This window comes from Hirundo rustica, chromosome 1 (genome assembly GCF_015227805.2).
Source record: "Hirundo rustica isolate bHirRus1 chromosome 1, bHirRus1.pri.v3, whole genome shotgun sequence".
Classification (NCBI taxonomy): Eukaryota; Metazoa; Chordata; class Aves; order Passeriformes; family Hirundinidae; genus Hirundo; species Hirundo rustica.
The window spans coordinates 61,372,478-61,444,224 of NC_053450.1; the positions used below are offsets into that span (position 1 = coordinate 61,372,478).

The 71,747-nt window shown below is 41.8% G+C and overlaps 2 protein-coding genes across 2 annotated transcripts; one reads left to right on the forward strand and one right to left on the reverse strand.

The window, feature by feature from the left end:
- Positions 1 to 18,833: 18,833 nt before the first annotated feature.
- Positions 18,834 to 21,999, reverse strand: ALG2 (ALG2 alpha-1,3/1,6-mannosyltransferase). Its single transcript, XM_040067252.1, has 2 exons — positions 21,593 to 21,999; positions 18,834 to 19,759 (listed from the first exon to the last, which is right to left on the reverse strand). The coding sequence occupies exons 1-2, from the start codon at positions 21,923 to 21,925 to the stop codon at positions 18,857 to 18,859; spliced, it is 1,236 nt and encodes a 411-aa protein (XP_039923186.1). The 5' UTR covers positions 21,926 to 21,999; the 3' UTR covers positions 18,834 to 18,856.
- A 196-nt stretch (positions 22,000 to 22,195) lies between these two features.
- On the forward strand, positions 22,196 to 27,695 carry SEC61B (SEC61 translocon subunit beta). Its single transcript, XM_040067265.2, has 4 exons — positions 22,196 to 22,323; positions 22,422 to 22,519; positions 23,149 to 23,250; positions 27,360 to 27,695. The coding sequence occupies exons 1-4, from the start codon at positions 22,321 to 22,323 to the stop codon at positions 27,445 to 27,447; spliced, it is 291 nt and encodes a 96-aa protein (XP_039923199.1). The 5' UTR covers positions 22,196 to 22,320; the 3' UTR covers positions 27,448 to 27,695.
- Positions 27,696 to 71,747: the final 44,052 nt, after the last annotated feature.

Genomic DNA, 71,747 nt, shown 5'->3' on the forward strand with positions numbered 1-71,747 from the left:
ATTCTAGTTAAAGTATGGGAAGGAAAAAAGCCAACCCAATTAATTTTTATAACAGAGCTTGTCTTTAATAACAGTAAATTGTACCTGGGAGAATATCTGGGTAAGTTAACTTCCCCATTCCAGAAACTAAATATCATAGAGGAGGTGGGTGGTGTGAGCTGACCTGAAAAGCATCCAGTGGCACTTCTCAGCCTGAAAGACCAGAATGTCAAAGCCATGAATACCAAGACTATGACTGCCCTTATTTTCAGTGTCACTACAATTTCAGTAGCCTTAGGTGCTGGAGCATTTAAACACAGAGCTAACAGTTTAACTGTCTGAGTTTCAAGTAGAAATGAAACTCATAGGTGTCAAAAATCTAGCCTATGTGCTCTTTGAAGGGAATTGGAAAGCCAGAGGCTGGATTGGAAGTACTCTCAAAATTTAAGTGGTGGGCAATCTTCCCTCCTTTAAAAAAAAAAAAAAAAAAAAAAAAAAAAAAAAAAAAAAAAAAAAAAAAATGCTAAGCTGAAAACATCAAACAAACCAATGATGCAATCAGATGTGCAGGCACTCTCCTATATTTTGCTTGGAAGCTACTTAATGTGTTGTGTTTGTGGATATAAAGAGTTGTGTCTCTTTGATATGTTTTCCTTGCTGTCCCCACTAGTGTGACACTTCGAAATATTTACCTCACAGAGAAACTGGGCAGCTGACCAGAGACATTAATCTCTGCTATTGGTAGTCACCTTTTTTTATTTCAATAACATGTTCATTGAAGTCACTTTTTCATAAACATTTTCCCATAAACCTCTGTTTCAAAAGAGATTATTCAAAGAGCTTTTAAACAATTAATCTTTTGAAGGGTCTAATTGAAGGAAATAAACCTGTAGAGAATCTGACTGAACCAAAGATCCTCAGCATCCAAGATTATCTATCTGTCACCCTCTGACCTATTTCCTTTACACTACTTTTTAATTTTTGTAGCAATTATAGTGTATATGGATAATACCTATTAGCATATTTATGGTCATTGCTTCATATTTATTGTCTGCACAACTCATTAATCTTCATCTAGTGTGTGAGGCTGACAGCTCAATCTATTTTGCAATCTCTGGGCAGCAGCCATATCCAAAAAGCTTTTGTTTCCCTGTAAATAAACTGTGTTCAGGACCAGAGGACAATGGTACATCATGCAGTGATTGACACAAGCCATGGCTGCTAATCAAAAGTAGATTTTATTACCAGCTGAGTCAAGTGCATTATGGGGCCATTGTTCTAGCACTGTCAGGGCAAGAGCATACGTAGTCAGTCACCTTCTCAAGATGGGTTGATTGTTCTCCAAGATTAGACAGAGTTGCCTTATTATCCATCCCAGACAACAAGGCATCTCACCCAAACAGACGCCTTTACAGAAACTGCCTGTACATTGAATTGATTTGAATTGCTAATGCATAATCTGTCCAGCACAGATGTGCAATGAATATTTGGATGTTGTTTTGCATGTCAGTTGAGAAGACTGAATGATGAGGTGATGATCGTTCAGTGATGGGTACTGGACATTTGCCAACAATTGAGTTTGAGCACTTTCCCTGACAGTAATCAGATCAGCTTCCAAAACGTCTTTTCTTCAATTCACTGACAATTTATGTTAGAAGATAATGCAACTCTCTCACAGTTAACACAGTTGGCAGCAATTTGCATTTTTTTCATATAATTAAATTTTTCATTTCACCCAAGAAGAAATACATGCAAAATGCCTATAAGTGATACAGATATTCCAAGACACTTCCAAAGTATCTCCACCAGAATAAGAGGCCATCTAGGTAGGCTAAAAATGGCAAAACTCTTCATAGTACAGGTAGCAGTAGTTTTATTAGTTATGAAGCCACATTTGCTGTGAAAAAACAGCAATCTTGTTATAAAGCCTTATTAGATAAGGTCTCCCAGAAAAAAACAGTTAATGAAATCCATTTAATATACGTCTATCATCATGCTTAGGGTATCAAATACAATTATCTGATTTAAAAATTCTCAGTGTCTGTGAGGATTGACATAGTATAAAAAAAGAACAGAAAAGAATCCCAAAAGACTGATGTCATGATATCAAGGGATTGATACTAGCTCACACAGTGACATCGCATGATTCATGTGAATGTCAAAGAGGTCTTTATGTAGTCATAATCATAGAATCATACAGAAATTTAGATTGGAAGGAAGCTCTGGAGACCATACAGTCCAGCCTATTGGGTACTATCCTATTATTTGCTCAGAGACACACTTGGTTGAGTTCTAAGTGATGGTGAATGGTGATTCCACTTCTTCTCTGTGGAACTTGGCCCATTATTTGACGGCACATACAGTGATTATTTTTTTCCTCTGTATATCTAGTCAGAATTCTGCATATTATGTCTGTTGTTGTCCTTTATCTATGCACCTCCAAGGAGATGCCTCATCTTCTTTATATCGCTCATTATTAAAACCCAACCATTAGGCTATAAGAAGCTAAAAAGGTATTGTTAGCTTACAAAATCAGAGAGTTGTAGGGGCAATTCTCTGAAATCCAAGAAATTATACCTTCTAACTTTATTTAGGTATGTGTCTAGAGAATCTCTATTCATATAACCAGTTACTTCTCCTCAGAAATAAATACAAATGCTTCTCAAGAACTTCTAGAGCTCTTTTTAGAATATATATTAATTATTGCATGGTCTTTATCTGTCTTCCCAAGGTAGAGATGAGTACTCATGGGTAACATAGGGAAGAATCACTTTCTTTGACTTATCAGTCTTCTACTAGCAAAATTTACTACAGCTAGGAAAAGATTAGGAAGTGATTGAATTGACCCAGAAGTTTTATAGCCAAGGTCAAAAAGACGTTTACAGGTAAGTTATATAATATTTTCATATGTCATCCCTTTTCAGGATTAGGTTGTGTGCGTCTCATTTGAATTTTTATTATAATTTTCATCTGCCAAATGCAAGATACCATCATCCCCGCATTACAGATGAAACAAATCACAGAGTTGCACTGGTGGCTTTTTGGGGGAAGAAAATTCTAGTTTTGGAAGTTTTAATTTAGTGTGCTGTTAAAAAGAGAGCGAAACACATTTAACATCTATATGCACGGCATACTCATATCAGCTGAAGTTCTACAGAATTTTCAGCTAGAAATCCAGAATAAAGCATTTGACTATGTAGCCTGAGAAGAATAAGTTTAGGCCTTAAATGGAGTTAGGTGGCAAAAATGTTTTTAATGTCCACTTTGTACAACCAGATTCCAGCCTGCGCTCCTCAGAGTTTCCTCTGATTGGATCATACCCCACAATGGCACCTCTGCTTTTGACCTTAATATTATATTGGGGAGCATAGTCACTCTTGACATTGTAGTTTATACCAGGACTCTACTCCATGGTCCAAACACATGAAATGAGACCCTGCTCAAAGCAGACTGTGCAAAAGAGGGAGTAGTCCTGCCTTGAATGATCAAGCTCAGAGGATTCACCCAAATCAGGACTCAGCCCTTCAAGAGCCACACTGTAGGAACCAGTAGCAGAAGTACCACTCAAACATGGAGTTACATCCCATTTATTCTCTGTCTTCAAGGAAGTCTTCATTATTACATTGGGCTTCCCACTGATCCTTTTATCTCCTATCCTGACCTGCCACATGCCTTTGACAGACTGAAATGGATGCTTAGGCATCATTCTCAAGGCTCTAAGGACAGTGGTACTTGGAATATGTCATGGAAGAGCCAGTGCTAATGTTCTGAGCGGAATAATATTTTTATTCCAGAACCATTTAACATAAGCCATTATTCCTGCACTGCAGATCCTTTCCCTGTGTTTAAATATTTTACTTTACAAAACATGGAAAGTTACTTCAGCTAAAAAATAAATGTCAGCAGCATGGTCTTTGATTTTGTGATTTTTTTACCTCCTGAAAATGGAGGTAAAGATGAATTGTTTCCTTGCATATTTTTCTGTAAAACAAAATGCATACATAAGTGACAAAACTGTGTCATCTGCCAAGTTAGAGTTCCTTTTGACCTTGAGGTTGCAGTCTTCCCATGTATAGTTGTATCGACAAAACCTCAGAGTACAGGAATACAGACTATTCTAGCCTCTGGGAAGGAAAAGAGTCTCAATCAGTTCATACAGTCTTCAAGACATATAGATTTGAGGGAAAATTTTAAGCCTTTCTAAAATCTAGGAAGCAGGTTCATGAAGATAATAGGCCGAGTATATAAGTAATTAATAAGTTATACTCCTCTTTTAAAGGAATATAAGATGATATGTTATTCTGGAAGAAATCTGTTGAAAACAAAAATAAAATGTAAAGCAATAGAATTCATGGTCAAAGTCTTATTAACAACACTGAGTTCTCACTGCTATTCAAATATAATAACAATTGGTGCCTTAAAAAGCCATTTCAAAACACACAATCTGCAAATATTAAGTCTATGTAAGTATGGGCACCTTTTCTAGTTCATGGATCCCACATGGATATGCAGAGTGTGTGCTCCAGGGAAAGTGCTGAGTAGCTCAGAACAGCTCAGGTCCCTTGCGGCAGCTGCTTCTTCAGCCAGAGGACCTGATCCAGAAGATCCTAGGGCCGGCCTGATGGGTTCAGTCCACATCGAAGCTGCTGGCAGAGGAAGGAGGAGGAAAAAGAGTCTGTGGTGCCTACCATCTCTAGTCCAAGCCAGAGGACATTAATTCCGTGATGGTATCAGCTTACGTGACTTTCCAGATCTCTTTCTGATGTCCCAGACTGCAGCTTCTGCATCCAAGGAGTGCATTCCAACCACAGTGAGTCTGTGGTCAGCATTGCAGAGTCCAAGGAACAGAAACAAAGCACTGTTTTCAGAAATGAAAGGGCAAGCCTTGTCTGAAGACAGAAGCTGAGCCCAGAGAGCTTAAAATATATGGACTTCTCCATGCCTGTAAGTTGAAGAGAATATTACTTTCCTGTTTCCAGGAGATGTCTGAGGCCATATGTAGTATGCTACTCAGGCATTATGTGAATAAGCATAGTATAAGCATTTAATAAAGACAAAGGGGTTTCAAACACTAATACCAGTGAGTACCTATGTAAGCATAAGTGCTGGAAATGCTTTTACAGTGCTTTGAAAAGCAATTTTTGACAAAACAGTCAATCTGTTACATAGGCGAGGGCTCTGAAGACCAGATGTCCTGATTTCCTTCTCAGCTCCAGCTGCAAGATGTATGGACAGGTTTCAGACCATGCTTAAAAGGACTGAGAGGCTTCCTTGGAAGAGCAGTAAGTGGCTGCTTCTTTTAGATCCTTCTAGGCCTTAACAGCCAGTTTCAATTAAGAGAAACCTCTTATTTTCTGTTTATTGGGAAGTTTTGCATCTGGAGAATGTCTGGATTTGGCAGTAATCTTCTGGTTTGAGGATGGAGGCTACAGATAAATGTAATACAGCATCTGAGATATTGTTAAGGGTAAATCAGCATGAGTAAGGATGAAGTACAGTACGAAAAGCACACAGTGAAAGCCCTCTCTGGAAAGACCACGGAGCACATCCTCTTGGCAGCCACACCTAGTTACGTGAAGCAGAAGAAAGCAATCAGCACTACTCAACATGGATTTGCCAAGGGCGTGTTGTCTGTGGCCAACCTGATTTCTCTCTGTGTCAAAGTGCCTGGCATCTCGAGTGCCACGGAAGCTTTTGTAACAGAAAGAAAATAAAATTTGTCAAAAAACACACCCAGCTGTTTTTAAAGAAGCTTGCAACTGCAAACAAAAGAAAAAAAATTCCTAATCGCTATAGTATTTAGGGAAACACGTCTGTCCTTGGATAAATGCCTTGAAGCAATAGCACCTTCAACAATTAGGTAACTTTCCTCATAACAGAGAAGCCTTAAATCTACTGAACATCACTCATTATGACAACATGATGCAAGCCTTATGGAAAGGTTCATCAAACAGATCTAAATCCTTGTGGCTAGTTCTTAAATGGGAAAGAAAGTGCTTCCCTATTTATAAAGCTAAAGCTTCTGGGCAAGACAGTGAAAGACTTAAATGAAATGTCAAATTATGAGGTGCTAACAATAAATAATGAAGAGATTTCTGTTGCTTGTGGTGGCTGCAGATAAGACACTGGATAAACTATTTACTGCAGGTAAGTTGAACAGTCCTAGATGGATTGTCTCTGTTTTCGTTATTTGGATGAGTGAGCAGACTGTGTGAGCCTGTGCTGCCCACATCTCGAGGCTTTTATGGTCCCAGGCTTTGTCTGTACTGTAAATTAGCTGAAAGTGTGCCAAAATTTCGAGAGCAATTCTCTCTCATCTTTTCTCCTTATGCAATATAGACCCACCTGGTGCACTCGCTGCCCCTATTTGTCTGCACTGTGTGATGATGAGAGGGGCCACGAGGAAGACACCCTGTAGTGTGGTTCAGCTCTATCATTCAGCTAGACATCATGCTGGAAAAAAAGGGGCCACAGCATCTGATCAGTTGAAATAGGTCACAGTACCCTCCAGTGCCATACATGACTGTGAGGGAGGGAAAAAGCTGGAAATCTCCCCCTGTTTGCACTTTGACACCATGACCTGGTTATACCTACATCTGTATCTTACCATAATCTTTCCTCTGTGCCAAGGTCCACGCTTGTTGGTTTGTTCTATGAAGATGCTGGTGTGCCATTAGAACGTTGAGGTTGCTTCTTGGGCTCCAGAATCTGCACAGAGACCCCAGTCCCAATGACAGAGCATTGAGTGACTCTTTATTCCCCACAGCAGAGTGATATTTAGGAAGGTGTCTCTATGGAAAAGCCATGTAAGTTCAGGTTAAATATTAGCAGCTATTCTAAGTAAATGAGAGAATTGGACGTGCTTGCAGAGTGCCAATGAAGCCGCTGAGAGTAGTTAGTGCCATCGGAAAAAGCAGAATAAATGTATAGCATTTGCTGTCTCTTCTTTGGTACAGAGGAATAGGACTTGAAATCTTATTTGTTCCACAAGATTTTGACACTTGTCAGTTCCTGCCACGGTTATGTCACAACTCATGTGAAAGTGAGTTTCATCAGCTTAAATGAGATGTCTGAAAGTCTATGGATAACTTTCTGGCTGTAGGCCCACCCCCATCCATTTCTCCTGCTCTTTTCCTCTGTAGGGGTTGAAATATTCATTGCAATTAGCAGAGAGAGTCTGTTACTGAAGGAATACAAACAACATTTCAAAGTTGAAAACCTGGTTTTATCCTTGTCCCTGTCCACCAAGACCAGCACCAAGCACAGTAAAATGGCCAATTTTCGTATTTTGGCGAGGTGAGAGTTTCAAATGAGAACTTATTTACCTTACTCACCTTGTAAAGGCCTGGAGTGTGGTGTAGCCTGTCATTTCACAGGAACATTGGGAATCAATTGCTTGGCCTTTTATGCATCAATGTTTAACAGCGCAGTTCTAAAGTGAATTTTGAGCCCAGAATCACTATGGTGGAGCAAAGATGTAGGGTCCAACAGAAAGGAAAAACATGAAACCTACTGTTGGAATCAATCAGACTTAGATTCTGCCTTAGTTTTGTCCATTTAATGCTCTTAAGGGTTTGGGTTTTTTTAAACTTGCTGAAACTACAGCCTTTGTTATTTGTTTTAATCAACTTTCTATTGCCATTGTAAATGACTTTGATCTTTTCCTGGGTGAGAGAGTCTTATATAAAAGGGTCCTTAAAGGAGAAAGGTGAAAACTAGATGAATCCTGCTGGCAAGAGAGGGGAGATTTGAATTAAGTTGTAAAAGGAGTTGATCTTCCTGAGTGTTTATCATCTGCTTTTTATCCAGAGGGGTTTCCATCCAAGCAGCTGTAATATTGCAGTGACTGGGCACTGGTATATGAGCACCAGGGATGTTTTTTTCAAAATTCATACCATGGTCATTGGAAGAGGTCTCATGGAACACAGTGTATTGCAGATTCAATCTTTCTTTCACTCTTCTGTAGGGCTTTCACATGCTCATAAGAGAATAGCATCTCAATGTCACATACAATTACACAAAGCATTAATCACAACAGGCAGTAACTTCTGTTCCTTTCTTCTTGCACATACTGACCAAGAACAACATTCTAGGATGAAGCAGAGATGAGAACAGATTCCTGAGTATTTCGTGAAAGAAAGGTGTCTCTTGTATCACAATTAACAGTACAGAGGTGAAGAGATTGAGGAAACGAAACCTGAAAAAAGCAAACAGTATTGAGCAAGGGGACAGGGATTGCAAGAGACAGCAAACACAAGGTATCGATGCCAATATAACCTTTCTGGACTTGAGGTGTGGCTGCTTTCAGCACAGTAACAGCTTGGGTTTAGAGCACATTTTCCCTCTCTTCTGAACAACTCCTTTGCAAGTCCAAAGCAATTACAAAGTTGTTAGCACATAAAAAATTTGATGGTTGGCAAGCCAGACTGGTGATATGTGAGGTTCTAGATGAAGATATGAAGGGTATTACTGTATCAGCTGAGTTCATAAAAAGATCTTCTATTACATATTTTCTTAAATCAGAATATATTTATCTATTTGGAATTTAGGTTGAATAGGCTGTGCCTTCCTACAGATCATTAAAATGAATCATGTGTACACACATGTATATAGATTCTGATTCACATTACTGTGGAGAAAATTAGATATAATTTCTTGCATATCTCACTGTTATTCCTTCCAAGTTAGTATATGGTTTAGACCTTTTTATGTCTGATTGAAAAAAATACCTTTCAGGAGACTGTTTCAAGGAAGAAGCCACTTTCTCTGGAGAAAGCATATTTCTTGATGAAAATCCTGCCTTTTGTTATGACTGCCTGTAAACATCCTGGTTTCTCATGGGTCTTGATTTGAAGAAGATCCTGGCACGGAGTATTTTATTTCAGGCTTTTGCATATCCTTCTAATCCTTTTTATTAGTCATTTATTTTTATATTTTCATGACTCCTTTGTGCTCTAATGGATCTGCTTCTTCAAAATGGATCTTTGAAATTTGCTGCTCTTCTGTATATGGTGGTCTCAGGATTCAGTTTCTCTCAACCTGTCATTAGGATTGGCAGAACAATGAACCATTTAATGGAAACTGCAAAGAGCAGATGAAACTCTGTCCTAAGCTCAACCAGAGGTTTTTGCTTTAAGTTACTTTTGGGGAAAATATGTGTGCTTGGAAGCAAATAAAAATTAAGGAAACTTCTAAAGTGTAGCTACCAGGTTCTTTACACTCTAATGAAAGTAATGTTTATGCTTACTCATTCCTATCAGATTGACGCATGTTTTCTAATATTTCTGGTCTATTAATTTTTAAAAATTCTACCTCTATTATTCTTCATATTTATTTTAGATGACTACAGCTGCAAGCTTTTTTGATATTATCTTGTGGAGAACCTTTTCACCTGTATGAATCAGAGTGTATTTTTCCTTATTTTAAACAGGTATGTAATCAAAATCTCCTTCCCTTGTCAAATACAGAAGTTAGTTAGAGCTGCAGGGTTAGACTACTATGCCAGATAATTTGCAAGTGCCCTTACTCACTGCAGAGAATATTCTGAATTTAATTCTAATTGACATCTACTTCAGCCTCTAAAAATGTCTCACTAACAACCCCATAACCCCCAAGTTCTTGGAACTGACTTGCCTTTAAGAATATATAGGCAGAAGGCAACCTTACTGTAGCATTTTTATCCCCATGGAGGACAGCCTAGACTGGACCTCTCTCACTCAAAAGGTCAGCTCTCCACAGTGGGTTCATGTATACACAAAGTACTTTGAGACTTGAGCATCCCAGATTATTCATGGAATGTAACAAGAATGCGAGATGGGGAATTTTACCCTCTCACCTATCATGAACTCACATACAACTTTGGTGATTAAAAATTCATAGATGAAGATTTTATTCACAGTAAATCACAAATTGGTATCTTAAGTTAAAACTGCCAATTTCTTGTCTTGAATTCCCACTAAAGTGTTAGAAGAATATTTCTATGCAGAAAATTATATGCTGCTGGAATAGGTGACAAAGCATTCTCTCCTTTAAGTATTGTTAAATCAAACACTGGTACTAGATGAATGGAATATCCCCTCTTGGCAGAATTCTCTTAGTATATTGCCTTTTATGTCAATGCACACATTTTTCCTCAGACAGGAACTGTTCCAGGAAGAGTTGTCTATTTTCATGTTCTCCAAGCACTCTACATGCTCTTTGGGTGGTCTCTTGATTAATTTTTCCATTCCAATTTTTTTGGGATTCTGCTGAAGAACAGAAGAGGTCCAAATATGGATCAAGAATCAGATTAGATTTATGTTCTGTTTTCAGCCAGATGTGTCCAAAAGCAAATGCTCATGTCTAGAATTATTTGAGTGCTAATATATTTTCCAGCTCCTAATCACAATTATTGATGGATTTCCTAAGCAATTACTGTGTTTGGACCATCACTTTTGTTGTTTGCATGTTATAATCCACACTGAGTTGTGCTGGTATGTGTATTGTTTTCATTAAACCAATAAAACCAACAGCTAGGCAGACAGTGCATTCACCCAGCTGATACAGTCATTTACCCAGAGCAAAGGCTACTTTCTGGTTTCGTTTCTTCTAAGTTCAGAGCTGGGCAACAGCTATGATCTGTAATTCACACATCTCCAGGTCTGCCCTGCCCACCTTGCCTGGTCACTGTGGGATGCCCACTTCACGGCTCCTGGCTCCCTGTTCCTTAGTGACCAAACAGCCCTTCCTGCTCCCTGGGCACTCTATGCTGACTGAATCCAGACATGTGTGAGAGGTAAGAGAGAGCGTTGATGGGAGAGTGTCATGGGTTGACACAATTGAGTTTTTAGTTAGGGAAGAATGTGGAGTGTTGCCCTGTCAGGACCTTGGAATTGCTTTAGAAAGGACAGGGACCTATCGGAAGATAATTTGGGATATTGGCATCTGTTTTGACCACTGAGAATGTTGAATGCGACTTTGGGAAGTACCCATATAAATCCTGACTTTGTTCATCAGCCCTTTTCCTCCTGGCCAGCTGAACAGGTCACATCGAGTGGGGCCTGCTGCTCTCTGCCCTTTCTGAGGGAGGAGCTGGCCCAAGGCCTGATCGGCTCCCGGCGGGGGAGGACGGGATGCAGCTTGACATCAACTCCTTTCAGACTTCCCCGGAGCCCTGAGCAGGGAGGGATCTCCACCGGGCCCCTGAAAACAGCCACGGGCCCGGCTGGGCCGAGGCCGCCCCGACTGTCACCGAGGGGTGGGCAGAGCTCCTCGCCTCCCCTCCTCTGGTGATTCCCAGATGGAGAAGAAAAGAGGGAGGAAACCCATGCCGATCTGAGGTGCATCAGGGGAGAGACTGCTGTCCAGGGCAGAAATCACCTGGCCACTGCAGGCCTGGGCAGGTTTAACCCTTTCCAGGCAACATGAAACTTCCAAGGCCTAACCCTTCCCTGAGAGAGAGAAGAAAGAGACAGAGTGGACGTAGAAAAGGCACCTCATGAAGTCAGTGGAGCCAAGAGTGAAAGAACTGATAAAGACTATTGGAAGGAGGAATCGAGGAAGTGGACATTTTTAACTGGACTTCTCTGGTATAAACTGTGGAGAAATAGATTGGTTCTTATAATATCTTAATGTTGTTTGGGGGAATGCTGGTTCTAGTCAAAGTTGTGGATTGATGTAATTGAGATTTAAGTGGGAATCTTAAAGCCTCCTTTACCCTCGCTCCTGGGGTAAAAAGAGGTCTCAGCCTTTGAGACAAAGATGATTTTAGAGAAAAAGTAATTTGAAACCCTCAGCTCCTGGGGTCAAAGGAAGTCTCTATTTCTTTTGAGATAGAGATGATTTTAGAGATAGAATAAGAGAATCCTTATTTTGTACTAGAGGAAGCATTCTTCAACAGTACCCCAAACACATGAGAGGCCCGTGAGTAGCTGGGGAAAGGCTGCTAATGGGTGGAACAGCACAATCTGCAAAAATTCTGGACGGTTGCAGATTTGCGACATTGGGAGCCACAAGGCTGTTTTTGTCTTGTGGCAAATGTCCCCATAGGACTCTAGAGACATTCTTCTCCCAGTGTGATGAAAGATTATGTTTAAACTGTGAAACAGACTGAAAATCACAAGTTGTCTCTCTCTATGTTGTTTGTAAGAAAGTTAACAGTTTGTAAGGGGTGGGAAGAGTGTTTTGAAGTTTCATTTTGGTGGGGTTTTTTTTCAACTTTTCTTTCCTTTTCCATTCTTTTAGTGTGTGTTAATAAAACTATTTGTTTATTTTTAAGCTTGAGCCCGCTTTGCTTCTCCTGATCTTCTCCCACAAAAAGAGAGTAAACACTAAGACCACTACACTACACAAACAGAATTTGGCGAACATGAAACCACTACACAGAGAAACTGAGAAACCTGGGAATGGAGGTTGCCCTGGATTTCTCCCTGACCTATTTGAATGATGCTTCCTTTGTCAGCACCAACATGGTTTCATTCTCCCTGACCACTGCTGAGCCCTCACTTCATTCAGTGGCTCCCTATTCTGCACTCCTCTTGCAGGAACTCTGCTTGGACCTCTCTCACCTTGGTGCGGCACCAAATGCCCTGCCAGACTCCAGTCACTAGGTTCCACTGAGACGTCCTTTGTCATGTTAGGCTTCTTGACTTTCAGTTTGTTAAGAAAACAGGGGTTAAAAGGGGGATGAAGGAGGTAAATGCTCTGTCTCTTGCCAGGTGCTAAAAGAGGGGTGCCAATGGGAGACAGATCCCAGCTAGACTTCATGCTTCCACAGTTCTTTGTCCTCTTGTCCTGTGTTCCTAGAGAAGGTGATGGTCAGGATCTCTTCCTGCAGTCAATTGTTATGAGGTTTGTATTACACACAGCATCTTGTTCACCAGTAGGTTTGGTTACGAGGCTCATCCTAGGCCAGGTTGAAGATTTAAAAGAATAAATCAGACAAGATTTTTGTCTTTCACAAAGCTTACTATACAGTGCAGGAGTTCTGTGCACAATTGTGAGGGGAAAAGTTCATTAAGTCAAAATAATATATGTGTGTGCTTGTAAAGTAGGTTGATTGATGATCAATTTCCCCAAGGCTGATTATCTTACATATGGGTTTTTAAACTTAGCAACTTTTGCTCCCCTTCTCCGTGTAAAACCACTCCAAATGATTTCTGTTTTCATTTTGTCAGTCATTATACTTTTCCTCTCTTTCAGTGCACAGAAATTAGAGTCACAAAGATACTATAATGTTAATAGATCTGTCTCAGAGTTCATGAGGTGAAACTTGTTGCTCTTCTCATATGACCAACAGCGCAAAAATCTGCAACCAACTCGATTAATCTTGGGCATAGAATAATGGGGCACTAAAGAACTGCACACCCATAAATCAGCAGAGACTAACCCCTAATTTATTTCTTTTTGGGTCACACCTTCTACTTTCACCATAAAAGCAGATAAGGATAACTATAATTAAAATGCCTTTCCTTCTCTATTGTTTGTGTTAACATTCATGCTACTGAATATACCCCTTCCTTAATACTGTATTTTTTCAGTATTCTACAGTTATTGCTTCATTAAAAATACCTCTGTGATACTAACTGTATAATAAATTACAATTCAAAATAAAATATCAGCCATTTCATCCATGAGAGAGAATAAAGCCATAATAAAAAAATAATAAAGTTCACCAATATGGTAATATAGCATGAGGTTTTTATAGACTCCATGCAAATATTAAAGTCTATAAATTTTTTATATTGTGCAAAATTGTAAAAAATAGCAGTGAAGGGGAAGGGGAAAGGAAAAAAACCAGCAGTGTCTGGATGGCTTAATCACAAATTTTTCAGAATTCTTTTTCAATTCCAAAAAAAGTGTATAAAAATATGCATAATAAATTATTTGTCAGACTAGATTAAAGGTAAATTGACGAAGGAAAACTCTGTCTTTACACTTTCCAACCCACAGGATTGGTAAGTGAAGAAACTCTAAAGCCTCATCACCTCTCTCTTTCCTTACACCTAATATACTGCACATACTCTGCCCTTATTTTTCCAATTATGCTTTAAACAACTTCTTCATTTGGCTTCTTTTTATTAATTTGGGGTGTAAGAGAAGGTAGCAGGATATGCAAATTTGGGGAGAGGAGAGGAGAGGAGAGGAGAGGAGAGGAGAGGAGAGGAGAGGAGAGGAGAGGAGAGGAGAGGAGAGGAGAGGAGAGGAGAGGAGAGGAGAGGAGAGGAGAGGAGAGGAGAGGAGAGGAGAGGAGAGGAGAGGAGAGGAGAGGAGAGGTCCTTCTTGCTGCCATTTTCTTTTTGTTGCATCATCCTTCACACCACACTGCTGGGATATGAATTTTAAAATTTTTTCTTGTTGACTAATGATAACATTTAATAATATTAGTCCAATATTCAGTATTTCTTCTGACAGCAGATTGCACAAGACATATGCAATTTGATTGAAACAAAACTCTCACAAATATATTTTTTTTAATTTAAATAAAGGAGAAGAGAGGAAAAAGTATGGATTTCTGGAACAGGTTCAAAACACGTACAAAAAATTACTGTTTAAAAACCTGCTTTTTTGGAAACTCACCACTGGTCAATCTTGTTTTCTCGTATTGTCTTGATCTAGAGACAGCACAACAAAATGTATTTGATACCCCCTAGAACATGCTGACGTGTAAAATATGGAGGTACTTACTGTCCTCTCATGATGGAGCTGCTTCCATTTAATTGATAGGAAGCTTGCCACTGACAAAAACATCCTGGATTCTATTTCCATAATCAAGATTCTTGTTGGATTTCCAAAAAGGAGGAGAGGAAGTGGAGAGGAAGTAGAGAGGAAACAAAGCTACACTGTGATAAAATAAGGAACTGAGTGCTTGCACTTCTGAAATGAGAAGTCTCTTTATTCTGTAAACCTAAAACTTCATTTTCATGTGTGGGTCTTTAAAACAGAAGTAGGGGAAGACCGGGTTAGATGGAGCTTTGAGCAACCAACTTTGTTTTGGTGGTGGGTGACTCTGCCCATGTCAGAGTGGTTAGAACAAGATGATCTTTACCCTAACCACTCCATGATTACATGACAATATGAGACTAGATGAAGAAATGCTCAAGGGAACAGAAAAATACCCTCACAGGAGTACAGAATAGTCTGAGTTGCCAGGGATCCAGAAGGATCATTGAGTCTGACTCTTAAGTGAATGCCCATGCAGGGATCAAACCCATCACTTTGGCACTATTAGCACTCTGCTTTAATCAATAGAGCCAACCTCAGGGCTCATAAGAACATAAAAACACAAGTCACAGCATAATCTGAAAACATTTAAGAACAACAACATATTTAATTACTTGATCTGACACTCCACCTCCACTGCCACTCCATGGTTTTTGTCAAAAAAATGTTTGGGGCTTTCTGAATCTTCACAGGAGCCTGCCATTTTAAGGTGGCTTCAACCTGTCTGGGACGAATATGCCAGTAGTCAGGGTCCACCAGGTATCCCAGGAACTTCACACTGTGTTGTTGAAAAGAGCTGATTTCTGGGGTTTGGCATGGAGCTTGACACCACTGCTGCAAGTGACTCAGGACTTCCCTGGTACAGCCTGTGTGCCTGCTGAGTGCTGGAGAACATGAAGCTGCTGAGAGCACCACTACACAGCTATCAAGCAGACCATGCAGCACATTTTGTGCAGAACCATGGGAGGTGGTCAGAGCACAGGAGAGACCAAACAGTACCACAAGATCCTCATAGTGTGTGTATCTGGTTCAGAAAGCACTTTTCCGCTCATTCCTTTCTGGCGTGCAGGAAATGCTGAGTTTCTTAAGAGTTTGCCAGCTTCCTTTGATAATTCAAAACAGGTTTTTCCAGTGTCACGGTTCTTCTAGTGGTACTGGGAAGGGACCTCACCTCCCATGGGCATGAGAAGCACACAAAGCTCCTAAGGAACAAAGTTATTCACCACATCCTGCCTTACTGCCCTGCTGAAGCCTTGGCTGGCATTTCATTACGGAGGCAGATGTCGCTGGGCCATAGGAGCTATACTGTCTCATAATCAAGCCCAAAGCAGGAGCCATGCCCCCAGGTCTTTTCTTTAGACAGATCACTCCCACAAACAGCAATTTCACATCTGAGACAAACAGGACCTGGCAATCCAAGCTGCCTCAGAGGAGCAGTAGCGCTCTCTGGAGGCAACACAAGAATCGAGAGTGGCACTGGCCTGCCACCAGAATACAACTGATGGACTGGCCCAAGCTCTGGGGTAGGCAAGTCCTAACCATCTCGTTTTCAGGGTCACAGACAGACATAGACTTTAAAGGGGCTTGCTTTTCACACCTAGTTTCCAGAATCAACTGATCTGAGTATTTATCGGCCAATTACTTCCTCTGATGGAGTTCCAGCACTCCAGGGCTTGCCCACTTGCCGTTGTGGTCCCTCCAAAAACTGTTTGAATTGAACTAAGTCATCTGGCTTTGGACCACATGGCCATTGTCTTCCACACAGTCACAATCCACATTGTTCTGGGACATTACTACTGCTGATCATCTAATGTCCCTTGGGATATATGGTACCTGGATAGGCTGTAAAGATTAGTCATATCTAACTAATAAATCCTAATATAATTGTGCAGTCCCCATTGAATGGTCCTGGAAGACCATAAAACCACAGAAAGGTTTGAGTTTGAAGGGACCTTTAAAGACCGTATCATCCAACCTCCCTTCAATGGGCAGGGATATCTCTTATGAGATCAGGTTCCTCAAGATGGAAAGCAAGAGATCTTGAAGCAGCCTGGAATGCTCTGCCACACTTCTACACATTGACCACAGCTTCCTGCAGGAATCTGAGCCTAATCTGCAGCTGATGGGGAGCCTGAAGGCCAGGCTCCACGCAGTCAGCCTTAGGCTTGAGGTGGTCCAACCTCTCTGCCATGAAGCAGGACTGGGTCTGCTCTGCAAGGGATGATAGTGAAAAGTCAGGGGAGACAAACATCATGGGACAGTGACCTCACCGACCAGGGCACAGTAGCCAAGCAGGGCAGCCTGGTCACAGTAGCAGCTGTTGAAGTCACAGCGATGACCAGGTAAATGTGAGATGGCAGGTCAGATCCAAGTGGAGTCCATGAAATTCAGTGAACAGAAGCCGCAGGATATAGGACTAGGCACACGTCTGCCAGCAACACAGCTCAGGAAAGGGCTGGAGGCCAAGGCTGGAGCAGAAATGGAGTTATCCCTGCAGCTATGCCGGCAAGCATGCACTGGTGTGTCTCTTAAGGCTCCAGGTTCACTCCAGGGCAGCTGAGAGAGGAGAATGTAACACAGACTAAGCAAGCACAGGAATTGGCCCCAACCACCTTGTACCTTCTAAATGGAACTTAAAATTGAGGCCAAACGTGTCTTGAGGGTCTTTATCTGACCATAGGCAGTTTTCACTGTCTCTCCTGGTCCTTCAGTCATCCATTGCCACACCCATGATGAAAAAGTTGTGCAAAGACTTAGGAAAACTTTTAAGGGTGGGAAAGAGCAGAAATGCAGGAATAGGCTACCAGTTTTTTTTGATTGAATAGAAATGTAGGAAATAGGGCCTGTGAGACCATCCGCTCTCACTCCATAACGAATAAAAATCTGAGTATTCCAACTTCTCAATTAAATACAAGGACAGACTTTGTGGATTTTTGTTTTGTTTTACTTCAAATAAAAGCCTTATAAGTATACTGAGACCTGGAGTTTGGTCCTCAGCAACAAAAAGAATGGTCTCTCTGTTGTGAAGTACTACTGTGGAAATGCCTGAAACTATCTTAAATAGAAATTGCAGAATTCAGACTACAAATTATATTTCATACCACACGATAAATTGTATTTTATCAGTAACACTGGATTTCACTGGATCTATTTTCACACTTAAAATTCAAATATATGGATTATGTGTGTTATAACCAAACAGAACCATCAATTAATAAAGATGAGCTAAAAGAGAGGTAGATAACAAAAAATATATTCCTTTCCCCAGACCAGCTTGGAAAAAAAAAAAACCCCAGTACTGTCACATGTGCACTCACTGCATTAGGAAAACATGAAGTTACCACTAAATCAGGCAAAATAAAATGTCTTTATTGCCTGGTCCAGATTAAGACTCCTCCTTTTTTAAAAGTGTGCTGTCATTTAGAATGAAATGTTAAATACAGGGAAAACCATTTAAGTATCTACAAACCAGAAATCCCCAAAGTAAAAGTCTTCAGGTATTGCAGGTAACACAGATTTCAACACTAACCTTTCTGCCTGAGGTAGTCTGATATCCTTGGTTTTATTCTAGTCTCATTTCCTCCTGCTCACACACCTGTATGCTTTTCTGACACCCAGTGTGACTACACAATGCAATTGGACAAGCACAGTAAGAGGTCAATCATTTAAAAACCATACCATTCATATGCCCATCGCTGCTGGGTTTTTGAAACATGCAGTTGGCTGGACTGTGTAATTCTCTCTGTACTTCAGCTGACATAGCCCTTTTACTTACAAATTACTGAGACCTTTTAAATACATAAAAATAAGGCTGTATGTCTCTTACCTGGACAAAGCCAAATTTTATAAATTGAAACAGCCATTCCATGCAGTATTAAATAAAATATACAGTAATTTTCCTAGTAAGTTACTGCCATTTAACTTTGCATTTTTCCAAGGCACAGTACGCAAAAGAACTCCTGCAATGGCAGATCAGTCTACCACACGAAAATTTTAACCTTCTAATGACACAGTGGGACATGTTTTGCTTCTTCTGTGTGTCAAGTGGCATAAGGCAGCACAAGAAGCAAAACAAGGACATTCAGATATCCCTAGTTCTTCATCAGTCACAATGAATACTGGTCCCTTACACAAATGAGAGACACAATGTTGTAAAATATAACATAGGAATATAATTTTATTCTGTTAATCTGCGTATGTATTGGTACAGCTGTTCTGAGAAAGCTTCTGAAGAAAACTTTTCCATAACTCTCAGTCTCCCAGCTACTCCCATTGTGTCCTTTAAGAGCGGATCTCTCACAATTTTTTCCATAGCATCAGCGAATTGGGTTGGCAGAGGATCACACAAAAATCCTGTAACATTATGTGAGATTGATTCTAAAGGACCACCTGAATTAACTGCTATAACTGGACATCTCATATACATTGCCTCCAAAGGGACAATGCCAAAATGTTCATTGCTTGGTGTATAAAGCACACATACAGAGTTACTAAAAAGAGAGATTTTCTGTTCATCTGAGAATGATCTCAGAAAAGTCACATGGTCATTAACACCGAGTTTGGCTGCAAGTCTCCTCAGCTCCTCATAGTGCTCCACGTTTTCCAGAACTCGCTTGTCATAACCACCTGCCATAACCAGGTGAACTTCATCCCACTCATGAGAATCAAGTCTCCCTCGAAGTTCATGCAAAGCTTCAAGAGCCAATGCTAGATTCTTTTTTCTCTCATACCTATTAATGGAAAGAAACAAGAACTTTTTCTTTTTTGGTATCAGATCAGCTATGTCTGCAGGAACAATTTCTTCAAAGCTACTGATGTTGAGCGATGGGTAGAGGACATCTGGGTCTATGTGAGATAAGGACTTAAATGTGTCTTTGAACACGCTGGCAGTGAACTTGCTGTTCACAACGATGCAGTCTGCCATGCCAGTCGTGTACTCTTCCAGCCAGTCGAGCGGCAACCTGTAGAGGCGCTTCAGGAAAGATTCTCTCTTGGTCAGAAGCTGATCAGGAAAGTGACAGTAAAACAAAACCTTCTTACGAGCTCTGGCCAGTCTAAGTACAGGAATGCAGGCAGATACCTAGTGCAACCGGACAGACGGGACAAGAGGAGAGGTTAATTATCTGTGTCAGTGCCACCAGCGTGTACATGTGATTTCAAACCCATGCTCTGAGAGCCACTGCTTTGCAAGCCAAGTGCCTTCTCATTCTCCCCCACACAAACAATTGTACTCCCTCTTCCAGAACCTCTTGTGGCCCTATAATTTCTCCCTGCTCCCCACCAAGGTCCCACTAAGCTCCAGGACTTATCCAAGCACCTTCTTCTGCCCCTACCCGGGATGCTAGGAGCAGAGTCCAAGAGGCAGTGGCATCATCCCCAGCTGCCGCAGAATGTAAGAGGCAAATTGCAAAATGTGGAATGTGTCAAGATTATTTAAAGTCAGGATGTTCTTTAATGTAAGATCTTTGTATACTTTCAATCCTAATCAGCAAGAAAGAAGACCTAATCAGTGGAACTGGCAGCAGCTAGCATCCCTTAGTCAATGACATCCTGGAACTAACAAGCCTAAAGGATGTAGTAAATCAAGATCTTGATTTGTCTATGTATATGTTGCTAACTTGGCAAAATATTCAAGGTCCATGTATCCTATAGATAAAGTATGTTCATTATAACGCTAAAAACCACACCTACAGCTCAGGAAGACCCCTGGTCTAGTGAAGACCATCTCCTTGAACAAGTGTAGAAGTTAACTGGTGTTATGTAACTTGTATGGAATCACAGAATCCATTAGGTTGGAAAAGAGATCACTGAGTCCAAATGATGACCCAACACCATTGTGCCAACTAGACCATGGCATAAAGGGCCACATCCAGTCTTTCCTTAAATATATCCAAGGACAATGACTCCATCACTTCCTTGGGTAGTCCATTTCAATGTATAATCACCCTTTCTGAAGAACTTCTTCCTAATGTCCAAGCTAAGTCTCCCCTGCTGCAGCTTAAGAGCATGTTCTCTCATCCCATCATTAGCTGTCAGGGAGAGCAATCCCTCTAGAACATCCTTTCAGGCAGTTGTAGAGGGCAATAAGGTCCCCCTGAGCCTCCTTTTCTCCCAGCTAAACATCCCAGCTCCCTCAGCCAGTCCTCGTAAGACTTGTGCTCCAGATCCTCCCCCAGCTTCACTTCTCTTCTCTTGAAATTATTAAAAATCATAACATTATGAGATACCACACTTGGAAAGTTAGTAATTCTGAACTTCTGTGTATAAAAGATGACACAAGAAAGCCTGATGTGGTGCCTTTGATTTGTGGAACTTCATGGAGCACCCAGGCCTGCACAGCTCCAAAATGAACAACTGATGTCTCTCTCTTGAGTGTGTCATTGTTGGCTTGTTGCACACGACATAATGAATCTGATTTTGTGGGGATTTCATACTCCAGGTTCTGCGGTATCTCTCTAATAAGGGAGGAACTAGGCCAGTTTAGTCTAGAGAAGAGAAAATTAGGATGGGATCTTATTAATTCATAGAAATATCTCAAAGGTGTCAGGAGGATGGTGCCAGACTCTTTTTAGTGGTGCCCAGTGACAGGATGAGCAGTGGCCATAAACTAAACCCCGAGAACTTCTACGTCCATACGAAGAAGATCTTTTTTACACTGAGGGTGGCAGGGCACTGGAAAAGGCTGCCCAGGGAGGTCGTGGAATCTCCTTCTCTGGAGACATTCAAACCCATCAGGACGTGTTCCTGCATCACCTGCTGTAGGTGACCCTGCTTTGGCAGGGGGTTTGGAGTAGATGATCACTAGAGGCTTCTTCCAACCCCAACAATTCTGTGATTCCGTGAAGAGCAGCCCACCAGCATCCCGGCAGCGGCGCTCCTGCCCCCATGCCCACGCCCACGTCCGTCGCCGCACCTGGTCGCACACGAAGGCGTCGAAGGTCTCTCCGCTGAGCAGCAGCACGTAGAGCGCCACGAAGACCATGCGCAGGGCGGCGCACAGGGCGTGCCCGCGGCCGCACAGGCTGCGCGGGAGCCAGCCGCCCGCCCGCCGCACCGCCAGCCCGCGCGTCTCCGCGAAGCAGCGCCCGGGGTCGTAGTGCGCCGTCCAGATCTGCACCCGGCAGCCCCGCGCCCGCAGCGCCAGCGCCGCGTCCACCACCAGCCGCTCCGCGCCGCCCAGGCCCAGGTCCGGGTGCAGGAACAGCACGGACGGGCCCGCGCCTCCCGCCTCCTCCGCCTCCTCCATGGCCGCCGCCGCGGAGCCGCATGCGCGGCCCGGCGGCCGCGGTGGGACACGTCAGCCTTCCTGGCCTTCCTCCCGGGCCTTCCCGCCCGCCCCGCCCGCCGGGCGGCCCCGCTACTGCCCGACGCGCCGTTCCCCGCCGTTCCCCGCCGGCCCGGCCGCTGCGCGACGAGCGGGCGCGACCGAGGCGTCACGGCGGGCAGCGGTCCCGGAAAGCGGCCGCCGAGCGACGGGTGCAGGGATAAGGGGCTGGTGCCGCTCAGGCATTATCCGGGGAAGCCGTGCGGCCCCGGGATGCGCGGCGCGGGGGCGGAGCCTGATGCGGACTGGGACGTGGCCGGAGCGGCTGTAGCGGAGCGTGTGTGAGACCGCGCCGAGCCCGAGCGAGCGTCGCCGCCATGGTGAGAGGCTGCCCGAGGCGGGGGGCGGCTGAGGCGCCCCTTCCCTGCCGGCACCGGCCGCCGCCTCTCACCCCCTCCCTTCTCTCCTCTCTCCGCAGCCCGGGCCGAACCCCAGCGCCACCAGCGTCGGCTCCTCCGGCCGCTCCCCCAGCAAGGCTGTGGCTCCCCGCGCCGCGGGATCCACCGTCCGGCAGAGGTGGGTGCCCGCCGCGGCTCCCCGGTGCGAGCAGCTCTTGCCCCCGTCGTGCGCTCTGCTTGCCCGGCTGCCCGGGCCGGTGCCCTCTGCTCATGTGAAGGCAGGCCAGAGAAGGGCAGCGCTGCTGGGGAAGGGTCGGCAGCGCAAGTGCTGTGAGGAGCGGCTGAGGGGGCTGGGGGTGTTTGGAGAAAAGGAGGCTCAGGGGTGACGTTATCATTCCCTGCAGCCATCTGAAAGGAGGGTGTAGCCAGGTGAGGGTCTGTGTCTTCTCCCAGGCAACTAGTAACAGGACAGGAGAGCACAAGTCCTAAGCTACAGGGAATGTTTAGCTTGGACATCAGGAGAAAGGGGCGATTAGACGCTGGAATGGGCTGCCCAGGGAGATGGTGGAGTCACTGTCCCTGTAGGTATTTAAGGAAAGATTGGGTATGGTACATAGTGACATGGTCTACTTGACATGGTGGTGTTGGGTCATAGGTTAGACTTGATGATCTTAGAGGTCTTTCCCAGCCTAATTGATTCTGTGAAGTCTGTTGTTTCTGCAGAGTCTCTTGGGCTGCTTGATCCTAGAAGCTGGTGGAGTACTAATGTGTTGTTTGATCTTTGTTTCCTTCTGTTGTCCCTTAAAGGAAGAATGCCAGCTGTGGGACAAGGAGTGCAGGCCGTGCCACGTCCACAGGGACTGGTGGGATGTGGCGGTTCTACACTGAAGACTCTCCAGGGCTCAAAGTGTAAGTTGGGTTAATGGGTGGTGGCAGGCTGGAGGGCTGTAGAGTCTACCTGCTTTCGTCTTCTTGCAGTCTTTGATTTAGTAATAATCTGTGTTCTGGTGTGCATGGGAAAAATAGCTGAGTTGATGACTGGGATGACATATTTAATCTGTAGCCCTGGAGAAGTAGTTTTTAATGTTACAGTGGTTTTAAAAAGGTAGGTGCAAGTTGTATTTTGTAATTGCCAAAGCTTACCCTAAGTGGTCTTTGAAGGCTGTAAGCAATCACTTTGAATTTGAGAAAGATCGCTTGTCTCAATGGATTTAAGCATCTGTGTGCATGTTTTCATTCTCTTTTAAATAAAAATTTTGGATTTTGTCTTATAATAGCTGTCTTATGATCCTGTGCACCCCTTGAAAAAGCAACATAACTGATACACCATATGCTTGCATCATGTTTTTTTATTAAAAAGCTGCAGATAAATTGCTTTAGCTGAACTTGCCTAGCAAATAGCATGCCAGTACCTTGTATATCTCCATTTTCACAAGGTGAATATTCCAAGATTATGGTCAAATACCTAGTTGTGTCCCTTAAACTATAAAGAGAGCCTGAGTTTTAACTCTTTTGACCAGTTTGAGTCATTCGGATGACTTTCCAAACAAACTTTGCAGCCCAATACTTGGGTAACGAAGGTGGAAGGTGTATCTGAGTTGATGAGTGCGTACTAAGTTATATCCTGAGTGGAAATTTGTGCTTATTGTAAAATTACAGTTCATGAGCTCTTATTCTTGCTGGGTTGAAGAGTCTTGAGATGCTCAGGGCTGACCCTGTTGCTTGGGTGGTTGGGTGTGGGGGGTTTTTTGTTTGGTTGGGGTTTTTTTTTTTTGTTTGCTTGTTTGTTTTGTTTTGCTCTGTTTTTGTTTGTTTGTTTTGGTTTTTTTAATTTTATTTTTTTCGTTTGGTTTGGGTTTTTGTGGATTTTTTGCTTTGTTTTGCTTTGTTTTGTTTTCTCAAATCCGTTAATATTTTCTTTTGGGGTTCTTCAAGAGGGCTGCTGATAGCTGCACAGGTAGAACATTTGGGGACGGGCTGGTGATAGGCTGCTTACTGGTAGTTCCATGAGTAATCCTTCCTTTGGAGTTGTCTTATGTGTTTTCATTTTCATATGTAGTTGAAACTTTGAAAAACCAAAATGTATCCAGCAAACCACCAAAGCCGTGCTGTTCTACGTTGCTTACTCCATTATGAGTCCAGAAAGGAGACAAGGCAAAGAAAAGACAATGAGCAGCAATAGTGTTCTAGAGCAAATCTGTGCAGATAGGCGGGGCAACTGTTTTCTCTGTTTGGTCTACTAAAGTTCAATTTAAAAAATAAATTACACCAAACAGAAAAAAACCCACAAAAAACCAGAAGGGCATTATGATTTTTTGTAATAGACTTGTGATACAAGCTTTTTAACTATTTTGCTAAGTTTCCTTTTGAATCCTTTGATGTCAGTTTTGGTCCTGAATGGCAACTCAGTTGTTCTCATCTTCAGTGCAAGCAGATCAGTAAACAGATTTTCCCATCTATTTATCTTTTGACACAGTGGTTCCCAATTTTAAGATTTTGGAGCACTGGGAGTGGTTTTTTTGGAAGCTGCTTTGGGGAACTGTATGGTCAGGCTTTTAATGAAAGAATCAAATCTATAAAAGTGAGTTGGCTTTACAAATCACCCCACACTAGATGTAACATTTTCTGAGCCATGGCTTGGTAGCAACTTTCTTGCTTACAGCTTTCTAGGTATTTTTCTTCATTTTTTTTTTTTCCATAGCAACCAAGTGTTATTATCTGTGTCCTGTTTAGTAGGCTTTAAAGTGAGAATGGATTATCAATGGCTTGTGGTTGCCTCAGTGAAGTGGCTCAGCTGAAGTTGTTTTTAGAAATGGTTGTGATCACTACTGCGTGAAGCAATGGGAAAGCTTAGCCTCATAGTGGTGGTGGGTGGGCTTTTTTTTCATATTGTTTAAAATACAAGCTCTTAGAAGTACTATGAAAAAATCCATAAAACTGCCTGAGAACAGGTTAATTCATACTAGCTAAAATGGGGCAAATTTCACTCTAGATAAAAAGTTTATATATTTTATATTGTGCAGAATTAGATTGATGCTTTGGGTATTTTGTATCTGTATTCAACATCCAAAATAATAAATATGTTGAATAGGCACATTGGTTCCCCTCAGGAAAGATCCTTTATTTACATTACAAGATGCTTCAAAACATGCCTTTAAAAACAACTATTGGCAAAAGGGAGGTTTTGGCTGAGCGGGGTTACAATATTTTTCTCTTTAAAGCTTGGAGATTGCATGCTTTGAAAAGAGAACTAAACCCAAACTTTTTCCTCTTTTTGGTCACTTGGTACCTGTGGTTCCTGTATCTTGTCTTGGGCTTTCCTGCTTAAAGAGTTAAAGGCAGTTTTCCAGTGGATAGAAAGTCAAATTGAGCTTGTTGTACAATATGCAGCTTTATGAAAGGCACTCTAAGAATGCACAGTGCCAAATCTTTAGAGGTGTCTGAATCCATTTATTTATTTGTTGTGGGCTGAGAAGATGCAGGTGAGTGGAGGAGAATTGCAGGGTTTCAACAGGTTCTCTTTGGGACTGGAGGAAATGAGATATATGTGTCAGTACTGGAGAGCTGATTATTCTCTGTGGGTTCGATGTCATCTGCATGTCTCAAAAATATGAACACACCATCAGTCCCCAGTGTTTATTTCCATGTAGTTCTGTTCTGATTAGTGGTGCTGCTTTTTGCCTGTGTGCCTTTGGCAGGGCAGCGTATCTATTCCTACTGCTAAAGGCTCAAATGAATTAAACAGTAATTCAGATACAGTGTAAGGACTATAAATTAGGATTTTTGTTATATAGGATACATGTATGTATATATAAAAATAAATAAAAAGGATAAAATAAATTTATTTATTTATATGTATAAAATGCTGGTGTTTGAGGATTACATTCTGTTGCTTCGTGACAGACACCCCTTGAAGGGGTTGTTTGTGTAGTCACCATGTATAGGACTTTGTTATTGGTTATTTGCTAAATGCTTTGTGTCTGTGTTCATTATTCTTCATACCCAATTAAGTCTGATAGATAATAATTGAGTTTTAAAACTCAGTTTAAGATTACAGTTGTGATCATTTCAAGTATGTGGATCATGAACTCATAGAAATGACAGCAAACTCTTTGAATCCCCTTTCAGTTTGTTTTGTTTTGTTTCTTTTTAAACTTTTTATTCAGGTAGCATTTACGTGCTTATAAACAGTACCCTGGAGGGTAACACAGGCTGGATAACAGATTTCCCAATAGTATGTTGAAAATCAGAAATGAGATTGTATGAAGTGAGTGATATGAAGGAGTGTTGAGTGTGTGTATTCATGTAATTGTTGCATCTCAGAACAGCATGAAACAGCTGATTGAAGCTATTGACATGCACCCTAAGATTAACCTGTTTTTAAAAACATTACTGTGCAATTTCTAAACAACAAGTAAAAGTAAGAAGGAAAAAAGAATATTCATTCATTTTAGGTAAAGGTTTAATGATGTAACTTTGCCCCCTTGTATATGTTTTTCAAGAAAGCAGAAGTCCCTGTCTCTCACCCACTGCTGCCATTGTTTTCAAATGAAATAAAACCCCTAAAGTAAAACAGCTAATGAGAATTTTTTGCCAAAATTTTAGTAGCCGCTAGAGGACTCTGTTGGTTTTTTTATCGGACTGCATCTTTGCCCAGGTGGCTATCTGAGTTGTAAACACAGAGGGTACTTTTCCAGAGACTGTGGAAACAGTGATGCATAGTAATGGACCATTAATGGCTTTTTTAACAAGTGGGGGTTTTGTTACTCTGTTGTGTTTTTTAATGTAACATTTAGGGTGTATAGAACTGTCTTTAAAAACAGTGGCAGCAGCAGCAGTTTTTGATAGAGATGGGTATCTTAATTTCTATGTGCCTTAAGGTATTTTTGTGGGAAGGGAAGAAGAGTTTTCTTGTACAATTTCATATGAACTGATGAGCTCACTTGGCTGATAATGACTGGCCTTTTAGGCAAGACAGACTTCTTTTTTATGTTAATGCATTTTCTCTTTATTTTTAGTGGACCTGTTCCAGTTTTGGTCATGAGTCTTCTTTTTATTGCTTCTGTGTTTATGCTGCACATCTGGGGTAAATACACTCGTTCCTAGACTCAGCTGCCAGCTTAAAGCATACATCTTGGACCAAAACTGTGGTGGATCCTGGTTGTTCTTGGAGAGAGACTGGGGAAGCTTCCTATCACCTGTTGAAGTCCTGTCAACTTTGGCTATAATACCGAATTAATTTCTCAGTTCGCTACTTGGGCAGCTTTAAAGCCTGTCATGGGTCATTTTGTATTTGTATCTGTACACTTAGAATACAGGTGCTGCAATAAAAGTTGTATATGGAAATAGAAACAGTCTTAACTGTATTTTTTCCTCTTCCAGTATACTACAGCTAACAGAGTTTACTAGTGATTTTCATAAATAAACATTTCTGAGTAAATGCTCTTTGACAGTTCAAACCAGATTCTTCCACACTGTATATTGCAATATAATTTTATGCTAGAAGATCTTTTTTTTTTTTTTTTTTTTTGGTGGATGAAAGAAACAAAATCAGGTTCACACACATGAGAAGGTAACCAATGTCCTTGTTGAAATAAAACTGAGGTACCAGTGTTGAGATGGTTGTGTTCTTCTAACTCCTGAAAAATAGCTGGATTTCTTTTATTTTCTAAATGTGAGTTAAACTTTACTCAGTGCTCATTATAAATAAAAGTTATATGTTTGTTTTTTCGAGCTGCACTTGAGGAACAACATGAACTGGTACCTAACTGATTTTAAAAAGAGTAATTGCATGGCTGTCAAAGATAGTTTTCGCCCTTGGTCACATGATGTGGTTCTTGGGGCTGTCTTGTGCAGGGCCAGGAGTTGGACTTCCATGATCCCTGTGGCTCCCTTCCAACTTAGAATATTCTGGGATTCAGTGACTGCAGGTCCATGCTCTTTCAAAGAGAATTAAATGGAATGGGAGGACTGGAAAAGCAATGACTGCATTTCAAATAACAGGACATGAAAGTAGGCTGACATACAGCAAAGTGTAATCAGATAATCACTCCAGTTTACTTCTGGATGTTCAGTATTTTCCTTTTCAACAGTTACACAGCTTTCCCTTCTCTTTTTAAAGGTGTCTACATATTTGTGCATTAGCATTTCTCACTGCTAGCATGGTCTTGAAATGGGATAGAATTATTTTAGCCTGCTGTTCATGTTGAGTCCTGGTTGAGTATCAGCTTGTCACGGAAAAACTATATTCTTAGTTATGCAGCCTTGATAGAAGTTCTAGCTGCATATTGTAGAAGCAGCCTCTCTTGCCACCTTCCTTAAAGCAGTTCTTAAATTAACATTACTTCTGAAAAGACCAAACTGTTCAGAACAAAACCAAGAATGAGGAATGTGGTCTCAGGGCTATAGGAGGTAATTGTTTTGAGCTGTGCTAATGCTGTAGTACCTAATGTAAATGTGGAGGGAAAGACAGAAGACTTGGAGCAGAAACTGAACATTATCTTAGAAAATGTAATAGTAGGAAGGTGTTTTCAGAAGTTTGGAAGTTGAGGAACAGGGAATTTTGGAGACTCAAAGGCAGTGGTGTAGCAGAACACTACATTGGTGGAAACTGATCCAAATAAATCATGTATCAAAGGGAAAAGGATCCATAAATTATTTACCTCTATGCATGTGGAAAGGAAGTTAAAACACAAGGGAAAATTAAGTAGGGGGAGTAGCTCACCACTTCAAATGGCGGAGATAAGGGTCTCTCACTTAAGTGCTTTGCTTAGCAAGAAAAATGCTGTACAGTCAGCAATTTCATTTTAAGGCAAGAAAATGTAGAGAAGACCAAATGCAGGTCAGTTGTTCTGCTGACCATGTGAACAGACTGCGCTGAGCTATTTTGTGGTGCTCAAAGGAAAAGGAATGGAATACTCTAACATAGTGTAAGGGTTAGGTATAACAGTAATATCAAAGTAGGTAGCCTCTTTTTTACTATGTTTTCTAAGACACTGGCTGTTTTCTAATGCAGCAATTTTCTTTTAAACATTTCTAGTCCCTAAAAGTTCAAATAATTCCATTTAAAGCCTTCCACAATTTGGCTTTTTTGGTGTTCTGCTGCTTCTAAAGACCAGAATTGATGATGATCTTGGAAAAGTGATGGGGGGAAGGCTTATTGCTGTACAGCCTTTTGATAATTTTTTAATACATTTAGATACATTTTAATACATTTAGTTCAACTGAGTATAAAAAATGTTGACTGTTTTGGCAGTGCTGTCCTTGCTTAGATACTTTGTTTTCTAGAATGGCCTGTATAATGGATTTTTGCATGCACTGTCAAAAGAGCCTCATGTCTCTTGTTTTGCGCAAATTTCCTCCCACCGTTTCTTGGTTTTGTCTTTTGTGTCAGCTTACCTCTGATGATACATAAGTTGAATTCAGCTAGCTGAAACATCAGTAGTTTTATTTGCCTTGCACTTCATTAAAACCCAGACTTCTCTGTTGTATGTTTCCAAGCTGTGATTATTTAAATTATTAGTATGAGTGTGTTGGATATTCATGCTAATTTTCTTGGTGTTTCATGTACCTGAGTAGTGGAGTTATAGTGGAGTCTTGCAACTGATATTTATCAAACTTCAGCTCTAGAGAGGTACAGATAAAGAAATGCAGGTTGCAAAGACCTTTTGGAATTTTGGCTAATAGTGAATGTGAAATTCTGTTTGGCATGGGTGAATAAATTATAGCCATACTAATAAACAGTAGCTAATCTGTGATACAGAAAACTAGTCTTTCAGTAATAAGTAAAAAAGAAGAAAGGACAATCATTTGAAAAGCTTCGTATCAGAAGACTAGGAATTAGGAACACTAGATTTTTATGCCTACTGGTGTGTGATTGAAGTATAAGCTTGACTGAACTAGCTGACTGTTGAAAATAATCTTTATTTAGGGGCTGCAGAAGGCTCTTTAGTCCTCAAAGATTTTGCCTTCTCAACAATAAAGATTCAAGATAATCTGGAAGAACTTGTATTTCCATGGAAGATATGCTAAAGTTCTAGAACTTTTATCCTTGACTTAAGGTATCTGCAACCTCAGACTCCATTATCCCTCAGCTGAAGAAGGGATTTTATAAGGAGATGGTTCTTTTGCACATGAATTCATCTATGTCTTAAGGTTTTCCTACCCCCCAGCAATAAATCTGAGTATGTGAGCAGGTTCAGTCTAATTTAACAGTGCCTTAGAAGCTGAAAGACAGTCTTCTTGAGGTTTGGATGGAATAGGTAACTGATAGAAGAGGGAGATGGTCAGAGCTCCTGCTGTACAAACGCCTTGCACTTTTAACTTGTTACCCAGGAAGAAGAGGGGGAGAGAGACTTTAATGCCTTTATGATAGGAAAACTTTAAGCTTTGCTCTTGCACTTATTTGCACACTGAAGTTGATCACCCATGAGCTATTGGTCTGTATGTATATTGGCTTCATTATTTCCAGTGTTTCAGAATTACCTTTTACTTTTGTCATCTATTAGAAGCCAGCTCCTCTGCACAACACGCACGTGCTCTTTCCAGTGGTTTTCGGGTTTGTTTTTCTTCTGGAGAGAGAGATGACCTCAAAGTCTAACTTTTTATTTACCTCCTGCTTTGGTAATAAGGCTGCATGGGCATCTTTGTATTAGCTGTTTATATAAGTGTGTTTTATAGAAGACTTTTCTAAACCTGGCATTGGTGATAATATATTAAGAATAGTAATGATTCTCAGGTTAAGATCTCAGAGGGGGGGCTCTGCCTTTTGGTTTTTTTTTAAATTGAGGCTAAACTTGTACAACATTTGTGGTTCTGCTATGATTTCAGAGGTTGCTGAAAGGAATGGCAGGCTAAGCAAGAGCAGGTATGAAGTTACTGAGTATATCCCATCCCTGACATGTATTGTTATCTTCTCTTCTTCCTTCTGTGCTCTAGTTATCTCTTTTTCTCTGGAGACCTCTGAAGATACTGAATTGTGCTGTGTAGTAGGATAATGCTCTGATGCAGAGATAGGCCAGGCACTAACAATAGTGAACAGGACAGACCAATTTTACTTAAGTCAAAAATTCAAGTTCAGATGTGTATCACCACAGATTGGATACCACTGTCACACATGTGGCAGCAGGTTGCAAATGATTATCCTTGTTTCTTATTTGGCAGGATTTTTTGCATGGCTGCCTTTCAGAATAGTATTTGTGACTTTTTGACCAAACCAAAATTGAGAAATTCTTTGAAGTTACACTATTATTTCATAAAGGAGAACTAAGGAAAACTTTCCCATGCACTGCTTCCTCAGAAGAGCTGCTTGTCTTAAAAAAAGTGAAATTCCGGCTTGCTTAGTGTGATTTTTTTTTTTTTTTTTTTTGCTCATGCATTTATCACTGAGTAAATATACTGACCTTGTTTTCTTCTCAGATACTATGGAGAGATAGAAAATATGCCTACAAATGCTGCAGAGGTTAGACATCATCAGAGCGAAATGCTTCCAAAATCAGAAATAAATTTGTGGTTAGTATGCTCCGGTTTCAGAGGGTCTGCATTCCTACCATTGCTCCATTATCAAACACATTCTGAGACTTTCCAGTTTATTAGCTACTGCCTTGGTTGTTTTTCTGGTAAGGTCATATGAAAAGAATCTAAAGCAATGTTGCCTTAAATTCCCAAGACTGGTTGGTAAGTAATGTTATTCCCGACTTACATAAAACGCCGTGTAGTTGTAATCAGTGAAGGAGAACGTACGTGTTCCTCACCTCAGGGAGACATCTGTGAGGGAGAAAACATAACTGCATGATACAACTGCACAGAAGTTTGTAAAGGACCAAACTATTGTAATTCAGTGTGAATCTGAACTCAGTGCAATTCTGGGGTTTGGTAGACCTCGCTTTCTAATTTTGTTCAGTTTTTGTTTCCATATTCCTTCTTTTACTTCAAAAAGGAATCTATGACTAAAATTAATTAAATGTAATATTAAATATCTTTTAAAAATTAACACTCTTAATTTTCTTTAATCTCAAAGCAATTTTTTTCAATTCTTAATGTATTTTTTTGTTTGTTTGATTGAAACTACAATGAAAAGTAATTGAAAATGCCAACATTTTCCATGAAATAGGAATTCATATTGAAACCAGCTCTTAACACTAGATAGCCACGACAGTGTGAAATAGTGTTGGAAATATGAGTATAGGTCATAGTGAAATGTACTTTGGTAAGAACTTGTGGATGTCTTTGATCCAGCTCCCTGCTCAGAGCAGAGCAATCATCAAGGCTTGATCAGGGCTGAGGGCTCAGCTGAGGGCTCCTGCAGTTGCGTTTTGAGAATCTCCAAGGAAAGAATTTCTCTGGAAACCCATCTCTGTGCGCAACCACTCTCTGGTGAAGATATTGTTTGTTATCTCCAATTAGAATTCCTTTGTTGGACCTTGCAGTGATTGCCTCTTGTCCTTTTGCTGTGCATTGCTGGGAGGGCTCTAGCTCCATCTACTTTATAACCTTAGCTGATGACAGCTACTTGTGTTTTACCCTCAGCCTCTTGAGCTAAACAAACCTGATTGTCTCCATCCCTGTGTGTCATGTGCACCAGCCTCCAACTATCTAAATATCCCTCTCCTAGATTCTCCAGTTACTGTTTCTTTTTCACTGAGGGCACAGAACTCAGTTTTCCAAATGAGTGTGTAATAAGGGAGTATCTTTACGAGTGCTTCGCTTGACTGGCCCTGCCCATTGTGCATCTTGCTCCATAGTTGGCCTTTGTTGCTGCAAGGACGTGCTGCTGGCTCGTGGCCAGTGTGGCCACTGGGATATTTTGTGCAGAGCTGATCTCTGGGGGTCAAGCCATGTCTCACTGCATGGAGTTACTCCATCCATGATACAGGACTTAACATTTGTCTGTCCTGAACTTCAAAAGGTTTTTTTGGCTCATTTTTCCACACTTCTAAGGTTCCTGAGAGTGCGGGGCTCTTCTCCACCAGCTACCACTTTGTGAAATTTTGTGTCCTCATAAACTTGCTGAAGATGGAGATAATGAGACCTGTTGCCTTCCTGCCAGCAGCACGACAGTGAGTTTGCATCACTGCAGTTACTTTAAGCTTCTGTCCCTGTTTATGGCCATCCTCAAAAAACCTGATATGTCTGGGCTTGAGTGTAATCCTGGCACTGAGATACTGGATTTCACATAAGGACTGGCTCTAGCCTCATGCATGGAGGATGCAAGTGAAAACTCAGACGTGCTTGAGAGTGCCTTCCCAAAATTCACTAGGCACTGTTCCCAGGCCTTCTGCTTATTCATTTCTCACTCACCACCTGTGCATTCAGATCTATCTGCTGGCTCATAAACTGATTTATATAAAGTTCTAACTTCTCAATAGCCTGCACCGTTTCTGTTATGTGTGGATCTTACACAGACTTTACTAGAAGATGCCTACAACATGCACTAGGTGGCCAGAGCAACACATAAAAGTTAATTTCTTGTATGGTTTCAGTTGAAAAGTGGTTTTCTGAATTTCCTCTTAGCATTCCCAGTGAATCCAGAAGAAGGAAGAAAACTTCCAAGTATATACTCACCCTGTATTCTTTCTCCCCTTGAAATGACTATTCTCTGAAAGGAAAAGGGGCTCTAGGAATATAACTATAACAGTTCTTCGAGGCATTTATTTGCCAATAAAAAAGGATTGTTAAGATATTTTGCTAAAATGAGTTAAAACAACTGCATACCCGTGCGATACCTGTGTGTCCAAATGCTCCGTTTGGTGGACAGCTTCTCTCCTCCTTGTCTCCACACAAGGAGATTTTTAGGTAACTTTACCAGTGATCCTGTTTCCCATCCCTCTTGTCTTCTCACTGGCTTAAAGGCCTGTGGCGGGCTCATTGTTTATTCAGATGAGAGTCCTGGTTCTTTCTCCTGGAACATTTGTCTATCCAGAGTCTTAAGGATGGTTCTCACCTCATTCTCAAGTAGAAAAGGGGCTAAAAGTGCAAGAATTGTCTTCATATAATCCCAGGTAATTCTTGTCTGAGAAGGTACACTGGGATATGTGCAGCAGTTAGCTACCTCCCTGTATAAAAAGACACCTCTTACCAGTGAAGTTGCAGGTGTAGTCGTGCCAGATTTAGTAAAATCTGTAGCTGATTCACAGGCAATGTAAATATGCCTGTACTTTAGGAAGATGCTATTGGTGGAAGTCAGTCTGTGCCTTACCCCTACAATGCACAAGCATCAGGTAATGAAAAGAGGTATCTTAAAAAGCCACCTAATCACCATATTTTGTAGAAAGGTTTTGTGAGACAATTGTATTCATGCTCCAGACCCTGTTCCTCCACCATCTCCTGTAAAACAGTGGCTTTCAGATAGTGCTGAAGCTGGCAACAGTACTGCTACTGATAATTCATGGATCAGATTACAGGGAACTTTGTCATAAAAACTGGCATACATTCCAAACACAGCATCCTATCTTACTCTGAGTGTCTTTGTGAAGTACCCAACTGTGAAAAACCTGTAAAGGCAGATTAATGTGGGAGAGTGAGGCACCATGGCTTCTGGCATTCCAGTGTAAATCCATTGAGTTGTTGTAAACCAGCAAATGTATGGAGTCAAAGCCAAACTTTTGCATACAAAGTCCCATTTTGTCACTGGGCATTTAACATCCCAGATTTGAAAGTGTAACTGCAATGCCCAAATTAGCACACCCATGCTAAATATTTCCAGTACCTTCTGTGACAGAAGAGCTTTCATGCAGTGCTTCCCGTCCTACATTTCCCTTCTCACCCTCATTTGATGTTGCTGGGTAAAACCTCCGTAACACTAAGAACCACTGCTACTTACTAGCTATTAGTAATAAGCTATACCACCATAATTTCATTATTCTCCCAGTTTTCTGCCTTCAAGCTTTGGCCAGACTAACCCCTCAAATTCTTTTCTATTCTCTTAAGCAAACACTTGTGGTCACCTGCTGATAACCTCCTGATAAAGTAGCAGTTGATATTTTGAAGGAGGACATCATTCATGTGTCAATGATGAGGTGGTTGGAACTAGACGTTCTTTAAGATCCCTTTCAATCCCAGCCATTCTGCAACTCTGTGATCCTCTGTAGCTCAAGTTTGGATGTAGTCCACTGAAGTACTGACTTGGCCTTGGTCTTGGTTGATCTTCCAGACAGTTTCCTTCTTCTTGCTGAGAAAGGCAGTAATCATAGGTCGTGTTCTTCGTTGCTGTGTGTGAGATAAAGCTGTTGACATCAAAGCAATGCCAATGCATTGCTCCTGCTTTCATTTCCACACTGCATCAGTGCCACTCCCAATTTCTTTGTGTATGTGCCCACCTTCATTCCTTGCCAGGAAGCATTGCTTGGATTTCTGCTGTGGGGATCTAGCATCATCCTGCCTTTTCCAGGAAAAATTCAAATTGATATGAAAGCATTGGATTGGTCCCACCTTATCACATCTGCTTCTAAAACTGATCCCTGTGCATTAGGGGATGTATTATTTTGTCACATTTTGTCTCAGGCCAGACTTGCTGAGTTGGGCTGAACCTTGAATATATATATTTTCTGTGAGATGTATGCTGTCCTTGCATGGAAGCAGTATAGAAATTAAAGTATTTAATCTTTTTTTATAGCAATTCAGTGACACAGGTCAGGCTGGAATGCAGGATTTCTGGGGTCCTTAAGTTATAGATATTCCTCTATGTAATGCTGTGCTTGGCATAACGGTATAAAGTCCATCTGAGTTAGCCTGTGCATGAGCTGTGAGCATGAGGAAATACAGGAGGATAGTGGCACAATGTGTCAGCAGAGATTGGCTGCGTCCACCTCTCACCCTATGTGATCACCCTCAGTGATAGCAAAGACAGTGATAAATTGGGTCTTAATAACATCCTTCCTAGAGCTACATCGAGACCATGAAGAAGTTGAAGGCAGTCTTTTCGTGGCAGTTCGTGGCAGGAGGACAAGAAACAATGGGGTTAGGTTGAAACGAGATCTATTGGATATAGGGAGATCGCTTTTCACCATGAGGATGGTTGAGCCAAGGTTGCCCCTAGAAGTTGTGCAGGCTCCTTTCTCCGTTGGATGTTTCCAAGATCTCATGGATGAAGCCCTGGGAAGCCTGGTCTGATCTCATGAGTGACTTGCCTTTGAGGTGTAGGTAACAGAGGATTGCATAGATGACCTTTCAAGGTCTCTTCCAAGCCAAATAATCCTATGACCTTATGACTCTTTTTGACACCTAGATGAATGTCTGCATCCTCTGAAACTTGTTATGTTTCTGCTGCTCAGCAGGTGATGAAAAGAGCAGAAGATAAAGCAGAACCTCAATAAAAGTTATGTCAGATTTTCAAAGGTCTTTGAGAGTTGTGGAGAAAAAAGATTCTTAGTTTTTTTCAGTCATGTTATTCAGTCTTTGGAGCTTGATTTTTTGATAGACTGAACAAAGTAGAGTTCCATGATATTAGGTAAAAAACATAGTATGCGTTGCAAATAAATAAGTCCCATAAGTCTGCAGGAAACGTCAAAACTGTACATGCTACTCCATCTGCTGGGGAAATCAATAAAAACTTCCAGTATTTAAGAGGTGGAGACATTCTTCAATCACAAAGGCAGGGTTTTTCCAATCTCTTTTGTATCTGTAGGCAAGTGTATTTGCTTTGGCAATACTTACACTACACAGGATAGAGAGGAAATCTTAACTTGTTTGGGGAAATTATGATTTTTGAAAAATTCTGCAGGTATAATTAATATTTTTCCTCCTGTTCCCTTTATTTTGAGATGAGTCACTCAAAGCATTGTGCTTGAGAGGTCACAAATGAAAGACAAAGCCCTGAAAAGTTTGGCCTTCTCTTTTCTATGCATTGTAGACTCAGAACATGAGAATGTTTGCTAAACTGCCCAGAGCAGATCTCCAAAGTCAGTCTGTGTGGTCCAGAATTGCATGCTGTCTGTGGAGGGCTTAGCTCAGTGGTCCCTGATTAACACCTCTCAGCAACATTGCCTGCTGGTATTCTTTTCACCAAGGTCTTTAATGACTGTGCTTAGAGGTAAATGAGAATGATGGTGTTGAAGCTGCCTGAAAATAATAGAAGCATGTTAGCATGAAATTGCAATCTCATATTTTTGTAAGGTGATAGGTATAAAGGTCACATAGCCACTTCATGAACTATGAGACTCCATGTCTGAGAGTAACTTCCCTCTTGAAGTAAGAGAACCTCACAAGAAAAAAAATCCATGAAAGAGTAAAGGCTGATCTAAGAATTACATGGATTTCATAGGTGTCTTTTTCTTTCATTGCATAATCAGTAACAACCACTTTTTTTCAAAGTAATGCACTTTTCAAAATAATACATTGAAATGGAACTCGAGAGGTCAGAGACAGCTTCAGTCTAAATCTGCATTTATGTTTTGATATGCAAATAGACTGAGGATTGTGTTTACTGAAGACTCTGAAGACTCATATCTACTGTTTATTTCCATATTTCAAGCTAGAGAAAAAGCAGTGAGCACCTATCAGGAATACAATCACTTCATTTTGGTGAGAAGTAAGCTTTCATTTGGACCAAAGAGAGTGTTAAAGTGCTCTTCACAGCCATGAAGTCCTCAGTTTTGCTCTTCTTTTGCAATGAATAAAAATGTGTGTTTGTTTCCTGTATGATGGCAAATTTGTAATTCAGACATTTATCATGGAGACTGACTGATGAGTAATGGAGTCTAGTCTCTTCTAATCTAGTCTGAATTGAATATTTAATCTTGAAGAGAGCATTTGCATCACAGTCCATGTCACTTCCGTGAGGTTCACTTGATTTGAAGATATGAGTTCTTGAGAGGTTTTTCCAAGCTCAGGATTTTACTGGAGAATCTTCTGTTACATACTTTCAGATCTCCATCATAAGGCCAGGGCTCAAGAAACAGCTGTAGCCTTGTAGCCAGGTAGATAAGGTGCTTCCATTTATTGTATGAGGCCACAGGATTTGTCTCAAGTTAACAGTGGAGACTTCTGAATGTGTTGGGCTTTGTATGGACTTGTCTTGGGCAACTTGTAGATATATTTTAGCTCATTTACCTGTATTAGTGATTGTCTAATGACCATGTAACTATTACTCTGTTTTAGCTTTTGATTACTTTGTACAACTGTGTGGTATAACACCTAAGGTGGTATATTTGGTAACTAGAAGATATTGATAACAAGCACTTATTCTTTGCAGAATGAACTGTGTATGACTGATCCTGAAATAAAGTGCCTTGTGGGTTACAGGGACAGGATGATACCAGGGGTCCCAGGGCTGTGAAAAGCTCACCAGAGGTCCCTTGCAAGCAAATGAAGAAAGGCAATATTTAGAAATGGGTAAAACTAGTTTAGGAATAACAAAAGAAATAATACTAAGTATCTGACATACATACTACACACCATATGGAACAGTATTACACACGTGTAACATAGAGTTGGAGAAGAGTGAAGAAAGAGCAAGGTGCACAGGGTGTTAGAAAACATGTAGAAAGGATTCCAAGCAGATTCCAAGTTGAGAAGAAGAAACCATCAGCATCATACTGGCAAAAGATTTGAACACTAGGAGCTCACTGTTCCTCTCCCCCTGCTCTGAAGCTGTCTTTTTAAGACCGAGAGTTCAGTGGAAAGGAAAGCACACCACCAAAAAAATGGGTTGATATTTCCTGGGCATAGTGACCACAAAATACTAGTTTTCAATTCTGGGTGAAGTTAGGAGTGGTGCCGGCAGAACTGCCACCTTGGACTTTTGACAGATGGACTTTGGCTTGTTCAGGAGATGGAAAAGCAGGTCCTGCTTGACCAACCTGATCTCCTGTGACAAAGTGACACACTTAGTAGATGAGGGAAAGGTTCATCAATCTAGGCTTCAGTAAAGCATTTGACACCATCTCCCAAAGCATTTTCCTGCAGAAACTGGCTGCTCCTGGCCTGTGTAGGTGTAGCCTTTGCTGGGTAAAACTGCCAGGATGGCTGGGCCCATAGAGTTGTGGTGAATGGAATTGCATCCATCTGGTGGCTGGTCACAAGTGATGTTCCCCTGGGCTGGGATCAGTCCTGCGTAATATCTTTATTAATAACCTGGATGGGGAGGATCGAGTGCACTTCAGTAAATTCACAGACATTACCAAGTTAGGTGAGTTTTGATCTGCTGAAGGGCAGGAAGTGCCTGCAGAGGGACCCAGACAGGCTGGATTGATGGGCTGAAGACAACTCCATGAGGTTCAACAAAGAGAATGCAACAACCCCAGGCACTGCTACAGGCTGGGAGCAGAGTGGCAGGAAAGCTGCTCCATATGAAGGGACTTGGGGGTGCTGTTTGACAGTGACTGAGCATGATCCAGCGTGTGCCCAGGTGGCCAAGGAGACTGATGACATCCTGGCTTGTATCAGAAATAGTATCAGAAATAGTGTGGCCAGCAGGACAAAAGAAGTGATCATCTTGCTCTACTCAGCACTGTTGAGGCTGCATCTCAAATTCTGTGTTCAGTTTTGGGCCCTTCCCTTCAAAAAGGAAGACATTGAGGGGCTGCAGATGTCCAGACAAGGGCAAAAAAAACTGGTGAAGGGTCTGGAAAACAGTTCTTATGGGAGCTGTTAGCTGAGGGAGTTGTTGTTTAGCCTGAAGAAGAGGAGGAGCAGGGAGGACATCATCACTCTCTACAGCTCCCTGTAATGAGGTGGGGATTGATCTGTTCTGTCATATTTCAAGTGCAAGGAAGAGAGGAAAGGGCCTTAAATTGTGCTAGGGTAGGTTTGGATTAGATGTTAGAAAAAAAAAATAAAAATTCACTGAAGGTGTGGTTAGGCACTGGAATAAATTGTCCAGGGAGACGGTAGGATTGCTGGTAGGTAGGAAGTGTTCAAGAAGCATCTGCATGTGTCTCATGAAGCTGTGGTTTGGGGGTGATACAGTGGTGTTGGGTTGATGATTGGATTGATCTTTAAGGTCTCTTCCAACCTTAATGATTCTGTGATGCTAAAATGTTTGTGTATATACAGTTTTAAGTCATATAATTTGAACTGTGAAGCACTAGTATCATTGTAACTGGATAGGTGATTCTTTCATCAGACTGTTAAGATTTTAGCTAAACTCACAGTAAGATCATGGCTTTGTATGCAGGGTGTGTTGCCTTTGCCCTAACTTTCCAAGTTTATCAGACTGATGGGAATTCAAGCAGTCCATAATATAACCTAAATGCAATTATTTGGTAGTAAAGGTTAGGGAAGAGTCATGAACTGTGTATCCCTGACTGTGAAAGTATCTTGGGGTGGCCTGTCATGAAGGAGTACATGCCCACCTTTTGTTATGCTTAGTTGGAGCAAATGAATCTGTTCCCAGGGATATTTTTTTTTTTTTTTCCAGAAGAGGGTGAAAGCTGTACTTGAGGAAGGGGTGTGGTTATGTCATGAGTAGCCCTCATCCTAGAGGGGCAAACAGTATGACTTTTTTGAGTCTTTAGGAAAACACAGCTTACACACTCCTCTGGATGACACCACTGGGTTTGGCCTTCATGCACTCGACCCAAATACTCTGAATATGTGGTTTAATTTATATTATCTGGGGATGTTTCAAGCAGTCCTCATTCTCTGATACCAGTATTTGCTGTCTTTCAAGATAACCTGTAATTGCTGCTAGAGTCAATCTGGTTAGGGCTTCTGTGAAGTCTTCTGTCTTCTGCTGTTGAGGCTTCTAAGGAAGAAGAAGGAAACCCACTAGATTTAGAGCTTATTTACTTTGTCTAGCACTATGTACTGTGATTTAGGTAGAATAGTCATCACATTTCCGAAATTGTACCATGAGAGCTTAGCTCGGGCACAGGTCTGTGAATGAGTCTGTGATGGTATTTAAAGGAGATCATCGAAGACAGAGAAAATTAAGCTGTTACTTTGTTGTTTTAAAAGATTGGAGAACAAGCTACATGGATATTAAGAGGAAATATTTCAAGCCATAGGCTGTTTCCTGTGAGGCCAAAATGCAATCCCTAGGATTCAAACTGCTCTTCATATGTGTGAAGGACAGATTTAGACCCACGAGGGAAAGAAAAGCTGTGAAGAAAAGGAGGAGGGCTAACAGCTTACTTCTTGGCTGTTAACATTGAATAATTAAGCACTAACAGCCAAAAGGAAAGCTGTTGTTTTCCTAGTCCAAATACCCAGCCAGGAATAAAACATTAAGCAGCTATAGAAATGATGTCTTTCATTTTCTTTTCATAAAACAAATGACTAAGTGAAACAACATATACTTTGGATAGAGAGAATATAAGTGTATTTCATATAGCCAAAATTTTAATTTCTGGAATTTGTGCTTTGCATTTCATGGGTAAACTGAACATGATGTGCTGACTTTTTTCCCTTAAAATTCATTCTACATCTGCGGAAATAAAGGCTAGTGTCCAGAATACTAAAGCTTTAAACCATGACTACTTTATGGTAAAGAATCCCCTAAAATTCTTGTGTAAACCAAATCTTACCTGGTTTTGGTTGGTTGGTTTTTTTGGGTTTTTTTTTCAGCTGTGTTATTTGGTTCAAATATTTTGTTATTTACTAACCTTGTCCTGCTTCTGGAAAGTAAGTCATTAGTCCGTGCTTTTACTGATGGAGGGTCTGAAGGAGTGGCATTAGGCTCTGGCCCCTGCCACTTTTGTAGTCTTTTTACAAAGGCTAACCTTTCTAGAAGTTCTCAACCTGCAGTTTAGGCTTACCAGAGAGGAGAATAAAACAAGTTTTTTACTGGTAAATTTTACTGGATCTAATGTGCAGATTGTAAAAATTTGAGTGAAACAGAGACGCCACATTCATGATTTAAGAGTACAACCCATACCCATTCACACGTTTTATACTGTAAGAAAACTCAGTGGGGGGAAAAAAAAAAAGCCTAAGAATAAAAGACATATGAAATGAAGGAGATATGGCATTCAGCATGTCTGACAGAAGAAATAGCCCCCAGAGCCAGAAAATTGTCATCAGGTAGCAGTGATATCAGTCTAGAGCTCCTTCCAGCTTTGGATCACAGGGCCGATCAGCAGAGCTCCCTGTATACAGCACCCCTTCACAGTCACTCGTCAATCAAACAACTCTGAAAATAAAGACCACATGTCATCAAATTTGTGGAATTCTTCTCTTCCTGTTTATGCAAGAACTGCCAGATCACTTATGTTGCTGCACTAGCTTTCTGTCCTCAGAGAGTTGGGTGATTTTCTTTTCCTAGTGTCAGTGTAGATTAGTCCTTTCACTTCTGGTGTGGAAATTAAATGTTATTGTAAGACAATTTCATGCTGCACGGGACACTGAGGACCTTTTTTAGGAATGAAATAGCTTTGAAATGCTGTTTATTCACCTCTGTAAAAACCCTCTGCCACCATGGGTAGGGAGGAGTAAAAGGATGGATCCAGAATACCACGTTTGCCTGTGGAAAAACCTTCATACTTGTTTGTATTGGTTGGATTTGAGCACTGGAACTGGCAAATTGCCCCAAAGATGCAGTGTGTGCTTGTGTGAAGGCCACAGGATCAAAGTAGAGGCTGTTGACCTGCATTTAGCTCTTGAAGCGCTGCTAGAGATTGGGATATCATTTGGCCTAGGCCAGAGATGTGCAAGAAACATTGCTCTTGCTTTTGTGGGAAGGCTGATTGCTTGTCAATGCTCAGTTTACTTGGATAGGTGCAGCAGAAGCGGGACAGAACTGTCCCATTTCAGTGAATTTTCACCTGTATGTAGCTCACTCCTGCTCAACATTTGGCAGGGGCGCCATAAAAAGGAGAGACCACTCCTTCTAGTAACCATCACCCCTTTCTCTAATAAAGCTGCACAGATGAGGAAAAGGTTGAAAATTATATTAAAAACATCCAAAAATAGCGGTAGTTTTGCTGGCGGATTTCCCAGCAGACCATATGTCGACCTTTTCTGGTCAATGTAAAATCCTCAATCAGCAGTTACTGGATTAGTGCCTCACCTCAGATGTATCACCCCATGTTTTGCTGTCTCGCTGATGCCACCTTGCCACCCTTTCCAAGTGGTTTCAGGCTCCCTTTGTGTGACCTTTAGCTCACAATGTGTGTTCTCAGAGAAGCCATCACAGGTTTGCAAAGCATAGTCTGAATGTTCCCCATGGCCGGGATATCGTTTGTTCCTCTGCATTGCCTGGGCTCTGTTTTCTCAGTGTTGCTTGGCCCATCTTAAATATTTTTTTATAAAACCTTTTTTTGATGAATGCTAGGTTTCTTTCTTTGATTATCAGAGGAATATTCCCTTCCTCTTCCACATCTGTCTGTGTTTTCCTTCTCTTTAACATATGAGACAAATTTCAGAGGGCTTTCCACCCTCCTGGCCCCGGAAGACAACCTGATGCCTCTTCTTTGCAGGTCTTTGCTCCATATGCTGAAGAGAAAGGCTTTGTATATTTTTTAATGTTCTCCCATAGCATTAATTCTTTATATCCAATATGAATTATTGGCAGATTAACAGCAATCTGGAAAAACAGATGGTGCTTTCCAGACCTCCCTCCTCCTTCCCTGTCATGGTTGAAAGGAAACTAACATTAATTCAGCCCCAGCCTTCAGTGAGAGCACAGGCCTACTCAGTGTGCCAGGCTGCCAGATATTTACGTACAGCTTTATCTCATGTACGTACGTCCTATTTCTTCTGGATATAGAAAGAAACCTCTAATATATATCAGTGTTTTTATAATGTGCCATAATTTTATCTATAGTCACAGAGGCAAATATAAAACCACCACTTAACTACGTCCATGTCTAACCATGTAACTATATATTAGTGGCTCTGCATTTGTGCTCCTAAATATATGGAAGGGTATTCACAGAAATACATATATATATATGTGCACACATGATACATCAGGTGTGTCTCCCCTAAATCCATGGGGCATCAATATTGACGTTTCTCTGTGGAAGTTCTAAATTAAGTCTGATTCAAAGTTGTTATTATGGCTTGGAATGGCAAATGTTCACCAGCTACTGGTTAATCACAAGTGTCTTCCCTGGCTAGAAACAGATTCTTCTATCACTTTCTCCGCACAGTTGCACTACGTCCTGGCTTTATGTATCATGTTCGGCACTATTTCAGTCTTTCTCTGCTGGACGACACTCTTCAAAGATTTCTTGTCAAGAAAATTCATTGTGCCAGTTGTATGTATGGCTTTTCCCTGTACCACCAGTATTATTTGTTACCGATTGCACTCTTTAACAGGTAAGAACTAATACACCTCAAGATCTTTCTTCAAACTTCTTCCAGGAAAACATTAATTTTTTTAGCAATTCTTTCATTTCATGGGGGTAAGATTAGTAAGAAATGCACTGAAACCCACATTAGCAAATAATGCATACACATGTATATACACACTGATGTGCAGAAGTTTCAGTCTGAGACATGTAATCTCTTTTTGGCAGATGCTTTCCCTTTGTTTTCAGTAGTTTTTATTTTGACTATCTTTTCTCCCAGCCTACAATTAATAAAGCCAGTCACCACAGACTGTGAAATTCTTTCTTATTTATTCTTCTGCATGCTAATAACCTGTGCTGTTCCTTACTGTGCTGTCTGTAGGAAGGGTTTTGATGGAAACCTTTTCAAGACAGAAAGGATGCCACAGCACTGGTTAATGAAGCCTGTGGCACCCTCTTAAATTCTGCACTTCTGCACCACTAACAGTATTTATTTTTTCAGGGTTTTGTGAAGAACAGTGTTTAGTCACTTGATCACAGCTTACATTGAATGGCAAGAGGCCACCTTGCCAATGAATGAGTATAGCATCTTGGATGGAAAGCACTGCCGGGGGAAAACATCAACTGGGATGTGATGGAATTTTGTGAGGTGTCGTTGTGGTTTACTTTGGTTTTGTTTTTCTGTTTCATTTGTCACATTTTAGATGTTCGGAAATATCAAGCGTAGTTAAAAAGTTAACAGTGTTTTTCTTCCATCCATGCCCAAGGGCCATCTCGCTTAAGGTCAAGCGAAAAGTTTACCAAGAGAATCTAGAGACCTGTGATGAAAAGCAGAATTTATTTATTACTACTGGCTTCTGGTGTCATTTCAGACTGCTTCATGCTCATCGTATAAACAGCCCTTTGCATTTACTCAGCTATATGCTTATATTCCGAAAGGAGTAGCATATGGTGCGAAAACCAGATGCCCCTGCCCACATAAAAGCTCTATACATTTGTTTGAATGTAGTCAGGAAACAGTCACGATCTTCTTCCCACTCTGAGAGGAGACAGCTGAACGAAGCCAAGACCCTGTTTAGCTCTCAGTGACTACTGGTGTTGCCTAAGCTGTCCCAGGGGATAATGGCATGGACTGTCTTGTCTCATGGGAACGTTTCACCATGAGAACTGAACTTCCTATGCTCTGTGAATTAATTCTCTCTACTGAGATAGTTTTTCTCTTCCCCTAAAAGGCTGTCTGGATTCCTCCACAGAAATTTTTAACTCCATCCTTCTCCTGCTTCTGTCTCTGTATTTCATTCTTTGCTTCTGGGGAGTAGTTAACATCATCAGGACCTCCTTCCTAGTTGCATTCTATATACAGGTATGGCCTCTGCTTCCAGAAGCCAAGTTTGCATCCTGTCTAAAACCTGTCTTTAATTCTTGATATTTTAAAATCAGTAGTCCAAATGAGAACCTGTCACAAAACCTGTAATAAGTCACAGATTTCACTTCTCTTGCATCTTCCCTTCTGACCATTCTTTGTTTGGAGGTTGGTATTTATGCCAGCCATTAATTTTTCATAGGCTCTTTTCAGCTGCTTTGCTCCTACAATTTTCTGGCATGTGCAGTTGTAAGAGAACACAATGCTCTGAACGCTAACACGGGTCCCTTCCATGTGGCCTAGAATGTTTGGCACACTTAGCCATGAGATGGTGATGGTATGTCAGTGTGCAGCGGAGGTCTGGCTCCGTGCTCTGCCGGTGACCTGCCATGTGAGGGCAGAACAGCTCCACCTTGCAACATGAAATGAGTTCTCCCAAAGAGAGCTGGTGGCTCTGCAGCACTTCTCTCCACAGAGGCAGTCACACCAGTGAAGAAACCTGCAGGATTGACTGAGTTCTCTGGAAGACCCTTAGGTTCAGAAGATTCTTACCAGTCTTGTGTTCTTCTTCTTCACAATTGCAATAGCTGATTTGGCTGCTTCTACTATAGTCCCAGCTCATAGGAAGCCCACAATCATCAGAAATTTCCTATCTTCTGCTGCACCTGAGTTGTCAGACAAGCCAAATTCAGCTCCAAATATTTAGTGAAGATCAGAATAAGATAACAGTACACATGTCAATTGTGTGCTGGCAGCATCCTTGTGTCGAGTGGGTCAAGTGTGATACCAGAGGGAATTGCATATGCAGAGGACTGCACAGCATGCGGCAGTGGTATCCAGTGGACGGACCTCTGCATGTCCTATATCGACTCCAGTTGTAGGCTATGTAGAGGCATGGCTTCCTGTTAGGACCTATATTATTTTAGTATTCTACTTTTTTCAAGATTTCTGGGCATGGACAGTAAGTCTTTAAAGGCATTGATTCTATTTTTAGTGGTGCTATTCTGAAAGCCTTCCCTGCAGAAACTGCAAATACTATTTTAAAAAGTCTTTACAGCTCTAAGTCATATGAGTCATAAAAAAGGGTTTATATCTTCTTTTTTAGGTTTAAAAAGAGTTTTTTCCTCCAGTAGATACTTTGCTCTCCAAGGAAAATGGATGGGTTCTTTCTTTCAGTCAGACTAGGAGGTGTTGTTGCAGACCCTTTTATATGTATTTCTCATGTACATCAGATGATGCAGCTAATGAACGGACAGCACTGTGCCTAATGTTTGACTTCAAAATACCATTTAATATTGTGCCTGTCATTTCTGTCCTGTTGGTGAGGCTGCACCTACTGCATGCCACTTGATTCTTCTTTGTTCCATGTGTCATGCCATTAAAGGCGAGAATTCAAGCAAAGAATCTTCTTGGTTTTGATAATTTATTAAAAAAAAAAAAAATCACATAAGCAACAAAGGTTTACGTGGGCATGGAGGCAAGGACTTCTGCTCTCTCCTCCACTTCCACCAATAGAGGTGTTTCCCTTCTGAACTGAGTAACTGCATTTCTGGTAACACCTGAGTTTCTCTCCTCTCTATCCCGTGGTGGAAAAAACTTCCCACTGAAATTGGTGAAAACTTCTAAAAAACTACTTTTTTCAAAACCTGCAAGAAATAGTGCTAAGCCTTTAAAAAAACCTGAGTAAAATCCAATTCCTTAAATCCCTGATGGAAGAAATCTTATTACCTTCAATACTATTATATACAGGACAAAGCCTGTAAGGCTTTGCTGAGAGATGAAAAAGGGAAATTAATGACAGCACTTGAAATTACCTGTAATTATCAGTGACACTGGGTCAGCATCATTGCAGTGACAGGCTCACAGAGTGATGATTCTGACTGGTTCAGGATTTATGCAAAACTGCCAAACAAAACGTGACCTCCACAATCAGTATTAACGTATCTCTGGAGCATTTAAGCATCTGAATTCACAATCTACTGTGTAGCTGCTTTCATCTTTTGAAGAGCAGTTAAATTCTGAAAAGTCCCAAGTGTTTTCCTGGTCAAAATCACCTCTCCTTTCCCATTCATATTTACTCAGGCCTCTCTCTTCACTGTCACCATCACACAATGTCTCTTTAGCAGCTATAACAACTGCTTATATGGAAAAGTAATAATAGGAAGGCGTTTAATGAATTTTAAGCTGACTTTAATGTAATTTAGCAGCTGGAAACAAGGAGAAGAGCCAGCACAGTGTGACCTGCCAGCTCTCTATGGATTGTCAGTGGTCAATGTAGCACATATTTCAGCACTGCTCTCCAGGGTACGCTGGCAATGTTTCTTTTCTCCAGCTACATTCCTGATTTCAATTAAATCAGCATCTGAAGTACTCTTTCTGATGTAGTTAGTGCCTTCCAATAAATGCTCCTGGCTTTGTTTCTCCCCAGATGCTGTCCTTTCTAACACTTCTATGCTGAGCGAGTGAAGCAGACATCACCTGAAAAGCAAAGGTGTTTTTAGAGAGACTAAACACAAAGTTTTGTCTTGAGAAAGCAGGGAAGAAAAAAATAGCCCTTTGGTTACAGAGCCATAATTCCTTCCTTCCTGGGGAACATCTCCAAATCTTTCTTTTGTTCACTCCCTGTTACTTTTCAATATTAGATCTGGAGTGGTGGTGGGTTTTTTCCTGTTCCTATAACTATAAAAGAATTTCCAACATAAAACCACTCATCGAACTATATAGCCGAAGTTTTAAGTTTGCAGTGACCAAGCATACCTTGAAGTTCTTTTGTCTTTATTTTCCACTAAGTATATGAACCAAATTGTTAACACATTGACCTAATGCCTTTGAGGCATCATAAAGGTTTTTATGACAGCCTGCAATTAGTTTCTTTTGAAGGAGGCGTGCAACAGGTGTCTTAGCTTTCTGCTCCTTGCTTCCGTCCCCTCCAGTTCAATGAAAAATATGCACTTTAACACCATTTATTAAGATTACCCTTGCTTCTGGTTCAGATGTGTCTGTGCTAGGATATGGGAGGAGGCTACATTTATATACTCAGCTGGACAAAGGACTGCATTTGTCTTCAATTTTGCAAAACTTTATTTTGATACAAATTCATTTTTGCAGTTTTCAGCTGTTTTGACCTTTTGAAAAAAAACCAAACACAACACAAAAACAGCCAACCACAAAACCTCTCTGTGACATTGTTGTGATGAGCTCCACAATCAGCTCTTTGTGGCCCCACTACGGAGATACAGAACAGGACAGAGTTGTGCTGGTGGCATCTGGAGCCACTCTGCTTCAGAGATTTGCAGAAACCATCCCAAAGAAGACAGCAACTTTCAGACAGTTTCCTCTGCTTGCTGTGGAAGGGTCTTCTAGATCACTTCAGACTCATTTGGCCAGGTGACAGCATAATCCTTCACTGCTTGTTGGCGCTCTCATTTTGCCTGTTTGGGTTGACCACCTACAGTGCTAACCCGAGGTGCTGAACCACAGTCACCAGCCCGTCCATGGCCGTGTGCAGCTCTAGGGATCTGACTGCTCACGGCCACCGTGTCTCCAGAGGCATTCAATCAATTGCACATTGCACTGGCTGGACATTTAAGGTAGGATGAGGATGGCTCTAGCTCCCAGCCGTTACAGGTCTGTGCATTGTAGGAGTCCCAAATACCGGCAGCTGTTCTGCTCACAGCTGCACAGTTGGGCTCCTCACAGCCAAATAACAGAGGCTGTCTGGGGCTTCTTGGCACTGCAAACCAGTGTTGCTACCTCCAAAGTGAGATGTTGGGGTAGGACCCATGGTGTGGGAGGGGAGCAAGGAGGGGAAGGAGCTGGCTCAGAGGGAGAGGGGAAAGCCTACGCAATTCAACTGGTTGCCATTGTTAAATGGGATGAGAGCGAAGACCTCAGTTGAAACCTCTGACTCTGTCCTGTCAGTGGAGTCAGCAGCTGTGTTGGCATGGCTCTGACCAGCTCCAGTGTACAGAGAAGGCATCAGGGCTGTGGTTGGTTGTCAACCTGCTGCCCAAGGCAGCTGTGTCCTCTGTGCTTAAGATTAGCCCTGCTGTGCATGGAAGTTGAAGGCAAGCAGGCAGAGATGCCTCAGTCCTCAAAGACAAGATATATAGAAGCCATTGAGCACTGACCTCTCACTTCTATCCCTTCACTGCACTTTCCTGAATCATTTCATCAACTGTAGACTTAGGCTGCAGATGAACAACATTTAAGTCGGGACCACTGCTGACTATTCCTCCCCAGTTACACATTCTTGTCACTTCTGTTGTGGTGTCTCTGGCACCCCGACACACAGTCAGGAGATCAGAAAACTGACCGTGTTATGGAAGTGAAGCCAAGAGCAATGGTATGACACTACTGAAAAAAAACCAAACAAAAAACCCAAACCACAATATTTCCGTTCCCTTTGTCCTTTTCAAATTGGTCCTGTCTCCTCTGACATTTCCCTTAAGCATCAGTGGCATGTTGACAAATTCAGTGATTGTTATAATTAGTACCTGTAGCCAGAAAAGAGCTCGATGCTTACAAAACATCCTTGTGATTCTGATAGTTATGCACACACATACAAGGTCCATGGGAGACTAAAAATTCCACATGCAAATTTTTAGAACAATTTATTTTGAAATCTGTAAATGTATATGTCCTTATGCCATCTTGTACTGTTACCTCAGTGTTGAAATATTCAGTTAATAGATGGGTTCTTTTCTTAACTATGTTCTAAATTGTGAGCATCGTGTTCTAAAAGTAGTTCTTATTAATATGAAAAAAAGAGAATGTTTGCCTAAGCCTGCGGGGTCCTGAGGAATGGTGTCTAATTGTCAGGGCTATAAGAGCCTAAAACCAGTGCTTAGATCCCAGACCTGAGGTGTGAAACGTACCATTAAGTGTTGGGGGATTCATAGTTACTTGCAGACCACAATGAGTGAGTGGGCAGACTTATGAGCCTTTCTGAAGGAAGGCATGATGCTTTGATGTGCCCAGTAATGACATTATGAGTTTTAATTGATGTAAGCAGTAAAGACAGAGTGCCTCATGGCATGGAAAAAGAGACCAGCAGATACCACCGGTTGGTTGCTGAGCTTTGGTAAGAGATTGTCCAAGTGAACATCTCTCCATTCAATCACATTTTCCACTGGAAATTCCTCTTTCCTTCGGGTATCTTGTAACATACGAGACTCTGTGGGCTCATTTGAATAGGTTGCCACACAGGTACCTCAGATGAAACCACAGGCTGTAGCCTCAAAAGGAGCGGAAGTACTATTTTAAAGATCTTGTCTCTCTGTGAGAGTCAGGCTGGCAGTGTCTGTTGCTTTTCTGCATTTACATGTACTTGCCTAAAAGAAACTCTACTCCTTAAGGACTTAAAACCCCCAAGTAAATAAATAAAAATCACTTTCAAGGTCAAAAAATGTGCCAGCCAGAATTTGCCATGGTTGTGCTGCACCCTCGGAAAATCAAAGGTTATTTCACAAAATCCTGCGTGCAAGAAGGTTGGAGCAGTATTTAAAGCCTGAGGCGTGACACATGTCTAATTACTGTATCTGTCTGTGCATAAGGGTGCTAGCTCCGTGTGAGTAATTGGGGCAGGAGATGGTGTCTAAAATCCCCTTTCAGACATCACACAGGTGAGGAATCAGTGACAGTGTGGGAAACATGACTCACATCAGTAGCGATCGTTGAGATTAGACGAGAGAACAAACCTTCCTCTAGCTACTGTGCTGGATGATGACAGCCGGATCTCTACAGCATTTGGCTCTGTTGTTTAGCAGGTTAATAAATCACCTTTTGGGGCCTACAGTTCCCCACCAGTAAAACGCTGGGCAGGAAAGAAGTAGACAGCACTATTCATCTTGGCAAGAGCAATGAAGGAGAGCTGTGCACAGAAGCCACCTACTTACTAGAACTGTGTCTGTGGTTATTGGAAGAAGACTTACTGGTCAAACTGGAGTGAAAAGATGCTTCTTTCAGACAACAGAGGGAGGAAAGAGAACTTAAGATACAGACTCATGAGAGTCACTTGTGGCTGTGACAGTGAATTCTTTCATCATGTTTGCTTTAATGTTGTTCCTTGAAGAATTGTGTTTTAGTACATTTTTACAGTGGAGATGCCAGTTAAACCTTGACAAAAAAAATTCGAACAGAACCATACTTGGAGTGAAAGTTATTAAGAAGTGACTTAAAATCTCAGTATTGTTTCGCTTCTTATTGTGTATGAGAAATGCCCTTCATAAATATAATTATCTGGGATGTGGCAGTTCAGCTAGACAGGGATGATTCCCTCCCCAGGACCTGAATCCAGCACCACCACAGCCCCCTGACAAGTAGGTGTGGCTGTTCCTGGGCATGGTGGGTCATTACTGTCTTAATAACGGCTTACCCTGAAGCTGACAAATGCTTTCTCCTGTCCCTCACTCAGATGCTATTGGCAGGGAAAAGGACTTTGAATGGGGGGTGAAAGTGAGCATGGGAGGATGGGTTCAAGTAAGAGGCATCACTTCCTGAACCCTGCAGGCCTTTTGGAGGCCATGCTTCTGGTCTGTGGCCTCCTAAATCATGAAAAGCCCATTTAGAAGCAGCACAGGATTGGGAGAAGTCAGAAGGTAGCATCTGCTTTCACCTTCTGGAGATTACAGAATTGTTGTTCCTTTGGATGTTCTTTGGGGTCATTAATTGCTGTTCAACAATAGCTAGTAGGGTATTCTGTTGGAAGATTAGCACGGAAATTGTGGTGTCTTTATCTGGTTTTATCCTCTTATGTCTCATAGAAAGTATTGCAGAATGTAATCAGTATAAGTAAAGGATATTTTAAAAATCATTTTTGGCTTCAGTAAAACAGTGGCATAATTACTACATGTAATTTTTCGGTTAATTTTTGAATAAAAGTAGTAGAATTACAGTCTATTCACTCTTCCTGATCACCTATAGGTCTATCTCCCTTTCATTTGAATGGATTCAAAATTATCTGCTTTTCCTGTTCCTAATAATGATAAATGACCATAACTAGATCATATAATTTTGCTTACCTTTGTAAAGGATGCTAAATTGTTATGAGTCTTTTAAGGCATGTTCGTATTTATTTAATTTAATGAATTGCAAATTACGAGTACTGGGAACCTATTACTCTTTTCCCGCACCTCAACCCCAACACTCACCCCAGTTATATTATGAATCACTTTTTAAAAGATAATTGTTACACTAATGCCAGGGGTGATATGAACTCAAGTGGGTGAAATACAGATGTAGAAGGAAAGCTTAATCCTAGAGAGCTGAAATACTAGTTAATAGGATTATAGGAAGAAGTGGTATAGAAAAGACAAAATGGCCAAAGTGGTATAGAGCGGAGACAAAAGTGAAAATAGAGCAGTAATATTTTGTGTAACACTGTCTAACACAAAATGCATGATGTCAAGACTTCTGGTGAGAGATCTTACGAACGATACATAAACTATTGTGTTGGATCCTGACTGGAGTGCTCTAATGACTGAGCACAGTCTGCTTAGGGAAGATCAGTGAGGTTGCTGTCCTCTCTGTAAAGGTGCTCCTTGACTGAGCAAAGCTCTAGCAGAAATCCAAGGATATATCAGCCAAGAGTCAAGGCCTATGGGCAGAATGCCTCTGCAGATGCTGTGGTGGGGTCTGACCAAAATCTCGTGAACAAGATGTTAAAGATGGGGCTTTCCAAAGACAAGTACAGAGCTCTCCTGACTGTGCCTTTGTCTTCCTGGGAGATTTCAGCTGCCCAGGTAAGCATTGCTGGGCTTGCACTGCGTGAGAAACTCAAGAAGTTGTAGACTGTGCAGCTTACAGGTTATGATGCAAATGCCAGAGGGGCTGTACTTGACCTGCTGCTTGCAAAGTGGGAAGAACCAGCCACAAGTATGGCAGAAATGGCAACTTGGACTGCAGTGACCATGAGACGACTGAGTTCAACATGCAGAGGAAAAGTAGGAAGAGAAGTAGCAAAATTAGGACTCCGGACTTTATAGAGTAGAGTTTGACTTAGTTAGGGAATTTTCCATGGCAAAATTCCTAGGGAAGATGCCAAGGGGGAAAAAGGACAAAGGAGGGCTGGCTGATTTAAAATAAACAAACAAAACTGAAAGGGAAAAAAAAAATGCAAAAAGAAAATTTCAGTTTTCTGAGAGGTGAGGAACAAACAAGAGTCCCATTGTGCAGAATGGGCTTCCAGCAGAAGGGGCTCCAGACTAACCACAGAATTTCATGGCAAGCCATTAACGCAACCAAATAGCATACAAAAATTGAAAAGGTGAACAAAGGATGGATATAAAGATATTATTGTAGCATTTTTTGATAAAAATGAGTATGGTCGAGGTCCAGCTGGAATTACGTCAAGGAGATGCCATGTAGGATGACAAGAAGGGATTCTACTGGAACACTAATTACAGAAGTTCAAAGAGAATGTAGGCCTGCTGAAAAATGAGGGATAACAACAGAGTGGCAAGCATTTCAAAACAGGGTCCTCAGTGGCTCTTTTGCATCAGACTAAGATTTACACCAGCACTGTTTGTTATGGGGGATAGCCAGCTTTGAAGGAGCAATGAGCTAGGGACAACCACAACAGGATGTGTTCAGATCCATAGTGCTTGATGAGATTAATTTGAAACTGAAAGTGTTACCTGCTGTCTATTATATATGAAAAATCAGGGTGGTCTGCAGAAATCCATGAAGGCTGAAGAAAGGCTAAGGGCTGAAACACCTGTCGTTCATAAAGGCAAGAAGGAGAATCCAGGGAACAATATGATTGTTATTGTCACCTCAGTCACTGAAAAAGAACATCTTCTTGAAATTCATTTTCAAACATAGCAAAGACAAGAAGGCAGTGGCCTGTATGAGGAGGCAGATGGCACCGTTAGCAAATTTGCAGACTGTGTTAAGTGGGGGGGCGTGATTGACACACAGCATGGCAGAGCTTTAGTCCAGAGGAATCATCAGAATGTTGAAGACTGGGACAACAGAAATTTCATAAGATTAAGCAAGAAGAAATTCGAGTTTCTGCATTCATGGCAGAGTAACTCCAGCATTGGTACAAGATGGATACTGGCTAACCAACAGCCTGGCTCTAAAAGGGACCTCAGGGTTGTGGTGAGTTGGTTGAATTGTGTGGTTGAGCCATAATTCATTGTAAAGTAAACAGCACACTGGGCTAGAAGGAGCATACTCAGAGGGTCAAGCAAAGCTGTACTCCACTTTTGCTTGGCACTGGTGAGGCTAGATTTATGTATCCTGCAGTATGGCCCCACTTCCATGCCGCCCTGTTACAAGAAGACTGTGAAGAAGCTGGAGGGAGCCCAACAGAGGGCTGCCAGGATAGCAGAGGATCAAGAGCACATGCAGGGTTTGAAGGATTAGTCTGGTGAAGAGGAGCCTGTGGGGTGATCTTAGCAGCAGCCCACAGCAGCTGGAGTGGGAAGAGCAAAGGGAACGGAGCTAAACTCTGCCATTTAGTGATAGAAAATATGACAAGGAGCAACAGCCAAGATCTGCCGTGGGAAGGTTCCAATTGCATGGTTGGGAAAACCCATGAGGGGGGTACTGCTGCCCTGGAACATGTTACTGAGAGTGGCTGTGCAATCTCCACCCTAGGAAATTTCCAAGGGTTGGCCAGACAAACCACAGCTTGACAGGAGCTAGTGTGGGGAATACCCACAGTACTAAGGAAGAGGATGGACTAAGTCATCTCCACAGGTCCCTTTCAAGCAACTTCTCTGTGATTTTCTGTTGTAAAAATCTGTAAGTAAGAGGGGCTACCTGTGTGATTGCAGAGATGCAAAGCTAAGTATTATCCAGATGAGACAGGCTGTCTTCTGAGTCAGGGCAAGAGCAAAAATATCTAGGAATCTTTTAATGATGTTGCATTCTTCTTCTCCATGTGTCCTGACAAAGAAATGGTCGTGTTTTTTCTGCTAGCAGGAAATGCTTCCTGAAGCATTGCTATTCCTGTTCCTGATAGCCACTGAGAAAAGAATTAATTCTACTTCCCAGTATTAGTCTGTGTATTTTGTCTGTCTACAGGTTCTTCTCATGCTTTTTCAGGGAATTCTAAGTAATTTCTCTGTTAGGCACTTGTAAAATCATTTTGGTACCTGCGTCATAACTCCTGAAACTTTCTCTTAATTTTTGCTATTGGGTGTCTTTATTGTGTTTGGTTGGGTTTTGTTGCTGATATTGGTTTTAACCTTTGCCCTAGATTATACAGCTGTAATGAGCATAACTTAGAGAAGTCTAACTTGTGGACTTCTTATTTACTCTGCTTCAGTTTCCTCCATGTTAGGAAGTACACAGTCTATGTCCTTCCACAAAAAGAAAACAACAGAAGAAACAAAGCCAAGCCAATTTTTTAAGCAAAAATCCAACTTGCTTCAGCCAATGCATTGTTCCTCTAAGCTCGCAGAGCAGAGCAGGTTTGTAATGGAGCCACCGGGACTGTATGTTTTTTGAGGGCTGTGAGAGAGGAGGACCAAGAAAGCAGGTACAGAATAGCCATCAAACTCACTGAGGATTTATAAATGCACCCTCTGCATTTCAGCATAATCCTGAGGTAGTTCAATGTAGTAGCAAGTGCCTGCTCAGCTGAAACTAGGCTGTGGCCTCCCTAGTCTCCAGACAGCGCCTTCTGCAAGGAAGTGTGTGTGGGACTTTCACAGGCTTTCCAGTTGCGTCTGTTCTGTCTTGTATTAGTAGTCACTGAACCACAGAAAGACTGACTTGGCTTCCTTCATATTCTTGCTGTGAATCAGGCAGCGCTGGGACCTGTGTTTGCTTCTCTCGTATGTGATGTGGATTTCCCTCACAAGCAAATTACTTGTTATCCTGGCATTCCTTTCTTCCTAGTTTTGACCAAAATTGGTGGCCCTCCTTGTTGTTGCTTATTTTCCCCCAAAGTTTGCATTTAACTAAGCAACATTTTCTAAGAATAGCGTTCAAGAGATAATTGCCCATGAGCCGCTGAAGACAACAAAAGGTGTAGGGCATCCCCTTCCAAAGGTGTGTGATTTCAGCTCATAATTTTATGGTAACTTCTTGAGGTATACTGACCTCTCAGTCTCTCTTTTAATGTTTGCTGAACTTCACCATTATTGTGGTCTATGTAATTACATTTTTTCTGTAGCCACATATCTAGGAATCCTAGAAGCTTAATTGGGCTGATTCTTTGTACACAAAAGGAACAAAGACTATAGGATATCCCAGACAGACTATGAGAAATAGAATTCAAAATGTTGGAGCAAGGAAAGAAATGGAGTGTGTGTGTGTGTGTGTGTGCGTGCATAAGAGGGGAGAGATGTTGATGCAATGGTGAAATGAATTTAGAAGATGGGAAAAATTGTTCTTTGCTTTTGCCTGCCTTTCTACCTGTCCTACTTTCCTCATTGTGCCATTGATAATGAGCAACACTCTTTGAATTCAGCTTCCAAATATGTACAGAGTTTTCTGGGACTGCCTTGGACTTTTGATGGGATTATGAAGATTGTTATCTAGAATTTTCTGTTGTGTCTGGTGGTTTCTGTTCATTTACATCATTGTTACACTATCTTCCTGGGTTTTTTTCTTTTGTTATGTCCTATTTAATATTTAAATGTGTGCTGCTCTCTCAGGTGCCATCTGATTCTCTCCTCTCTGATCTTTTAATTTTTACATATTGCTCCAACTTCACCTCCTTTTGATTGGCTACTACCTGGATTATAGGCTTCCTCACTAAGTTTCTGTTAATGATTTGAAATTTTACTACCATGATGAGCTTTTTTCAGCTGTATGTTTTGGTTTTACTTTAATACTACTTCTCCACTTTCCATCCCAAAAGAATCTGATCCTGTAGTGTCTTCTGTGACTCAACTACAGAGAAAATATTGCTGTCAGTGATACTGAAAGCACCCATGGTGACTTATTGAGCAGAAAAAGAGCTGCCCTACATGAGTGTCATGTAGCTGTCTAAATGGTGGAAGGAGAAGAAGCTGTTAGACAACCGCTACACAGCAGCCTCTCCCTTCACTGTGGGAAACTGAACCCAAGTATGGCAGTAAGTTTTTACCTTCTGAGGCAATCTCTCCCTGACTCGAGAAAAAAAGCAGAAAGACAGAGCTGTAATTGTGTCTGGCTGCTCTTTTGAGGGTGCATGTGGACCGTCAGTGGGCTTTGCACACTCCAGATTGGAAATCTCAGTTTTAGAAGAGCTGGCAGAGGAGTGCTGTAAATTTTGAGCTGAAGTTGCATAAGAAGCTATTCTTGGCTCAGCGTTGCTCAATACCTTTATCAACAATTTGGAAGGAAATGTATAATTGTCACATAGATGCAGATGATATAAATTGTGACCCAGTAGGTGGATGCCAGCATTTAAGACCTTCTGGTGCTGAGTTCAGTTTGTTCTGTTCAGAAGAAGGGAATTGTTCAAACTACTTCCCATAACACTTTTTTAAGGGAATTGGTGAATGACACAGTTTGGCATTCCCCCCAACCCTGTCTATACTGTTCTACGGGAGATTACTGTACTTTCATGCAGTACTATTTTATGAAGAAAAGGGTTGGGTTTGTTTTGTGAGAGCTAACAGATTGTAGGTAGCAGAAGTTCACGCTCTGCAGGTGCCAGTGTATGACCACTGGTATGTAGTCAGTATAGGTGGGGTTATGGATCCTCCCCTTCCCTGCTTTCAGAAATCCAGTATCGCTTGGGATTTACCAGCACACATCCACACAACATGTTTCATGGAGTCAATGCTGCAACAGTACACAGCAGAGCTGGAGGACAGGGTGCTGCTCACACACTCTTCTTTCACTTACCATTTATTAATATACACAGCCAAATGGGGTTTTAGCAGTTTTTCCTAGCAGTTAATACCTTCTGGTTCTGGTAACCACTCACCTGTGGCAAATATGATTATGGCTGATTCCACATACTTAAATTAATATTAAATGCCAGGGTATGGATGGGAAAATGTAGAAGTAATGAAGTTTTGATCCAGCAGTATAGATTATAGCCCACAAAGCATTTAGTTATCATGTGGATCAAGTAGCTTAGTACGTTTTCTAAGATTAGATCTTTCAGAAGGTTTGCCGGTGCCTGCTGTCTTGTTTGCAGAAGCAGAGATTTCTGGTGTCACAGTGTTGTTATCCTACCAGGAAAATATTTGGGAGAACTCTGAATAGGCTTCTTGCATTCCCTCATGTACATTTGTGACTTGGGAGTTCTGTGGTTTGGTGGACAATTTCAGCTAGAAGGGTGTCTTTAAGAGACTTTTTGTCTCCTTTGGCAAACACAGAAGACAATCTGTTGCTCTGAAGGAAAAGTACAATCTAAACAAATAGATGTGAATTTTAAGCCTTATGAGGGCAAAAGAGATAACTATAATTGACAGAGGGCCCTTTCCCTTCCCCTTATCCCTTTCCCTCATTGTAATCAGTCAGGTATAGCATAGTTAGATGGGCAGAACATTTCTGCTCTTTTATTGCTACTCCCATCCCTTTGCTTGCCTGCAACATCTGATCAGACATTCAGAGTTACCGACACAAAAGGGTAAAGTTTGATACTTCTCCCTGTCAATTTGACTATGTCTTTGTTAGTATCTCCCTTATACCTAAAAAAAAAAAATATATATATATATATATAATTAAGGTTTTAATGTGCATCTGCACTTGGCAGTTGAGTTTCACGCAAGGTTAATTAAAAAAGGTGGGTTACCTCTAACCTAATCATCTTTTTCCAACTGAAAGGATGTCCAGCAAATCCTTAGTTTTTAAAGTGCCCTCTTTTTATTTCTTTCCATTTTTGCACTGCTCATTTTAATAAGTCTCTGATATAGACCCGTGTTCCACTAAAGTATTAATGCCATTTTTGTTAAGAAAATCAAACAATAGAGCAATATCCAGCCTTAGAGCCAAGGGATTTGAGTGGGCTTTTTAACTTTTTTGAATAATCACCACACACCTAAATGTATATTTTAAAATAAAATATCACATCATTAAGTGAAAATTCTCAGATGTAGTTCAGAAGCATTCTAGCATATAATTACTGAAGCTGGCATTGAATCGCTACCTTCCTTTCAAGGTGATGACTGCAATATCAAAATCTTAATGTATTTGTGTGGATAATGCCGACCATTGTTACAAGTCCACCTTTTGTTGAACTGCATAGTCACTTTATGAAACAAATGTAAAAATTTGATTTCGTTAGGAGATTTTGCCAAACATTTTGTTAGTTGTAACTGCTTGTCATCTTGTAGTGTTTAGAAAGTATAAAACTTGTGAGACACCACATTAGTCAGGACCACTTACCAAATTTCCTCTCACTGCATGTTCTGAGCAGCCAGCTCATTTTTTGTCTACCTGGGCTTACACCAAAACTACTCTTCAGCAGATGGTGCAGTAGTTACGACACTGAGAAACACTAAGGAAAAAAAAAAATACCCATGAGAGAAGAGCAGATAAAAATCTTTCCTTTCTGTGACATTTTCCATGCTTTCCTCAGTATTATTTCTCTGCCGTATATACAGGCACAGACATGCATGTGTGTATGCCTGCACCACTCTCTGTGTCCAGTGCCCAGCTGCCAAGCTTGCTCCAAGACAAGCAGCTGGCATTTGCTGAGTCCTGCAGATGGGTCATGAGTGACACACACACACACGGGGCAGCTGTCTGGATCTGGCACTCAGGTGATTATTTGTCTGTTAATCAACCAGCAGCTCCATTTGTGGAGTTGGAGCTTCAGAGAGAGTGATTAAATATACAGAGAGAGAGGCTGTTTTTTAGTTGTGGGTGAAATGTTGGGTGGTAATTACAAGAGATGTAAGGATAGTTATTGTTACCAGGGCTGGAGCAAAAATTAAATCTGTCTATTCAAACTGCTTGTCACTGAATATCCAACAGCAGTTTCCTCGGGTAGAACAAAAAACCAAACCTTCTCTGTTTTCCAGTGAGAATAAAGAGGTATCTCCATGTTTACATTAAAAAGCTGGAGGAGTCACCTGCAAAAATTATCAAATTTCAAAGTAAATCAAATATGCAGTTTCTCACAACTGCTCGCAAAGGACGTCAGGAGTTATGTGTGAAAAGAGAAGGAGTGAAATCTGATCACTTTGTGCTGCTCAGTTCAATTAGTTTAGCTAGCTGGCCAGAATTGCAGGTATTAATTCTGCAGGTGCCAGTTGAGTCTAATCAATCTGCAGGTTTTAACTGATGCTTAGTGTAGCTCAGCTGGCCAAGCAGTGGGCTTAATGCCTAACAGAGAGCGATGGTCACCTGCTAGGGTATCATTTTTTGCTGTATTTCATGCAGCATGTAATAAAACATTACTCTCTGTAATTTTTAATTTATTGCGGGGTTATGTGAGCATTCAACATATACAGAATGAAGGAAAAAAATCCTCAAATGATTTTGTCATTGGAGTAGTTGGGGTGACATCCTGAGGTCATTGGTTTTGACCTCTGCAGGAATGGAGTAGTGTCAGAATTTTGAGTAAAATGCTCCTGTGCCTGGAGTGTGTAACAGTGGGGTGAGCTGAGAGAGCTGGAGGTACTTGGCCCACAGAAGAAAAAAAGAAGGGGAGATGGAAGTGCTGAGCTCAGCCAAGTAAAGGAGGGGTTACAGAGAAGATAGAGGCGGGCTACTATCAAAGTTGCTGAGCAAAAGAACAAGAGGCCATGGTCACAAGGTGCAGGGTGGGAAATTCTGATTGTAGAAAGGAAATTCTTTGCAGGAGACTTAGTCAGACACTGAAACAGGTCTCTTTGAAGCATTGTAGAGTCTCTGTCCACAGAGACAGTGAAAGTCTGCAAGGCATTTTGGTCTGCCTTGAAGCTAGCACTGCCTTGAGTAGGTGGTGGAAATAGAGACCTTGAGATGCTTTCTAGCCAAAATCTTCCTGATGTCACAGGTTGCACTTGGCCCTGCTCTCACCTCCAATCTTTTACAAGGAGATGAAGTTTGTCCTCACCTCAGGATCCTGTTAAGAATTCAGAATGGACAGGGAAAAGGCTTGCTTTGAAAATGAAGCTTTTAAGAAATTATTATGGCTTTGTTAATTTACTAATTGAAAGCTTATGAGGAGTATGATTTTGCTTTTTAGTGGTTAGCCAGCTGACTCATGTGCTGTCTCTTGTAAGGACCACATAGAACAAACTGCCCCGAATTCATGCTCGAGACACCTCACAGGCTTCATCGTATCTGGGTCTGCAGTAGAGGCCGAGAACAAATAACTGATTCAAAGCCACTCTTCAGTTTAAGTTAAGTAATTCCAGAGTTACTGCTAAATAAACTTGTCCCTTGGATTCTTGTGAAAGCAAGAAGGTGTCTTGAAAGTAGAGAGAGCCTGTGGAAGCAGAGGTTAGCTGTCCCCTCCATTTCCTTACAAAGTCTGGAGTCACACACAGCCTGCCTGGTGCTGGAGCCACTGGTGTCCAGGGCAATATTGTACGCAGGTTTCCTACAAGCTTGCCTGTCACAACACTTAAAAATAAGCCAAATCCCAGTTTTTCTTAGATACCTTCAAAACTAGTGTCGTAAGTGTACATTGGGGAATTGCAGGATATTTAAAAGACTGAAAAAGGGCTGCACAGCTGTTCATTTGGTATGCCTTGGTCATATCTTGCTCTTCAGCTTCCTCTGCTTTGCTCACAAAGAGGAAGACAAGCCATCAAGATGCCTTGTGTTCAAAACACCTTCTGTATAAGATTTCTTCTTTCTGTTCAGGCCTGAATGCTCCTTTCAGAAAAGGCGGATTTTGGCCCTTGGATGGTGACAATGAGATGATGGATTGAGCTCCCTTCGCTCCAGCCCTGGCACGCCTGTGCGTAATCAGCTGTATCTGCTGTTGGGTGATCTTGGCTACCATTCAGTAAGGCAGGACTCCTTTTTAGGGCTTTCTGATGAGGTTTTAGCTCGGCTGTGGTGCATTCGCCTTCAGGATGAGATGACCCGAGGACCTCCCCAGTGGATATCTTACCTCCTGGAGGGCTTTGGAGATTGTCTAGGCCAGAGAGCACAGAGCTGCCTGAGGAAGTATTTGGGACACCTGAAGACCTTCAACATGGACACAGGTAGGTTCCTCTACTTTGGGGCAACGTGAGTCAGGCAGTCTTAGGAGCCATCTAGCAAAGCTGTGTAAATGTGGCCAGCACTGTCCTTCTCACCTTATGTGCGCAACTATGGAAACCTCTTCTTCTGTGTAATTCTTTGGCATGTTTCCCAGGCTCTTGTACCTTGTGGAGGTTTACAGAGCTAAGGTGCTTGGAAGGCTAGATTTAGGAGGGGTACTAGCAAGGTTCCAGCCCCTCTGCATAGCTGCTGTGCCTGTGGTCAGCCCTGCAGCTCACTAACTGCCCTGGTTCCTTCCAGGCCTCAAAGAGCTGCTCTCCCTGCACACATCTTCCTTTAATGAGCGGTAGCTTCCCCCTGTAGCCAAGCCATTGGGCCATCCACTATTCCACATTGGCAGGGTGCCTGGCAGGGCCTTGCTTTAGGTTGATGCTTAGGCAGTAATGTAGTAAATTATAAAAGATCCCCTCTTTGATGCCTTGTGGGAGAAGGCACTGGGCCTGATTTCCCCCTGCCTCGTTCCTTGTGTTGTGATTTGCAGAAGATGCTATAAACTGCTACCATGCTGGTTTGGGAACCACGTTGCCACAGGTATAAATTACAACCCAGAGTGCACAGCAGTGGGGGAATGAGGCTAACCATCTCTAAAGGTCAAAGGAGCATTCATCACACCACATCTACTGTGACTTCATTGTGACTTTGCATCTAGTCAAAGTGCTGTCATTGTTAAAGAATCTCAAATCAATACAAAATAAGTGTTGTTTTTTTTTTTTTAAAAAAAAGCCACACTTCCCTTTTCTGCTCCTTTGTTCTGTGCAGAAATGTCTTGTCCTCTGGTCTTCTTAAGCAAAAGTCCTTGGTGTACAGGTTGCAGATATAAATGTATTTAGTCAGAATCAGAGCCTAAAGGGATGGGATCCTTCTCAGCCAGCCTAAAATAGAAGGGAGTGGTTAGAAACAATTGCTGCAACTGTGACTTCCTCAAACAGCATGGCTCTGATGTCAGATACCGGGAAAGAGGAAGCAACGGTTAGAATGCATGATGGTTTAACCAAAGGTGCAATTTGTTCCAGCTTTCTGATTAAGTCTGTCCCCTGTAAAAAGGAAATATGAGCAGAGCAGGCAGAGTACTGTTGTAGCTCTCCAGCTGTACAGAAGTAAATGAGGAGCAGATTTGGTCACCCTCAGCTGCCTGACTACAAGAGCACGTGCTTGCTCTCAGTTCTCTCCTTGTATGCCTCTGCTTTGGTCTGGAGAGAGCCTGTCCCCACCAAAAAAACCCAGAAACTCCTACTTAACAAGGTTAAATTACAGTTCCTAAAAAAAAGGATATAAAAATCTGAAGGAACACGAAAGCCATTATTATGTTTGATAATGGTATCAGGATTTTAATCTGCCACTTGTGTTTGGATTAAAGCATTAGGTTTCCTTTGCTCAATTTGTTACTAAATTTGAACAGCTTACAGTTGCTGTTTTCTGGCAGCATTTGCCTGAGAGATCTGGTCATGTATCAGTGTTCTATTAAAATATGTTTTTAAAGAAGTTGGTGAGTGAAAATGTACTTATGAAATTCTTAAGAATTCTGCATTTGATCCAACATGCGTACTTAACCCTGGCATTTCTGGTGTGTTTCATTTTGTAGTTAATCAGCCACTGTCTAACTCTGAAGGTGCCCTTGAGCAGGGTGCTGGAGTCGGTGACTCCCACAGGTCCCTTCCAGCTGAAGTGTCTGGTGCCCACACTGCTGGTGACTGTCAGACCAGAGAGGCAGGCAGGAGGATCTGTGGTGAACCTCACTGTCATTTCTCTTGTGACCCACATTCAGCTGACCTCAGTGCGTGGTCCCCACGCAGTAATACAAAGGAAAGTGAGAAACCTGAAGCTTCCTCTCCATCAGTCCTGCAGAATTGCATTTATAACACAGTGCAGAAAACGGTAATTTTCCTGCAGTGTTTAATTTGCATGTTTTATAGACAAGTTGTTTGGGAAGTTCAACAGAAAGGAGCTCCTTCAGTATCAAAACATAAATTCTACTAACTTTTCTCAAGTCTCTGTATGATCACACTGATCTCACCCCTGCTACATTCCTTAAGACTCATAAATTGGCTGACATGCCAAATAACTGAAGCCATTCTGCAGTGCCCAGATTGGAGGCCACAAAACATGGTTTACATGGTTTCAGTTTCTAATGGCCTGTTTTAACACATTTGCTTGGCATCACCTCTGATTCCTTTCTCTGCAGCAATCTGAGTGTCAGTTATGCTCAGTGGATAACCAGGGGACAGTAACACTGATGCATTCACATGCTGTGAATGGTATAAAAAAGGATTAAAAAAAAAAAAAACAGTAGGAGATGGGAAAGGGAATAAAATTCAACCATCTCTGGTTTTCTCCTTCTTTCCTCTTGTCTGAGGAGCCTTGGCAAGAGTTGTGTTCTCTTACAGATGTGCCGGTTGCTCTGGCCACTGGCCTGATGGACAGGCAGATGAGCTGTCCATGGAAGGGAGTGTCTTAATTTTGGGAACGTGTGGCGCATGCACTGCTGCTGTGTAGTCTTGTGCCGTAGAAGTGGAACCTTGCTCTTCGTTCCCATGAAAAGCAACAGCTGCCTTGTCCACCACTGGTCATAAATCCTAGTGGGATAAACAGTCATCCCCACTAGCTGTGTGCTGCCTGTTGCTTTCTGCTCCCTCATGCCGTAGCATCTCTTGCAGCAGCCAAGCAGCTTTTCAGAGAGGGGACAGTGACAGCAGCAGGACTGAATGGACTCCCTGCCATGACAGGTGTTGTAGAGATAAACAGTTTGTAAATCTAGAATCTCAAACTATTGCCAAAGAAAGGAAAACTTCTGACCCTAGTTTGCAGGTTTACTCTTTAAATTCAAAACCTAATCAGCACTTGGTACAAAAGATTAATCATAGAATCATAGAATGGTTTGGGTTGGAAGGCACCTCAAAGATCATCTAGTTCCAACCCCCCTACCATGGGCAGAGACACCTTCCACCAGGCCAGGTTGCTCAGTGCCCCATCCAGCCTGGCCTTGAACGCTTCCCAGGGATGGGGCAGCCACAGCATCTCTGGTCAGCATGTTCCAGTGCCTCACCACCCTCAGAGTAACAAATTTCTTCCGAAGTTCTAATCTAAACCTACCCTCTGTCAGTTTAAAGCCATTCCCTTTCTTCTACTACCATTTGCCCTTGTATTGTCTATCAAAAGCATTTCTGTTGTGCCTCTCAAGATAGAATTTAGTCACCTGTTCTTCATTTATAAACCTTTTAAGTGGAGTCCTGGCATGAATTAAGTGGGGCTGGAGGCTCTACCGCCAGCAACAGTTGTAGATGGAGATCCATGGGCTCTCAGTGAAAATCAAATTCAAAGGTTTTTGTTTAAACTGGAGTGTCATTTTTCCAAGGTAAAGGCTACTCTTCCCCAAATTTAGAAGCTACTATACAATCAGATTTGCAGCCCATAATAACGGCTTTTCCAATCTCCTATGCGTGTTTTAAAAAATTTACCTGAATTTTTCTACAAATATGAAGCTTCAGTTTCATAACTCAAAGACAGAGTAGCATGCTATCATGTGATAATTACCAAAAAATCACGCATAAGGTCGGGAGAAATGTGCTGAGTGAACTGGGACATTTGGAATCCATAGGCACACGGCCTTAAGGCTGAAGGAGATTAATGCTTTTGGCATCACACAGAGCCAGTATTATGTTCATGCTGTGGTAGGGATTTCTTTTTCCATAGACCTCCTGATTGTGAAAGGGGATTCCAAAACTCACATGCAAGCAGCAAATGTCTCCAAGTACACTGTGGCACCCTTCCAGGAACAGAAACCCCCGTTACTGTCTGCTGCCACAGTACACTGATTGGAAATGAGATAGCCACCCGAGCGCGGTGTATCACGGCTCTCAGCAGTCATGTGAGGGAGACATCAGGAAACAGTAGCTGACAGTCACATCGCTGCCAGTCAGAAAGGGATCGGTGCTTAAAAGGAAGCCCTGGATGCTTGCTGCATGACTGAATCCACTGCTAATCTGCATATGTCTGGATTAGAAGTCACACCATCATAAAGATGCCGTGAGCCAGGCAGCACCCATATGTCATGCGTGTGGTGACAATTCCTAAATATCCCATCCCACACAGCTCTATTCCTAAGCGTAAACAACAAATAGGAGGCAAAAGGCAAAGCACACAGGCTGTAAAGCATCCCTGTCCTGATCCCAGGATCCTGTGTCATAAGGAACGCTAGGTTTTTATACTCTGGTGTATTTGCATATCCTCTTCACCATTTGAAAGAAAAGATTATTGCATCTGCCAGTAGTTTTTCATTTTAGTCCTAAAGCAACATTATTATGTGGGTTGACTGAATATATCATTCTTAATCAGATGCAGAACGGCATTCCCTACCTTCCTGACAGTGTTATGGACCACATACGGTTTGATTTAGTCTGGTGACAGGGTTGTAAATGTGGAGCTTCGCATCAAGCTCCCCACCAGGGTGATGCCTCCTCTTCCAGCCTGAATGCAAATACTGCTGGAGGTAGAGGCTTGGCTCAGAGTGCCCAGAAGATGAGGATCAGTGCCGGTATGTGTGTCTGGTTCTGAATGCAAAGGTGAGCTTGGCACAGAAGGGCAGACAATTTTGGACAGATTAACGTGGATCATTTTGACCATGTGGCTAAAATGAATCAAAGGTCAAATTGGTTTAATCTAGATCTGTGCATAAGGGATAAGCAATATACATGGTGCTTTCTTTTTTTCTGTGCATTGATTTGTGGGGAGGACCTGTGTGATGTGACCTCCCAAAATATTTTTCACGTGCCAGTGGTGAGTTCAGTGGTGAACTGTGATTTCTGCAGCAGACTGAAATTAAGAGACAGAAAAGCTTTTGTTTTATATAACATTTAAGGTAAACGAAAGTTCTGCCATGAAGACAGCCATATCATGCATATATGAACAAATACTTTCTGAACCAGAGCTGACTTTACTAAAAATTGCACTTTTTCCAAGTCTTTATTTATCTGTCTGTGGTGGCAGAGGTAAAAATCTTTGTTCAAGAGGTTGTCAATGAAGAGTAGTCTACCTGCAGTGCCTGTGGAGTGGCAGGCAAGATGATGCTTACCAGGTCACAGCCCACAGTTTGTTGGCGCTCCGAGGTGTGAGGCCTCTGGAATGTAGCTGCAGGTTGCAGGCTACCTGGTAGAGATGCTCCAGGTTACCGGGGTAGGAGGGGGGAACAAGATGTGGAGATGCAGAGCCTTTCTTTTTTTCTCTTTCCTTTTGGATAGCAAGTACATGAAGCAGCTGTTCCAAATGCATGTGCTCTCCACTCTTCACTCCAGCTTTGTATTCTTGTTCCTGTTTGTTTGCAGGTGCTTTGAAGATGATCTGACTTCACTAAAATAGTGCTACCCCAGTTTCTGCTGGGTCTGAATCCAGGCTACAGAGCATATGGAACCAAAGCTACAGCTGGTTTAGTATGTCTTGCCTGGAGCTACCCAGCTCTTCTGAGTACTCTCATGTACTAGGTGGGCTCAAACCAGTTTTGGGAAGGTTTCTTCTTTTTGTTTTAATGTGTGCCTGGGCAGACCTCATCTGTAAGGCAAATGTCCCAAAATTCTTAGATTTTCACAGGTGCTTATGGCAAGGTTTCCAAACATGACTGAAGAAGTTAGGTACTCAACTCTTACTGATTTCATGAAAGCAGTGGGAGTCAGCCTGTTTAGTCACATTTGAAAATCCCACAAGATACTATCTATCTCCTTCAGCTGCTTTGAAAACCTCTCTCCTAGTGCTTTCTAGAGTGTGTTGTCATTAGTATTGAAAGGTCAGTCAGGGTTGCAGTATTATTTGAACGGGACTGATGTGTGTGGAGGAGACACATGCACATCATACAGGAAACATGAGTCCTGGACTGGAATGCACAGCTAAGGCTGTGCTGGGCTTAGCTGTGTGGCTTGAGGCAGATGGGCACTTCTCACTGGAGATGGAAATGCATACTGAGAGAATATGATTTAAATGCAGGCCTAAATCCTGAATCAGGACTGAGATACTTCAAGCTGAACTAACTGATTTAACTGTATACTCTTCTTTTTAGAGTGTAATTCATGGCACTGGATGCAAAGTTTACTCTAAATTATTCAGCAGTCTTGGGCCCTAGGTATTATTACAACTAGCTTTCCTGAATTAATGTTGCTCATTCTACTTTTGAATAAAGCTAAAAAATTAATTGTTACAAGCTCAGAATTTACCTTATTTGATCTCACATACCCTCTGTGTTTTCGAGTTGGAGCTACAGTGACTTTTGAGCATTGGGTACAGTGCTTGTCCAAACTCATGAAGATGAATAAAAAATAATATATGTATATACCTCAAGGACACAGTAACAGGAGGCAAGCAAAGTCACCATGATGTTGATACAGATGCTCCTAGCTGAAATGACATTCTTGGGCTTAGGCATTTATGTTTACTTTATGGGCTGTTAAGCAAGTACATAATGTTTTGCCCAGAAAAAAAAAAGACTTACATGAGCTGGATTGCTCATTCCCTGGCTTCCATGACATCAGACAGCTTGAAGGAAACAGTTCTTAGGAACCACTAGAAAAATTCTTCCTTTTAACCTGTCCTTCCCAGGATAGCCACCTTTTAGCCCATCTCCTTACTTCCCATGTTGGGCACTTAATTCTTGAGAATTACTTTCTCCTCCTTCAGCCTTTCACCATAAACTTCTTATGTCAGAGGAGGAAGTGGGAGACAGGGAACATACTCATAAGAAAGAAAATTAGTGGAAGGAGAAGGAAGGCCTGCAAAGCCTGGAAGAAGGGTGGTATCCAGGAAGAAGGAAAACCACTGGACAGCAGAGATGGTGAAAGGGAGACTTGACAACATGTAGTTCCTAGCCTAGAACAGCAGCAGTGTTGGTTTTACTGGTCAATACCTGTGCAGAGCCTTGTGCCAGACCAACTCAGACAGCCTGAGGGTGAGCTCAAATTTTGCATCACTCTTCATTTATAGAATCACAGAATGGTTTGGGTTGGAAGGGACCCCTAAAGGTCATCTTAGACCAACATCTCTTGCAACTAGCAGGGACATCTGCAACTAGATCAGCATAAGGTCTGGGTGTGTGTCTTAGTGGTGCATCCCCTACCAAACCTAATCAAAAGTACACAGCATATATCAGGATATGTGAGTCTTCCTGTGTTAGCATCTCTCACCTGATCTGCCTGCACAGCTGCCATTTGTCTTCTGCACCTGCGGGTGATCCCCTGAGGGCAAGGTCCTATCCAAGGATTTTTGGATGAAGGGCGTGTGTGGTGGTAGGGTTGCCAGTCATAGAGCAGAGATGGGAAAATGTATAGGAACCTTTGGGAATTTTTGTCTTTAGTGATTGCTACATGGGGAAGTTTCAGGATTGTTTCTCACAGAATCCCAGAATACGCTGAATTGGAAGGGCCCCACGAGGATCATGGAGTCCAACTCCTGACCCTGCCTAGCAGGGTCTAACTTCCCTAGTTAGAGAAAGGACAGGTCTGTGGTGGCTCTGTGGGCAGGCAAGTGGAAATTCCAAAGAGTGAGGTCTGTGTACGCCTCATGAGGACAGGTCATAGGGCAGAGGGATGTGGTTGGGAGGGAGGGCCGGGACATGCCCAGCTCTCGAAGGGCTGCGGAGTGAGGCTGTCTGGAGGGCGCCGCAGCAGCAGGTGGAGGCTGCGGTGGCAGCAGAGGGTGCCCGCGGCTCGCTGTGCTCGCTGCCGCCGCAGCCGCGTCCCCGGGCAGCCCCCGCACATTCCCCTCCGTGCTACGGCGGGGTGGAGCTTCTCCTTTGGGTTTCGGGGGGCGGTAATGCGTCTTCTGAAAACGCTTTTAAAAAATAGTTTTATTTTGATTTTTAAATACTTTTTTCAATGCTTTTTTCCTGATACCATTTTTAAAATACTTTTTCAATACCTCTCTTTTTGTCATTCAGACGGCTCCCTCCCCAACACCCTCCCCCTCTTTTTCTTTTTCTTTTTTCTTTTTCTTTTTCTTTTTCTTTTTCTTTTTCTTTTTTCTTTTTCTTTTTCTTTTTATGTTCTTGGGCTGTTTATGTTTCTTTTTCATTTTTATTTTTCTTTTCTTTGGCCCGTATTATTTTTTTCTTTTCCTATTCTCTTTCTCCTTTTTATTTTCTCTTCTTTTCTCTGCTTTTTCTTTTCTCCTTTCCTTTCTTTTTTATTCTTTCTTCTTCTTCTTCTTCTTCTTCTTCTTCTTCTTCTTCTTCTTCTTCTTTTTTAATTACTTTTTTATTATTATTATTTTAGCATATCCTGGAGGCTCTCCCTTCTCTTCCCTCCTTCCCCAGGAGCGCAAACAATAGCTACAGAGTTAGCCAGGAGAGTGAGGCAGGGGACAGAAAGGTTTGGGTAATTTCCTTGCCCGAACAGAATTACCCCTTTTTTTCTAGCACATGGACAGAAGCTCTTCCGTCGTCCCAGAGCTGGCCCATATAGCAGAGCCACCTTCACACACACTCTGTGTTCACAAAAGATGAGCTTGTTTTCAGGAGTCATCTTTTCACCCTGCAGAAGGGCAATCCCAAGGAAAAGGGCAGGGCGTTGATCACTAGATTGGGGTGCCCTAATGTCAATACTGGAAGAAAAGTAATGAGAGAGAATGCAAAGGGGTGAAAGCGTACAGGGAATGAAAAGGAAAGTGCTGGACACACGGTAGTTATGAGATAATGGAGGAAATGTTATTTGCTAGAGAAGTGTGGAACCTGAGGTTAAAGGGCAGCAGATGTTAAGTAAACAAACACATTTGTTTACTTATATTCTTCTTGCTTTTCTACC

Bases quoted from the DNA above. Each gene is read 5' to 3' on its own strand.
- SEC61B (XM_040067265.2), top strand. The intron at 22,520-23,148 runs GTGGGTGCCCGC...TGTCCCTTAAAG, and splicing joins GGATCCACCGTCCGGCAGAG to GAAGAATGCCAGCTGTGGGA. The intron at 23,251-27,359 runs GTAAGTTGGGTT...CTTTATTTTTAG, and splicing joins GACTCTCCAGGGCTCAAAGT to TGGACCTGTTCCAGTTTTGG.
- ALG2 (XM_040067252.1), bottom strand. From the start codon at position 21,925: ATGGAGGAGGCGGAGGAGGCGGGAGGCGCGGGCCCGTCCGTGCTGTTC. The intron at 19,760-21,592 runs GTGCGGCGACGG...CGGTTGCACTAG, and splicing joins ACGCCTTCGTGTGCGACCAG to GTATCTGCCTGCATTCCTGT.